Here is a 72,089-nt window from a genome sequence, read left to right as displayed (position 1 = left end):
GTAGCTAGATTCGTGAACCCTAACCATATTCAGTTTTATATATATATATATATATATATATATATATATATATATATATATATATATATATATATATATATATATATATTATAAAAACATTTTTCTTGTAAAAGTACCGAGGAGAGCTTAGTGATTTGGTTTGTCATTATTATTTGGGTAATGGGGACTTTTGGTTGAATCCAATTGTATGAATCGCCCTGCATGAGTAATCCTAAGTCACATCATTCATCACGCAATGAAATTCCCTCAACAGTTTTACAGCATTGTCTTGGTCACCATCTGATGCTCTCTATTTTAACCGGTTCAGAGAATACCTCTTGGTAGTGTCTTTGAAACCTACTACGAAAAACGATGAGCAGGTTATTCAAATGCTAATCCCAGCAGATCGGATTCTAAGGGAATATCGAAAGCCTGCAAGATTGAGAGTTTTGACAAGTTGTGACAAGCCTTTATGATAAACAGATCTTGTTTGGCCATGCCGTTCCGCATTTATTTGTCCCCAGTGTCCTGGTCAGGACAGAGACTTCTGAGAATGACATTTACCAACTCTCTCGAAGGGAAAGATGACCATGGGATTATTCTGTGAGGTGGCTGGATGGTTAGGTCACAGTCATAACCGAGGATTGGAATGACATGGTCCATGGAGTTATTCTGCAGCTTGCCTATCAAAATGAAAAAAAAAATTTAAAAGAAATTGGCTGCGGATCCGGTTATCGGAGCTGGTCCTTCGGACTGGCTGTGTATGCGTCAGCTGTTGGATTTCATTGTCATCTTGAGCCGAGCCTGCTGTTTGAATGTTGATTTTGCCATCTTGACCAGAGTTACTCTGTTAGATATATGACTCAATTTAGACAAACCTTTGTGCAGGTTCTGGATGGCCTGACACTGGGGCTGGTAAAGTGCCGAGCTTAGGCTGTTCGGGTTCGGCTCGTTAGGGGTACACCCCTGCTCGACCTCTACTAAGCTGACTCATTTTCTCAAAGATTTGCTTTTTAAGTGTTCTTTTAAAGCTTATATGTGTGTAAAAATATATAACATCTTAAACAAGCTTGTCTGGGCTAACCCAAGCTTCTCATGTTCGTTCTTGGCTCATTTACCTAAACAAGCTGACTCGTAGCTCGTCTAATAATTGATAGTGTCACCACACCATCACCATGGACGGCAGGAGGGCCATGCATGGTGGAAGCAGCATCCACCCCTCTGTGGGAACCACTTGTACTGAGCTACAGTACAGTGGGTGGGTTTTGTGGTTGTCTCGTGTGGATCTGTGATACCCTGTTCACTTTGGTGCTTGTTATTTTTTAAAGGTCTCTCTACGGTGACTTCCAGCCCACAGACCAAGACGAAAGCCCACCTAGTCCAAAATACAGGTGTGTTTGTTAATTCTTGAGCTGGTTGGACCAGCTCAACCCTGACCCAAACAAACAGAAGAAACTGTACACCCGTACATGCTTTCCAGAACGCGGCCCATGTCATCAATTTGGATACTCGGGATTCAAAGTTACGGATGGCCAGGATCGAGTGTCCCACTCTGAACCAAAATGATGTACGGTTGGATATGGATGTTTTACGTGTCTGACTAAGACATGTATGGTACGTTCGCCAGGTGATTCTCTTAAATGCAATTTCCATTTAAGGTAGACATTTCTCCTTCCTTAATTTCCAAAACAGACTCACATTTATGAAAATTTGAATATAAATCTCTGTTTTCCAATCCTGGAGACGGCCAAACAAGAAGCTGCATTTATTATTGTCCTTTAACTACAAATCATAGGTTAAATTACAATAATAACCATCATTATTAACAGTCCAAACGGTTTACTTTTTTCATTTTACGAGAATGAATGAGTATTTCCAGATTTTCGAAATAATAAAAGAAACTAAAAAGAAATCACTTTTTTCAAGATGACAGATGTTGACCTGAAGTTTCTATTTGACTGTTTTGACGAAAAATATGGCTCATACTATGTCCACACGGGCCCCGCATCAGGTGAATTCTGGGTTGGGTCAGATTCAGACCCGTCCCACTGAACTGAAATACATTTTTGTTTAACTTTTTGGGAGGAGAGAAGAAGAAGAGGAGGCTAAAGAAGCCGAGGAAGAGACAAGAAGAGGGGAGGAGAAAAGATGATAAGGAAAAAGAGGTAGAGGAAAAGAGAAGGGGAGGAGGATGTAGGTAGGAAGAGAAAGAAGCAGAGAAGGAAGAAGAAAAAACTGAAAAAAAAAGCAAGAAGAGGAGAAAGAGGGGAGGACGAGGAAGGACAAAATAGAGTGATGGAGGAGAGAGAGAGAGAGGCGTACTCTGCTACTCGGTTCTTCTTGTTCATCCTTTTGCTTTAAGATATACCCTTTTGACTGCCCCCTCACCTCTTCCCCACTTTTATTTTCCAAAAAACACAAAATACATGGCTTTGGATTTAACCCAATCAAAACCTATGTTTTTAATATATAAGTTTGGATTTTAATTATATATATACCCCTTCCGCACCCACATTTTTTAAATTTGCAGTGTCTGACTCTCAAACGCACACCACCCCGTACCCATGTGACATAGAGCACATGTTTTGAATTTTAGAAAAGTGAGGGCCATTTTTTAAATTAAGAGCAACCATTAAATGGAAATTTCCCATATTTAAATGCTCAACAATGATACAATTTGCACTACAAAGAAAAAAACAAATAAAAGGTTGGTGGCCACCAACTTGTCCAATCAGAAATCAGTGTCCAATACTCTCAGTAAGGAGTGGGGGAGGGCGCAGCTGTTAGTGTGCGTCTTGTTTGGTAGGAGGAGCTGTTAGTGCACGTCACCATGTGTGGGGGGAAGTTGCAAATTCAAAACCCAATGGTATGTTGTGTAACTGATGGGGGTCTGACTAACCCCAACTTGCTTATCAAAATAAAAGCCCTTGCTGCATTGTCTAGTGATACGGTGGTCAACAGTTGGTCCAAAAGGCATGCTTGCAGAAAAGCAAGGACATTACGTTTACTGTATTAATAGTGCTACTGAATATGAATAGTAACAAGTGCATTAAAAGAGAGAGAGAGAGTTTCAGGTTTGTTTGGAAAGTTTGAATGGGATCTGTGTTGTGGTTTCCCCAGTGTTTTCATGCTCTCTATCATTTGGGAGCAGTGGTGTCATCAAAACACTACATTAAGAATGGATTTGGCAGCCCCAACACCACATTTCAACACTATTCACAAGATGATCTTCTTAGCAACTCTATAATCAACACTACATTTTGGCAAAACCATATTTTAACACAGATAAATAGTGTTTCCACCAGAATGCAAGGGGCTCCCAAACATAGCCTTAACCCTTTTTTTACAGGCAAACATAGCGTTAGCCCTGCTAACAAAATATATGATCCCAAATCTCAATAATTTGAATCAGGGCATTACCATCACCACCATGCATTCGTACAACTGGCCACGTAACGTGTTGTAGCCTAACTTTTGGCTTTAGTACACTATAATGCTCAATCATCATCTCTGAGTCATGCCTCTATGGTAATAAACAAATCAGGCAAACATCAAGAAGGCCCAGAGTACTGACTCAATTGATGTTATCAAGTCTCATAAGGAAGCCACTTTCATTTATTAGTTAATTTTTGGTAAGCACTAAGCATGACCAGTGGAGTGGTGTTAATTTTGTCATATCATATCGTCTCGTCTGCTGTGCATGTCTTGATGTCATTTAAAGAAGGCCTCACATTGCCCATTGAAAACGTTCTATCACACGGACAGTGACACCTTACCCAAAATGGATTTCTTACAATCTGTTAATTCTACTACTGTGATAAATAAATTCTATTACAGTAATAAATAATGGAGAAAGGAAAAAGAAAAGAACTCAACCAGTATCATCGGCAAAGCTACAATGATATGGGACCTCTGGAGTCTCAGAGTTAAAAAATAAAACCTGGGTCCATCCCGGAAAATATAAGATCCGATCCAATGCTCCAGCTCCTTCGCTCTCATGAGCCCTGCAGAATTCTACAGTGAAATTCACTACAGCTTCAGATAAGAATGTGAATTTCCATAAACAGAGAGACAACTAAAGAAACAGAGGAAGAGATCAAATAGCTCATTTGAGCTATTGATTTATCTCATTTTTTGGGCATTTTGCGATAGTTATCACTTCTCATTTTGGTATCTGAAAATAACGGTTATTTTTCAACATTTATAAAGTTTGAGATATATTCCAACTTCATCTTGACAGCAAAAGGAAGCATCCTAAATCGGACAGAGAGAGAAAATTTAAAGTAGATATATTTTCTTCTCATGCTCGAGGAAAACTTACCTCAAATGTCTCCCCTTCTTCTTTATCAGGGTAAAAAATAATTGCAGACGAGACACAAGCCAAACAATCCTTGAACGAGAAACTCCTCCAAAGCCAAACGAAATCCCTATAATATAAACAACTAAATAAATAAAAAAATATTGATAAAAAAAAGAGGAATCGGAGAGTTGCCCGAAACACGACTCGGTTTATGTGAGAAGTCTTTTGACCACCAAAGAAACTAATCGGAATATGGAGATGGACAAGAACAAGGAGAGGTGTTACGAATCGGCCGCGTTGCAGGCAGGACTCAGAAAAAACCGAAGCGTCTCTTTTTATTTTTTAATTTTTTTTGTGATAGCTATTAGAAGCTAAAGAAGAGCACCAGTTAGGATTCGAACCGGAGTCCCTTCGTCAAGACAGTGCGAACTTGGGGCCCGACTCGGTCAAATCCATCACGAATCGTTCTCGTTGTCAGGTTCCGACCGAGTCTCTAGACCACTGAACTTCACACTTGCAGCACATAGCAGAAAGAAGAAGAAGAAGAGTTTGTGGGAGTCGTTACCGTCGCTGAGGAGACCGAAGTGAAGGACGAACTCGACGAGGGGTCGTCCGGATTGCCACCGTTCTCCGGCGTACCCGGCGGGGAGAACGAAGGATGGTCAGCGGAAGACGGCGGGCCGAGCCTGGCGGAGTCAAACCCGACGGCATACGCCGGCGTCCCGTCAGGCTTGAAGAGCCCGTAGTTCTTCTCCGACGTCGGCCCGGGCTTCAGGTTCTCGTTGAACATGGCGAACACGTACACCTCCAGCCCCACGTCCGGCCGCTTCGGCGTCCCCCTTTGCTCCGCCACGATCCTCATCAGGTTGCCGTTGTACGTCCGGGCGTTCTCCAGCGAAGCGCCGGTCTCCTGCGGGTCCCCCTTCGACGGCCACCCCGTCTCCGACACCTTTACCCTCAGATTCCCCTTCCCCTCCGCCTCTAGTGCGGCGTACACGGCGTCGATTTGGGCGAACAACATGTTATCGTAGTGAAGCCCGGTGCCGGGGTCCAAGATTCCGGCGTTCTCCCGGAAAAGGACGTAGTCGAGGGAGATGTGCTTCGGGTCCGACATGTAGGCGAAGAACGGGTAGGCGTTGATCAGGAACGGCGATCCGGTCCGGCCGTGGAACCCTAGCAGAGACCGAACCGGTCCGGCGAGATCTCGCCGGAATCGGCCGCTCGACGGCGGGTAGGACGATTCCAGGATGGCGAGCGAGTGCGCCGTCGTCACCTCCACCTTATCCCCCAACCCTAGGGTTTGCAGAGCGGCGTAAACGTTCTGCATCGCCGGAACGAGGCACCCGGCCAACGACGAGTCGTTTCCGGTGAGCACCTCGTTCCCGATGGTTATGTAACCGATCCGGGTCGCCGGAACGTACTGCTGGATGTTCTCCTTGACCCAGGCGAGGGCCGTCGCCGGATCCGCCATCTTTCCGACGCACTCGTTCGGGATTGCGACGACGAACTCGACGCCGGTGCCGTGGAAGGCGCGGAGGACTCTCGGATCGGAGTCGTAGAGCTTCACCTTCGTAATGTTGATGGATTGGAGCAGCCCCGCCACTCGGTCCGGCGACGGGAGGTTGTTCGCCACCTGCCCGTAGTTGATGCCCACCGCCGGTGACGCGCTCGCCGGTAAAACGGCACCTGCACGCAGAGAACCAAACCGAGCGGCGTAAAAATGGTCGGAATCTCCCATCTCCGGCGAGCATTGCCGGAATTTCGCCGGTAAATGCAGAAAAAAAAACTGGAATCTCGCAGGAAATGCAGAAAAAAACGGAATTTGCGTACCTGAGAGAAGGAGGAGGGCGAGAAGCAACCAGCATTGGGAATCGAACGCCATTTTCCCCCTTATTTTTTCTTTTTTAGGTTTTTTTTTTTTGGGTTCTGCAGAAGAGAGTAGAGAGCAAAGGAGTGTGAGTAGCTCTCTCTCTCCCTAAAAAGGAGGGCGTCAGAGGACGGTAAATTTTTTACGCCTTTGATGACGTGACGTTACCGAGGGAAAGAAAATTCCTAGATCGACGGTTTAATTTTTATTTACCGGAAAAGGACCGAATCCATCATGAAATAACAGGAGATTTTCGGTTTCATTGGTGGTATTAGAGGTATCGAATGGGGGTAATTTAGTTTTTCATTTGAAGGAACGATGTTCTCGGGTATCGGAATAAATGCTCTTCTGAGGTGCGGTTTGCATGTTGAATGACCATCATACCCTTTACTACAAGTGTGGCCAGGCCTGGATCCGTGATTTGATGAACCGGGGTCCAATAATGTGAGACAACGGCACAGAAGAAAGCGGTTCGGGTCTCGGTCGTCTTGTCCGACCCGTTTTTAGATTTTCAGATGTATCATTTCACTTGTTTATCTGACCGTCTCCTCCGTTAGGGTTCTACTTTTTCTTGTAAGTTTGTGTAGACTGTACATCACAGTGATGGACGGTTCTTAATGTTCCTGTTTTTTTAGGCCGTGCATTGCTTGTGACAGGGCCAGCTAGCAGCCCACCCAGCACATGGCCTTTTTTCGTCTTTGCCTGCCTACTTGTTATCCAGAATACCAAATTGCTCACCACGTGCAAGTGTGGGGATCTGAACTTTGAACATAGATCGGGATTTTTGAAGTTCTTGATTCCTGCCACTTTCAATTGAAATGTTTTTTCTGGATATTGTCGTAGGAAAAATTGGTGTGGGTAGGGAAAACTGGAAAGGGGAAATTTGATATCCTGTTCCTACCTTCTGCCAAACATGGAACCGGGTTTCCAGATCTATCAAAATCTCTTGTTTTTTGTGGGTAAACGAGCTCTGTCTCCCCCCCTCTTGCGACTCCCGTATCAAGAACCGTTTTCTCATATCCAACATCAAGGATGTAAACAAGTCAGATTTCTTTGGAATATGGGCAACACTGAGTCCGACCTAAACATATCTGACCTAATTGTATTAGGAAATGAATGGAATCAGCTAAAACAAAATCTGCATCCAATTAACTTAAATTCCAACATTTACATGTATCCAAATTGAGATTTTAGTCAGATGCAAAATCCAATACAGAATCCGGTGCAGTGCAGGAGCGAAGCAACGTACTATTTGAGTCCACAAGAGATCCATTTGGATTTGGATTAGTTTAGTTTTTTTTTTTAGATTTGAATATTGCTGTTATGTAATGAATTAATCTCATATCTAATTTAGAATTAGGGTTTCTATCATCTCTATAAATACTTTATTACAAAGATCTTTCAAGGAGGCTTGATTGACAGAGATTTCCGATATTTTCTTTAATTTTATGCGTTTATTGTTGAATTTTCATTATTCATGTTTTTCATAATTCAATTGGCATAGGAGTAGGATAACATATATTTATGCGTCCTCCAGGTTGAGTGACGCAATGCTACGGTGGACTCAGTACACACCGATCCATGATTCAGGATCCAAACGGATCAAAATGCACACAAAAGTTTATACGATGTAGAGTCCGAACAGAACTCTGATAAAATAGATTTTCGGGACATGTGCGCTCTGTTTCGATAGAGGTGGTCCAAATAAAAGTTGTGCGCAACTCGCACAACTTTCCAACGAATCCAAACACACCAGATTCGAAGCAGGAACGTCTGATCCACGGACTCGACACCGGGACTGTTAAACAAGTCCAACACAGATTATCAAAATTCGGGAGCAGACTGTTTGAAGGGATTTTTGACCCTTCAAACATTGGAGTTTGCAAAAACTCACAACTGACGAAATAAAGGTCAGATCCAGACTTTTCCAGAACATTAAAGTTCATAACTTTCCAATGTTTCTACAATCCTCTGCGAATTTTTGAATATCTAGAATGATATAAAAAAATATTATTGCAGAAAATAACATTCAAGTATTCAATGACAACAGAAATTTATATTTTTTTAATACAAAGACAATGATTCAATAAAATCACCAAACATGAAAGATGTGGGTTTCGATCTTAGCTTTTTAAAGAATCAAAAATTTCTAATCTTTATGCAGAGGGTCTTCAGTTAACGGCAAAATACTAAACACTACTAGGAGTGTTCTGAACCAAATTAATAACAGTGGATCACTGTCAGTCTGAGACTTTGACAGCGAATTTCAGGGCCTCAAATAATCGAATCATTAAATAGTCTTAACTACAAACTTGGAGACAATCTTCTTAGATTTTCAGGAAGATAAAGAACGTTTAAATGGGATCAGTATCGAGGCCGATACGATCATTTCTTTGGAGGTGTCTCTGACGAACCGAGACAACAATTTCATGAAATTTGTTGAAATAACGAGTTCCAAATCACACAGAATATTTCAGGGATTAACTTGATTGAATAATCCAATTTTTTTAACATAAAAATGATTTAATCATGCATTCAAATGAGACAATGAACTAGTCACACTTTCATCAAGATGAAATGACTAACACACGTTACATGCGATAAAAAAATTAGACAAGCAAAATGAGGAACTTGCGAGTATCCGGTTTGAAGTTGGAATGGTCGTCGTTGGGAAGCAACCGACGCCACAACAAATGAGCCAAGAACGGAGGTGTCGAAATCTCATCCAGCACAAACAAGTTTAGATCAACCTCAACGAATGGAACCACCCACGAGTTCCACTTCCACACTAACAAGGTGATACACGATTTCACCTTCTTCTCTAAGCAACCTTCCACCAAACATCCACACTAAAAAGTTTTTCTCAAGTACCAACCACACCAAAAACTTGATTTTTTTTCACTCTAGCACCAGCCACACAACCAAAAATGAAAATGAAGAAGCTCTCCCAACCCCTTGGTCGACCTCCCTAGTTAAGGGCTTAGGTTGCTTTGGAAGAGCCATAATAAAGAGACCTTGGGTCTTCCCAAGCTTTGCACTAAAAATGAGTGTGCAAGCCTAGATTTTGTTAAATGCTAATAACTTCACCAATAGTCCATTTTTTACTTTGGGCTGGTCAACATGAATTCAAATGAAGTCCAAGATGGACCACACTAAAGTGGCACCACCTAGGACCCTCCTCATGAAGACGAATCAAGATATGGATCCAAATAGGCTGCGAATTGGATCCTGCACCAACACCAAGAGAGAAGCAAATTTGCAAAAAAAATAAAAACTACCCTTGGACCCCATACACCGTCTAGTACCACAGAAAGATCCTACAAGGTACCAGAACTATCCGGATCCGTAGATTTTGGCTCCTAAAAAAAATAAAAAATAAAAATTATATAAAATAATTATTGCTAAAACAAAGTCCAAAATGTAATTCATCAACGAAATCGAGATAAAAAAAAGGAGCACGACAAACATCGGCTAACTGAGAGATCCACAGTGACCAGGGACGTCCTGCAAGTGTGTGGATCGCCTTGGGTAGCGATGTTCAAAATGGGTCTGGATATTTGGATTTGGATCCAAATTCGCTTCTGTCTCTGGATGCTCTGCATCATTCCCCCCTAGGTCGAAAGGCTTTGTCCTCGGAGCCTGTATATGCTCAAGCGTCACTCCATAATCCCTGCACAAGTACAAAATGTAATGAGTGCAGACACTGTTCAAGGTAAATAGAAGAGAAGTAAACAGGGCAAAAGATTCAATATTGGAATGACAAAAATATTTGATGCAATGCAATGCAATATGCTCTTTAAAATATAATTCAGACAAATACAAAGCAGAACAATGAAATTGAATCTCAAAATCATCTAAGACATTATATTTAATGACCTTACCTTGCATCAACGCACTGCAGATAATACCAAAATTTGGGTCAGAAACAAATAGCGGTTGACTATATAGCATGTGATTCAAAATTGCAAATTTTGAGCTATTAGTTTGAAAATCACATGATAAATCATAAGCAACATAAAGTAACAACATACCAAATGTACTATCAGGATTTATCAAAGAGACAAAATCAACATCATCTACTAAACCCTGGTGGTCATAAACAAGATCTGGGGTTTTAATGCCAACTAGATCTATTGCATCATGACTAAAATAAGAATCTAAATTCAACTCTGCAGAAGGAGTTTCAACATCTAAGCGCTCATTGACATATCTGTTTTGTTGATTCTTATCAATAAAATTCATATTTTTGACAGTTGACTCGATAATGGATATATTAATGAGACTTGTCGAAACAATGTCGAAAATCATGTCACACGCCACGCGGGGGTAAACTGTAACATCCATCAGTTCACCACGAGAGTTTTTAAAAATGTTGGATTCATCGACAAGGATGTCCACAAACTCACTAAGGCTTGGATTGAGCCTTTCAATTTCGACATTAGCCTCGAAAATGGGATTATTAATGACAGGTGTGAAGTCATCGATGATATCCTCACATGCAAACACTTCTTCATCTTTGATGTCTTCATCAGCATCGCCATAGAGTGGATTATCAAAGATGAAGTTGTCCTCAAACCCGCTTGGACAACCTTCAATATTCTCTATGAATAAAGGGTTGTCAAAAATGATGTGAGACAACTCTCCATGATCTCCTAGGTCAGAAAGTGAAGAAAGGTTAGACAATTCTTCAGTCTCTCTAACAAGTATGGGTCCTTCATTCATCATTTCAAAGACTAAATCAGAATTGAACGTACTCATCAAAACTTCCTCAAATACAGGTGAGGGTTCATTAATGGATTCCTCATTAACTTCAACGATAGGATCACTATCGACTTCGGGAGAAGGATCCGCTAGGGAATCCTTTGCGACAGCATGATATTTCAATAAATCTTGAGGTTCATGCCTGACGATGAACACACTAGGTCCCTTGATTTGAGATGCAACAATCTTAAGAGACTCATGAGGTGACATGGGGGTAACAACATGAGAAAGAGGAACCATAATAGGAATAGTGGTTTGGACCACGGATGACGAAGTGAAAGACAAAGGAGGCAAATCTTTTGAAGGAAGCAATTTGATCTTTCTATCCTCAAAAGTGAAGGAATAGACATTAATCTTACAGTGATGTACGACATTTCGGTCATATTGCCAAGGTCTTCCGAGAATAAGATGGCTCGCATCCATAGGAAGCACATCGCACCAAACTTGATCGAGATAGGTATTTCCAATAGAAAATTTGACAAAGCATTGCCGGTCGACACGAACATTGATGCTCTTTTTAAGCCAAGACATCTGATACGGATGGGGATGAGTATTACAACTCAAACCTAACTTGGTCATGGCTTCAATCGAAATGACGTTCACACAACAATCGGAATCTATGATGAATCTGCATATTTTCCCGTTAATGGTACAAGCAGACTCAAATATGTGAGTTCTTAGCCATCGGTCATTTGTTTCTTGCCGCGGGGCTAAACAAATCTGCCTAGAAATGAGTGATTCACCTCTATCAGGCAGTAACACTTCTTTATCAATTCCATACGACGATCTTCGGGTACCTCCTTAAACTCAAGGATTTCACGAACTTCGCTAATTTAATCTAAAAATTCTTTGGGAGTCTCAGTTCTCTTGAATTCAGGTATGTCAAAACACAAGCTCGAATCCCATTGAGATTTTCGAGGTTGTAGGTTTTCTTTTCTCTCGAGACTTCTTCGGTGAGACTCAAAGTCATCATCTGAATCGTATATTTGAGTCTCATGAGTTTCTCGAGAACTGCGGTAACTCCTCTCATCTCGCTGATCATTAATTCTAGTATTCTCATCCATTTAACGAGTTAGTTCTTCTATTTGATAGTTCGCCTCGGTGAGTTGTCTTTGCATATCTCGCATTTCATTCCTATGGTCACGGTCATCATTTTCTCTATTCAAATTATTTTGACCTCGACCGCCCATTCAACCCGCCATGGTGAATAGTACTTAAAAAAAATGAACTCCCCACAACACTGAGAATCATGTCGGATTGAAAAATCTAACAACCCTCGCTCTGATACCAAAATGATGCAATGCTACAATGGACTCGGTACACACCGATTCATGATCCAGGATTCAAACGGACTCAAATGCATGCGAAAACTTATACGATGTCGAGTCCAAACAGAACTTTGGAAAATTAGATTTTTGGGACCTTTGCACTCTGTTTCGATAAAAGTGATCCAAATAAAAGTTGTGTGCAATTCCCACAGCTTTTCAACGAATCCAGACACACCAAATTCAGAGAAGGAATATCCAATCCACAGACTGGACACCGGGACTTTTAAACAAGTCTAACACACATTATCAAAATTCAGGGGCAGACTGTTTGAAGGGATTTTTGACCCTTTAAACATTAGAGTTTGCAAAAACTCATACCGGATAAAATGAAGGCCAGATCCAGACCTTTCCAGAAGACTAAAGTTTGCAACTTTCTGATATTTATACAATCCTCTACAAATTTTTGAATATCCAGAATGATATAAAAAATATTGATGCAGGAAATAACATTCAAGTATTCAATGACAACAAAAATTGATATTTTCGGAATACAAGGACAATGATTCAATAAAATCACTAAACATAAAAGATGTGGGTTTCGATCTTAGCTTTTCACAGAATAAAAAATTCCTAATTTGCATGCAAAGGATCTGCAGTTAATGGCAAAATACCAAACACTACTAGGAGTGTTCTGAACCAAATTAATAACAGTGGATCACTGTCAGACCGAGACTTTGATAGCAAATTTCAAGGCTTCAAACGACTGAATTGTAAAATAGTCTCAACTACAAAGTTGGAGACAATCTTCTTAGCTTTTCGAAAAGATAAAGAACGACCAAATTAGATTAGTATCGAGGTTGATACAATCATTTATTTAGAGGTCTCTCTGACAAACCGAGACAACGATTTCATGAAATTTGTTGAAATAATGAGTTCCAAATCACACTGAATATTTCAGGGATTAACTTGATTGAATAATCCATTTTTTTTAACATAAAAATGATCTAATCAGGCATTCAAAAGAAACAATAAACTAGTCACACTTTCAGGAAGATGAAATGACTAACACATGTTACATGCGATAAAAAAAATTAGACAAGCAAAATGAGAAATTCGCGAGTATCCTGCTTGAAGTTGGAATGGCCGTCGTTGGGAAGCAACCGATGCCACAAGGAACACCACAAACAAAAAAAATGAATTTCCAGCCACCACGCATAAGGTTGGCAACACGCCAATGGTAATCTTCACAAGAGCACCTTCCACGCAAAAAATGAAGTTCGGTTTTTCTTTCACACCAAGATAGCTTTCTTTCTAGCACCAGTCACACAACCAAAAATGAAAATGAAGAAGCTCTCCCAGCCCCTTGGTCGACCTCCCTACTTAAGGGCTTAGGTTCCTTGGGAAGAGCCACAATAAAGAGACCTTGGGCCTTCCCAAGCTTTGCACCAAAAATGAGTGTGCAAGCCTAGATTTTGTTAAATGCTAATAACTCCACCAACAGTCTATTTTTGACTTTGGGCTGGTCAACATGAATTTAAATGAAGTCCAAGATGGACCACACTAAAGTGGGGCCACCTATGACCCTCCTCATGAAGACGAATCAAGATTCGGATCCAAATAGGCTGCGAATTGGATCCTGCACCAACACCAAGAGATAAGCGAATTTGCGAAAAAATAAAAACTATCATTGGACCTCATACACCCTCTAGTATCTCAAAAAGATCCTACAGGGTACCAGAACTGTCCGGATCTATAGAATCCGGCTCCTAAAAAAATACACAAAATAACTATTGCTAAAACAAAGTCCAAAATATGATTCCTCAACGGAATCGAGACAATAAAAGGAGCACGACAAACATCGGCTAACTGAGATATCCACAATGACCAGGGATGTCCTGCAAGCGTGTGGATCGCCTTGGGTAGCGATATCTGGAACGGGTCCGAATATTTAGATTTAGATCCAAATTCGTTTCTGACTCTGGATGGTCTGCATCATAGAGGGTGCATCAAAGTGGCATCTGAGCAAAACCTTGATCTTGCCCTAATAACCATATTTAAAATTATCCTATACACATCTTACTTTCAATTAAAACTAGACTTTCTCAAATTAGATTATCATAAGTATACGGAGGATACAATGATGTTTGGATCATGGATGACTACGTGCGAGATTCTTTTAGAATGGATCCAGATTTTATCTTAATCAATTCCTCTAGATCCATTTGATCCATATCAACGCAAAAGATGACTATGGATGGTTTGGGAATAACATCTTATGCACACAAGCATATATTGGAGTAAATTTTGTTTGGTCTACTCATATTTTAGTGCAACTTAGACATCCAGTTCTATGTTGTAGGACCATAACCTGCAAGATGGAACGAAATTCAAAGAAGTGTAAGCAGAATGTAGACTCAAGGACAAGTCTTATTCAACCAGGGAGAATGATGTAGGAGTAAAGAAAAGTATAATTCGGGTCTATAAGCGATCTATTTGGATCCAGATTCATTTAGATTTATTTGTTTTTTTTTAGATTTTAGATAATTTTGTTATGTAATGGGTCCATCTCAAAATCAATTTAGAATAAGGGTTTCTTTGTTCCTTATAAATACTCATCATAGAGATCTTTTAGTGGCGCTTGATTGATTGAGATTTTAATTATTTTTTAAATTTTATTAACTAGTTTATTATTGAATTTCCATTATTTATGTTTTTCATAGTTCAATTTGCATAGGAATAAAGTAACATAGATTTTCTGCGGTATAGAGATCTAGGGTGCATCAAAATGTGAATATGATTGTCAATTGGATCCTAACTTTTCTACCGTATCCGATTGATGCATTCAGTACCTGTTGGCAGCCCTGTCCAATATGCCCCTATATGGTGTTTGGATTGACTCGTTTATCTTGAAATGTGTGATGAGTTGGAAAGTTGCATTATAAAAGAAAAATGGTGTCTATGCATAAACGAGGCAATGGCCAGTCGTGTGAGAGAGGTGGTTGCATTGTCCATTGCTTCTTGTTTTTTAATCAAACAGTTTTGTGTAGTGGGATCTGCCTTTTTATTACTATGTAAGAAAGATTTTTTTTGTATTGGAAAGACAAGCCACGAGTTTGGCTACGTGATTGTGGGGATGATCATTTGTAATTTTACTCATCTTCATTAATAGAATTTAGAGCGTAGTCTCCATGGTTTCTTGTAAAAAATATGAAAATGCAATTTCCCAGCTTATCACACTTTCTTGGATAGTTGAGTGCATCCAAACACTCCTAATGAAAAGGGTAAATTTAACAAAAAAATGCTTGAATTTGTATTTAATAATTGGAATTTCTTAGAATTCTGCCCTTCTAGCCTTGTTGTGCATACGGTTATCAAGGAGTCCCACTTCTAACATAATGAGATCGTGAAGAGCAACACTGTGCAATGTTTACGGGGCATGTGATTCCTTTTCATATAATTTGAAATTGTACTATTCCAAATCCTATGACCTCTCATGTGACTTGGAATCACATGAAAGGTGAGTAAATTGGCCTCCAAATTTACTCTGAATTATAACCAAGACTAAAGGCCTGTTTGGAATCTCGATGCTAGGATGGGCGTTTATGCAAATGGTGTTCCTGAGGCAAAATCTTGGTCAAAAGCCCATGGTGGTCCCGTTTGGAATCTCGGCGCTAGGATGGGCGTTTATGCATTTGGGATGGGAAGTGAGACCCTTTCTCTTTTCTATTTACACTAAAGGACGGATTTGGTAGAGGTGGACTCAAATGCATAAACTCCCTAAATGCCCATCCTAGATACCAATCCCAAACAGGCCCTAATGTTCTTTTGCAATTCCACTATCAAATCCAAAAATACTATTTGTGGACCACTTGGACACTAGAGAATTTGCAAAATCTTCAGTCAGTTGGGCACCTCCATCACGTTTACACTCCTTCACAGTATTTTATAAGTAATACAACATTGGGAGACTAGCAGTTTTAAACTGATAGTATCATCAATGGCACTAAGGTGCTTGTTAGTAAGTCGTAACATATATTTCCTTAATCATCTATGTGACCACGTAGCTGTTTTCTCAATGGTCCATTACTCGTAGAGTGTGGAATATAAAAATTATGAGCATGCCCAACAATGGTCATGTTTAAATCTATAAGAATCATAAAGTTGAATTAACTCTCCTCTTCTCTCACCCATCTCATTCTCTCTCATTGGATGTCTCTCTTTCATTTAGTGAGTGAACCTAACCTGATTTTAGGGTTAGGGTTTGTTAAATTCAAATTTTTTATGTGCTTTAATTTTTAGGGATTTTGTATTGTAGTCTTTATTTTTGTAATTTATTGAGTGAATGATGTTAAATGTGATTTTTTTTGTGTATGCTTTAAATTTTAGGGATTTTGTGTTTTAATTCTTATTTTTATAATTATAATTTATTGAGTGAATGTTGTTAAATCATTTTTTTCATATATACTTTAGATTTTAGAAGTTTTATATTTTAATTCTTATTTTTTGTAATTTATTGAGTGAATGATGCTAAATTTATTTTTTCATATATGCTTTTGATTTTAAGAATTTTGTGTTTTAATCCTTATTTTTGCATTGTATTGAGTGAACGATGCCAAATTTAAATTTTTTTATATGCTTTAGATTTTAGGGTTTTTGTGTTTTAATTCCTGTTTTGATAATTTTATTGAGTGAATGATGCTGAATCTAAACTTTTTTGTATATGCTTTAGATTTTAAGGGTTTTTTTAGTTTAATTTTTAATTTTATAATTTATTTAAGGAATGATGCTAAATCTGATTTTTTTATATACTTGGGTTTTGTATTTTAATCTATATTTTTGATAATTTACAAAGTGAATAATCTTTATAATTTATACACGGTACATGGACAGTAGTGTTCTAACATGGTTGATACACACACTAGAAAGAGACATCATATAATTGCCCTGAACAAGGTCATAACTTGTAAGAACATAGTGTCCTTGTCCAGCATTGTCCGTGAATCAAACTCCCCCTTAGGCAACATAGGGCAGCTCTCACTCACCATTTTCCAGGAAGACCTTGACACAATTCCTAGTGTGTGTGTATTTTGTGTTTTATTCGTCATTATGATGGAGAAAGAAGCAAGAGTGATGGGCAAGTGTATGTAAAAACATGATATGGTTACTAAGAAAATTTTTTTATTCTTGGTGAAGTTGTTTCTTTTTCTAATATGTTTTTGTTGGTGGTGAGTGAAATTCAGCTTCTTGCAATTTAGAGCAACATACTCTTTTGTTGTAAATTGGTTATGTGGTAACTTTTTATTTAATCTCAATGATATTTGTTTGTTTAACTCATCCTTTTTTTTTACAAATTAGTCCCTATCTAATTCAGTTTTTACAAAATGATCCTTTTATGAAGTCATAATCGTTAATTTGCTTGTCCATAAGTCAGGAGAGAAGAATGGTTGTTAACCACATGAACTAATTTGCAAGGGTCAATGAAAAGGTGATGGTCAATTTCCAAACTCTCAAAAGGCAGGAACTGGTTTCCAAATAGCGGATAAGACAGGGACTGTTTTGCAAAAAAAAACAAAAAAAAACAAAAAAAAAAGAGCCATAAAGATGAACACTGAAACTTTATAGGCCAGGGCTTTGAAGTTCTTGTGAGAAAATGCCAAGTTCATGTTTCTCTAGTATCATGGCTTATTTAAAGAACACTTGAAATGGTATGATTTTGTAAAAAATGTAAAAATGCCTTTGAGTTTGTTTTTGAAAGGTCCACTTTGGAGAGAAAAAAGGGGAAGTATGAACCCATTTTTACAAGAAGATTGTTTTCTTTTTCATTTATTATGTGGATCCCATTATATATTTCTCATAAACATATTTGCTTCGCCTTTTGTAGAAAATATCATATTCAATGAAAGGGACTCTCTTTCATAAGAAATGGCATGAAACAAATACCCCCTTAAGGTTTTAAAGAACATTCCAAATGGTAGGATTTTGTAAAATGTAAGAATGCATTTGTTACACCCACTCGAGTTTCTTTCTTTTGAAAGAGACACTTTGGAGAGAAAAGGCTTTCCAAAGGAAAAGTATGAACCCATTTTTACAAGAAGGTTGTTTTTTTGCATTTATTATATGGGTCCCACTATATTTTTCATAAACATATTTAGAAGCACCATATAAGTGATAGTTGTTCCGAGTCTAATCATGTTGCACCTCTAGTCCAAATAGTGCAATTAATAAGAGCCAACGGTTGGGAGCAATTAAGGTCCTGTTTGGAAACTAGGAGATGAGATAGGAGTTAATGCATTTGGCCAAAACTTGGTCAAACTACTTTGCAGTGGTTGTTTGGAAACTAGTAGTTGTGATGAGTGTTTATGGATTTGGGATGAGAAGTGGTTTCCTCTCACCTTTGTATTTATGCTAAGGGCCTGTTTGGAATCTCAGTGTTGGGATAATCATTTATGCATTTGGTGTTTCCGAGGCAAATTCTTGGTCAAATGTCTATGGTGGTCTTGTTTGGAATCTCGGCACAAGGATGGGCATTTATGCATTTGGGATGGGAGTGAGGCCCTTTCTCCTTTGTATTTACACTAAAAGATGGATTTGGCAACTATCAAAGCAGCTGCCACTTCCTAAAATGCTTAAACTCCATAAACGCTCATCCCAGCTACCGATCCCAAACAGGCTCTAGAGAATGGAGCCCACATCTACCACTTCCAAGAGGTGATAGCTGCCAAATCCAAGATTTGGCAGTTCTCACTTCCTGTCCCAACTACTAGTTTCCAAACAGAGCATAATAGGAGCCAACGGTTGGGCGGACTTGGGGCAAAGGAGTGGGGGCACAAAAGGCATAAATTGAAAACCATTTTTTCGTACCTTGGTCCACTTTTTGTCTATGAAAAATGCGTGAACATTCTACTTGTATAGTTGCAAATATTGTTCTATTTAACCTTGGTCAAGTTTAAATGAATTAAAAAATGCTTGGTCATTTCTGAATGATAAATAAGAGTTATATTCACTGCTTATCAAATCATCATCATCATCAATTGGGGTCATTGTTTTTTTTCACTTTTTTTTTTGTGGAGGATGGGTTGGCTTATTATGTTAAGTTGTTCACTATACACAATGTGGAAAACTAACGTAAAGTGTGGCATTCTTTGAATAATTTATTAACGTGGATTACATTTCTTAGGGTGAACACGTGGTCATAGTCAAGCTTGAGGGTGGAGATCGAACCCAATTTGGGAATTCCATCGCCAAGCCAATCCACTTATAATCAAAACAAAGTGTGGATAAAAATTCTATCAAAAGGTGTAAAGTGAGAATCACGAGTGAAAAGGATCGATATTTTTTTATTATCTTTACATTTTGATGTACACAGATTATATATACATAGTATAACTTATACAAGATAAAGATAAGAATACAAAAGTAAATTATAATTACTTCCCAAAATGTTGCTTGATATCTCATATCTCTTGGGTTCTCGGATTGACCTTATCCATTGCATATCATGGTTTCCTTCTGCAGAATATCGTGTTTTCCTTCTATAGAATATCTGATATCTATACTTTTACATTCTCCCTCAAGTTGGTACCTCTATACTTAGCAGGCCCAAGATATACAAAGCTTTCTTTACTTAGCGCCTTGGTAAGTATATTTGTCCTTTGATTTTTACTTGGAACATAATTGGTAGAAATGACACCCGCCTCTATTTTTTCTCGAACGAAATAACAATCCAACTCTATATGTTTTGTTCATTCAAGAAACACCAGATTAGCCACTATATGCATCGCGACTTGATTGTCACAATATAAAATTATTGAACTTTCTTGTTTACAACCAAGATCTTTAAGGAGATATGTCAACCATACAACTTCACTGGTACTTGCCGCCATGCTTCTAAATTCTGCTTTTGCAAAAGCATACTTTTACATTCCTCCTCACCCATTGTCCTCGTGAGTGAAGCGCGATATGTTTTCTCAAATTTCTTCTTCACATCTCAATAACACAATAACCACTCTATCAGACACTGCCTTCTTATACTCGACATAAAAATCATAGTTCTATAACTTTATAATCTATTTATGTTGTCATGTAGTAGTCACACACATCTCGAGGAGGTACTTACGGCTCTTGTGGTTAGTTTGCACCATAAAATGTCATCTCAATACATAGTGCCTCCATTTCTCAATAGCAAACACTATGATAGGCATCTCCCGAGTCAACCGAAAATAGAACTAATGCATGGTCAAAAATATGCAGGTCAGTTGTGTAGGGAGTGGTGTCTCTGGCTGCAATAAGGTTGTAGGCACCGAGATTGTGCACACCTGGATCAAGGGGCTGCCTATGTAACACCCCAAAATTTTGACCAGGATTTCGTAATTTTTATGTAATAAAATCTCATATATGTTATTGCCTTAACAAAATCAAGATTTAAGGAGTTAGCATGTGCAAGCACCAACGTTTACTAGCTCCCTAAAACAACATTCGAGATAAGATGATCATTTGATAAAATCTTTTATTTAAAACAACACCAACAAACCACAACTAATCTAAATCATTCATTTAATAATCAAATGGTTCATATTATGGTTTAATTAAATAAACAATTATCAGAGTCAAGTATAATCTAAAGAATCTAAATAAAATAGAAGAGATGGTTCACATGGCGCTCCCGCAACATCCTGCAATCGCTCTTAAGCTTGTTTATTATCTGCAAATTATAAAAGTAGAGAGTTAAACACCCAACCAGGTCTCAATAGAACACACATTAACATTGTATGCATACACAACACTAAGAATACATAAGCATGTATTCATAATAGCACATTACACTTGATAACAAGCATTTAATTGAATCTCAACTATAGTTAATTTTAGAGAATATATTATCATAACATATTATCATTAAATATCATTTTAATATAAGCATGCTTCTAACATGACAAAAAATAAATATAACTGCATAATATAAAGTGATCCTAATCATCTAAATAATTATTTCTCTTGCTTAATCATGTAGGCACCCCTTAGACAAAATTCTTCATTCAATTGAGACCATTTAGGCATTTATTATGTTGTGTTTTATTATAACCTGAATGACTAATTGAATGGATCCAATAAGAGAATGGTCAGCAATCGAAAGAGAAATCTCTTAAAAGCAGCAACAATAAGATCAATCATGTAAAGGAAGACTCTGCAGATCAAAGGAACTACTACCTAAGACAAATAGTTAGTCCAACCCTCCGACTCCTATGACTAGGGACCAAGTGAGACATTCCGCTCACAAACAATAGTAACATTCTAGAAATTTGTACCCTCTACAAGGTAAACTTAGGATGCTAGATCTTGTGATTCCAGTATCAAAGTACAAGAAACCTCTAGTGTAAAGTTATCTTTATTAAGATCATACGCCAATGATATATTTTCATAAATTGGTGCACAATCAATATCCCATGGGTTCATACAACCCCTTCGCTCACAACTGGGTAGTCTCATGCGCTTTCATGTCATAACACACACGCCTTATAACACAAAGATATCATTAGACCCCATCCCCACAATAGTGCACACACAAGGCACATTTACATGAGCATATGCAACACATCAATTTAGGCTATCAAGTATCGATTGATTCCTTGAACCATAATCTTTTATAAGAGCAATTTATCATGCAATTTATGTTTCATGACACGTAATAACAACAATTAATCATCATGATGCATGCACATATACCATATCATATCATACGTTGTATAGCCGTTTTTCTGCTCTTGAACTTACCTGTTTGGTTCAATCCTTCCAAATAAGCATCCAATCAGTAACCTTACATAATAAGAAAAATTTTGTAAAAATTATTGTATATAGAGAAATATGTCTGAAACAATCTCTCATAGAGATCAAGTCTAAACTTAATTTGAGATATAAACTAAAATTCATGGACAACAACCTATTCAGGTTCTTGAACAAGCAGGATTGCAAAAAATTTCATGTTTTTAAGCTAATTTTCATGATTTTTAACTCACAAACCATATTAAATCTATGCACCAAAGTTTAAACTTCTTCAATATATAAGCTAACATACATAAATTTTTAAACCATAACCATGATATAAATTAAGAGAAACAAAATTGGCAACTAGTACATTCAAAATACAGGATGTCTGTCAGGATAAAAATCTTGTTTAAACTTTCAAAGACTGTAACTTCTTATCCAAAACTCGAACGGAGCCACAATTTCTCTTGGGACTTCCTTTATAAGTCTAAAATATTATAAAATTTTAAAAAATTTAGTCAAGCCGCTTAAGCATACAATAAAGTTCTTAAAAGTTATCCGAGATCATGAAAATCAAGACAATGTTTTTTATGAAAATTCATATATATTTCATATTTTCATAAAATAAACCATATAAACATTATTTTCATGATTTGATTCATCATAATACGATCAATAACAACTTACACATGCATCACCATAGTTTTATCCTAAAAACAAATTAATCTAAGGCATGAAAATGAATCTGAAACACACAAGAAACCATTTATTTCTAAAACAAGTTGTCGTGCATCTAAATAGATATCAGAAAATTAAAATTAAATTTTGAATCGAATATGAATCATGAACATGTATATCAAATCTAACATAATTGACAAAACATGAGTTGATCATGCATAAATCAAATACATATCACCAATAAAATCACATAACTCGTATTTTTCTTAAAAAGGCTCCCATAAACCCTAATCAGTATGACCTATACAATTTTCTTTATGATAATTAATTTCAACCATCACAAAATCATGAATAAAAGATGAATATAGTTCAGATAATTCAATACATGCAAATCAACTTGAATCATAACAACAAATAATATTTAAACCTGGTTTTCCAATAAGAAACCTGAAATTTTCAAATCGATATTTCATATTTAGGGTTTTATTTTCTTTTCTTTTTTGAATTTTATTTGATTAAATACCCCAAATATCAATTTCAATATGATTTCAACATGTTGGTCACAATAATTATACATCAACAAAATCTAAAAATATAAATCATGCTTTTTATGAATTACTATGAAGAATAAAGTTTTTTTAGAAATCATTTTCGATAAAAATCTATTCGGTGGCCCGTAGCCTTACGAAATCATGGGATATCAGTCCAAACTCATGTTTAGGATTGGTATCATTCAATATATATGTCTAAAACTTTAATTTGAAATGCATATGCACCCTTGGTGCTATGCATGCACGCAAGTCAATGAGATCTTACCTTGAAAATGCAAAAAACATGATATCGAATACTAAAACGAGATTTTGACATCGTAGAGAATCTCTTCTCCTTATTGCATACTATGGAGGTACAACAACACTAGCAATAGACCTTCAAGATCCTTCAAAGCAAGTCTGAACCTATAAAAATTTGTGGTAGAAAAAGGAAATAGAGAAAGAGATTGCCAAATTCATGTGATATGAGGGGTCTCCCCACTTCGATTTATAATGTTTCTAAAAGAATACCTTTGTATATGGGTCTACTTTCTCACCCCATACTCTATTATTTCAGCCTCATAGGCTTTCTAATTAAATACATAGGATTTCTCATAATTAAGTATTTAATTATTAAAATAAAAGGAGAGTGCCACTTGGCATCTCCATATAAAATCTTATATGAGGTTTGGTGATAGGGTGACATTTTGAGAGGCTTATAGACACAAAAACTCAACCAAATCCAATGTTTAAATAGTTTATTTGATAGCCCTCAAAATATATATTATCATGATGGTCTTAGATTTAATCTTAGGTGCATGGATAATCCATAAAATTTAATTGACTTTGAAAAACATTGATTTTTTACGTACAATTAAGCATGAACTTCTGTCGATGATAAAATACTCAAATTAATACCAATTTGGGCGTGTAGTTAAGTCAATTTTGATGCCCTCATAATGAGAAACGTCAAGCTCAACTTCAATTTAATAGATGAACTATTGATCGACTGAAATTTTTGTTAGAACGATGATGATGTTGTTTGGGGCATCCCATACTTGGTTCCCCTTTGAGTCCAAATATCATATTAGACCCAATTAAGTTATAAATGAGTATTTAAATATAAATTAAAATTAAATATTTAATATAATTTCAAACCATAATTAAGATTAGGTTTTAAAATCTGCAAAATTTTAGAATTTTAAATAAAAAATTAAGCAATGTGAAAAAGTTCTCTTTCCTATGTTACTAACCTGTGTGATTGATTGTGTTAAAGTGCTATATTTTCGGCATAACTTTGATATAGTGACAATTATAGGCTAACTGATAAATATGTTAAAAAAGTTGATTAATTAAAAACTAAATTAAGCTATTCATTTATTTGATTGAATTAATTAACTCGGTGACTAATTTCCCTGATAAATCATAACTACCTAAGTTAGTTGATAAAATCATAATCAGTAGAGAATTTCATCCAAGTTTGGAATAAAAATATTAAATAATTATTCTTTTGGATGGCGAATTAAAGTGTTGTCTAACTGATAATGTTGGTGATTGGGTAGTTATTTCGTTAATTGGGATTTATTAGCATATAATTTTTAGACGTTAAGCATTTATCTACTAATTGTGATTAATTAATAATGGGTTGCTAATTAATAAGTATATAAGGTAAATTATGCTTACGGTATTAAATGAATTTCTAACTTTGATTTATAAATATAATTATTTTAGAAATATGACCAAAGATGCAGATGATTAACAAAAAAAAAAACTATTTCTTATGGGTTTGGACCCACATCGATTTTGATTTGGAATCAAACCGGCTGAAGATCTAAATAATTGGGCCAAGGAAATTTAAATTTTTGGAGAAAGTGGAGTAGGGGCCCACTTCACCTAATCCCCTCCTTTATGGCTTAAGTACCCAATGGAGGGAGAGAGAGAGAGAGAGAGAGACTCATTCGAATGGCCTTGGGAGACTCTTTTGAGGAAAGAAAGTCCTCTCAATGGACATTCCCCTTACTTTTTTCTCTTTCTACCATTTTTGTGTAACCATGGGAAACAAGATGAAAAATATAAAGGGTGGTTAAAGGTTGACCAAGATCAACCCTCCATCAGCAACCAACCCCTCTAAACCCTCCATCTAATTTTGCCCTAACCCTAGATCTATAAAAAAAATAAAATTTGGAGAGGAGCCTGATTCCAACAAATTTGGCTAAGGTTTCTCCTCCTTTGCCCTCTCTTGCTTCCTCACATCCCCTACTCATTTGTGTTGATTTTTTAATTTTTTTTAGTGTTACACCCCTAACCCATTTAGTGTAGAGAAGGATGCATTCAAACTTCTCCCTACACCAAATCAAAAGGGGGTCTCGTGGTGTTTGTCTTTCTCTCTAAGAAGGTAAGGTCCTTTACCATTTTATAGGGATTGTTTACTTAGAACATTCATCGAAAAAGTTGTTTAAGCATGTCATTTTTTGTTTTATTCTAATAAGATTTGAAATAAAAATTTTTTATGTATATCTGATGGTTGAATCGAAAATAGCCTGCGTAGTCTTCCACCTATGTTTTCTTTTGAATAGTTAGAACTTGGTTAGTTTACTTTTAGTTTAGATTTAAATTTGAGTAAGCATATATACACAGTTTCGTATTAAGCCTCTTAGAACTGTTAGACATTATTTAGTTTAAATCCAACTTGGATACTAAAATTGTAAACTATTTTGTTAATTGTTTTGTTAGAGCTAGGCATTTTTTTCCTTTTTTTCCAGCATTTACATGCTTATGAGGAGTATGTTGGAGAGCTGGACCATATGCATATGGATGCCATATTTTTTCAAAAAAAAAATGTTGAGACATATTCAAGGTCTGTCATGATTTTTATTTCTTATTTTTTTGAAACGTTGAGACCTATTCAAGGTTTGTCATGATTTTCCTTTCTTTTTTCAAAATGTTGAATACTACTCAAGGTCTGTCTTTATTTTTCATGTTTTAAAACGTAAGACCTACCCAAGGTCTCATTGATTTATTTTCAAACACGTTGACTAGCCATGAGTCACACGTGCTTCATCTCCCTCACTGTGGCATGCCTTATATTCTTTTATTTTGTCTTACAAATATGCTAGATATTTATCTTATTATCTCCTTGCTCCAATCAACACACCTTCTACTTGTTGTTCAGTATTCAGAACATGGTCTGAACCCATGTGAGTTCAGACCATAGCCTAAACAGAAACTCAGTGGGCTTGCCCCAACTGAGTGCTAAATACTTTCCTTTTATATTCAGTTGGTCCTTCAAGACCAAGGTCTGAACCCGTGCGAGTTCAGACCAGGGCCTGGACAGAGGTTTGGCAATGCTTCTCTATATGGCAGCCAACGCCATATGCAATATGTGTTTTATATGCAGACTTGCACACTGCATAGGTGCAAGTCTGCCCCTATAAAAAAAAGTGTGTGTGGGTACAACAATTTTCATCACAAGTTTATCCCTATAAAAAAAAATAGTGTGTGTGAAACAATTTTCATCGCAAGTCTGTCACTATAAAAAAACAGTGTGAGTGTGTGTGTGTAACGATTTTCTTCAAAAGTTTATCCCTATAAAAAAGCAGTGTGTGTGCTGTGATTTTTTGTCACTATAAAAAAAAACTGTGTGTGTGCAGCGATTTTTATCGCAAATCTATCCCAATAAAAAAATATAGTGTATGTGCGTTCAACGATTTTCATCTCAAGTCTGTTCCTATAAAAAAAATGGTGTGTGTAGCAATTTTCATCGTAAGTCTGTCCCTATTAAAAAAAAAGTGTGTGTATGTGTGTAGCGATTTTCATCACAAGTCTGTCACTATAAAAAAATAGCGTGTGTACAGTGTTTTTCATGGAAAGTCTATTACTATTGAAAAAGAAAACAGTGTGTGTGCAACAATTTTTTTGCTTAAAAAAATTATATATATCTCTATATTTCGTTTCAAGTATGTGTATATAATTTATATATACACAACTCAAGAAAATGAAGAGATATACATAAATTCTGTTTCAAAATAAATAAATATATATATATATAGTTACTTCAAAGAAAAAGATAATATGCAAGTGTAAACCATTTCAAAAATATGCATATATAGTATATGCATATATGAAAAAATATACTATTAAAAAAAGTTAGTATATGTGTGCAGTTTGGATGTTTACATGATGTTTCAATATATATATGAACTTATGACTATGTATACGAGCATGGGTGTGGAATGCATGACACCCGCCATACAATGTGATGATATATGCTACATGTGAGGTCGTGGATGGTTTGATGAAACAGTGTACACATGTTGATGTGATGATTCATAAAAATGACTACGCTATCATGTTTTGAGTCGCATTTTTGCCCTAAATGCATGCTATGCGAAAAATGGAATGATGACCTATGTATGAGATGTTTACCTGCTTTGTTACTGCTCGTGTGTGAGCACGATGGTTCAAGAAAACTTTTAAGTGTCAATGTGCATGCTCGTATGGATATTTTTACCCTTGTTTTTGACTTTTTATTCATGTAAGTTATGTTTATGCTTGTGAGCTCATGTATGAGTTCCAGGGTCAGTTAAGAACCCTTGAGGGGAGTAAGGAAGCACCATACTTTTATAGCATATGAATAAATTCATATATATAAAGTTTTGTTCACCTTCATCGGTGGATCATTCATGTGGGCTAAAAGCGTCTGAGCATTTGGAATGAGTTGGGTATATATAATCAGAACATAATGTGATTGTTGTACCGAGAGGGTACTTGGTCTTCTGAGCCCCAATCCGTCTTATGATTAAGGTACATGACAAAATAAAACACTTAATAAAAAGAAACCCTTTTAACTCATTCTCATATGGTCTACTCGAAGAAGGTAGATGGCACAACCTCGAGTGACAAATGAGGCACGTAGGTTCGCCTGCTTGTCCTATGTTTTGATTATGGAAGCATGGCATCCCTTTGTGTCTTCAATCATTCGAAATTAGTGAGGTAGGGGTTATCCATGATTTCTACATATTTGTTGTTTGATCACCACTTGAGATTCTCTCCATCATGAACCGTTCATTTGTGACCCACAATTAGGTAGTCACTTCAGTTAATTAAAATATTTAGAATAATACATGTTAGAATGATCTTCACTAATTTGACGATACCTCAACTACTCGGGGACACTTTTTAACTAAAGAAAAACTAAATATTTATTAACACGACTTTAAATTATTCTTGAGCATTGATATTCATCGTGTGTAAATCATATTGTGAATGTTTTATTTCATGATTGTCTATGCATTGATTGAACTGTGATATTAATGCTCTTTGTTAAATTATAATATTGTGAATGAGATGTTCTAGCTAGTGAATCTTTGAGCTTGTGCTATTTACTTTACTGACCCCATTTTATGGAGATACAGATAATGAATGACAGATGGTGTGATGTGGTGGTGGGGACGATGAACCTTGACTCCACTTTTTGCGATTTTAAAATTTTGAGATTTTAGTTTGACTAAAATCTTTTGGCTCTACATAATTTATAATTTATTAAATTCTATATTGATTATGACGTTTATTGCTAGATGGATATAAAATTTTAAGCCTTTGTATATATGAGAGTTTGTTTCTCCCATGAGAACCCCATGTGATTTGGATCTAGATCCATGTTTAAAAAGAAAATGAATTCATTAATCCTTGTATTTTTCTTCCCGTAACTCACCCAAAGTTGTTTAACTTATTTCAAAACAATTTTTGTTATTTAATGATTCTCTCATTTGAAGTGCATCATATTTAAAAAAAAAGTCATCCATTTTTATGTTAGAAATTTTAAGGTGTTATACAAATTCTATTTTCATTTATTTAATAATCATGAAAAATTCACAAAAAAAAATCAAGTATTACAACCATTGATAAGGTTGGTGGTAGAAATTTCAGATGGGGTTCTTTTCAATCCTTTTGACTTGCGCCTACGGAACCAAGGTCGAAAAGATCATATACCTATGATTTGATTGATGAAATAGTATCTCTCCAAAAAAACCTTGGCCCAACTGCTGCTAGAAAACACGAGTGCCGATGAAAATTCTAGCAATCGGCTAAAATTTGCCAAACAAGCAGTGGACGTGCCTCTTGCACGTAGACTATGCACAAGCGACTCAGTGTGGGTTGCAGAAGACCTCCTTGTCCCTTAGATCAACAAAGGTGGATCCCCTAGTCCGAGATGAGTCCAATGGAAGAACGACAAGAGGTTTGTCGAAGAAAAGTCCAAGAACATCGACAAAATCAACTGCGACTCTTTGGAAAAAGTGTCACAAGGACACGACTGTTGCGAGCAAACCTATGTCTATGCGCATGACGCGTTTCGGGGTGCCAAAACTCAAAGTCTCCCAATACTATGATCAAGGACTTGATTGTGATGCTCTCAGAATGAGGATTACAAATCTAACCTCTGATCATATAAATCACACCAAATGTGGTTAGAGTTTGGGCCTCAAGTCCACAATTGCCACCAACTGGCCACTAGAAATTGGTCATTTGTGAATTACGGTAGATCAACACGATCAAACCATGAATTCAAACTCAAAGGCATCTAACATTTACCAGATGATAGTCATTACAATTCAAAGGCCTAATTACACAAGATCTAGCTTGAATGATGGAAAATTCACAAGGAAGAGCTAACGAACCAACCAGTTGCTCGGTTTGAACACCAATTGAAAAGGTACAACCATGGATTATCTTGGATGAGTTGTTGCATCGAAGATTCGTTGCTTCCAACTTTTTTAGCTACTCTCGGCCATGGTTAGCCAAAATTTGAAGGCCAAAATCCAACGCATAAGCTGATTAAGCTATGCGATGTCCAATCTATTAGACGATCGATACGATCAATCCAATTGCCTAATCTAGCTAGATCAAATTGATTTAAGCTAGCCTATTCGAGCCTTATCTCTCTGATCAAAGATCATTCAATAAGAGTTCTATTTTCTAAATTCAATTTTCTATAAAAATAACGGGTAAGCTCACAAAGTTTATGTTGTCATGATGACTGTAAGTACTGTTGGATCAAATTTTAGATCAAATCATTTCACAATCAACATCATGATAGAATTCGGAATAGATATTAACATGATAATCATAATTAACAGTCGATCGAAACATAAACAAGGAGCAAACATGTCGATTTACACATTATACCAAAATTCAGACAAAAGCAAATGACAAACAAATGCATAAAACATAATATAAACAACAATAGATGTTAGAATTATGTATCAGGCTAAGGCATATGAAAGTACTCCCCTTAGAGAAGATTTGCCCCCATATACGGTGTAAATAGGGTATAACGTCCTTCCCCCAAGATACAATAGCCTTAGCGATCGGTATTGGTGCTGTCACTCTTCGAAAATAACCTCTGGGAATTATTGTTGTATAACTCCTTTTACAGGAAAGCAAGAGAGAGAGAGAGAGAAAGTGAGGGAATTGCAGAGTCGTCTCTGATTGAACCCCTCTAACCACGTTTTATAGAAACTGAAAGGACGTTGAAGAGATCTGTTCAAAGAGACATGACTCTAGATGAGATGCTCCTTGCGAACAGACATGAGTTGTCCGTTCTGAATAGACATGTCTCTGTAACGAGACTCATCTGAGTCACCCATTTCGAACAAACGTGTCTCTATAACGAAATGGTTCCCCTTAATTTAATCCAAAAAAATAATAATGTGAGACAAAAAGATCATTGGACTTAGAATGAATATGACACGACACGGTGGGCGGGCGCGCGCACATGTGTGGTAGTCATCCCATTCCCTTATTATTTGAAACAAGTGTTAGAATTTCCATGTATGTTATAAAGCCCACAACTTTCAAACACACTCCATAAAGAACTGGTCCCCAATGTTTTCTTTATTTGAATTCCCTCCTCTCCTCTTCCTACATCCAACAAGTACGACAAACAAAGCTAACACAACTATGTTTATGATCTGGGATGATTTTATATATATATATATATATATATATATATATATATATATATATAGAGAGAGAGAGAGAGAGAGAGAGAGAGAGAGAGAGAGAGAGAGTTACCTCAATGGGCTAAGGAAAAGAGTTTCTAAGGATGCCGGAAAATGGTTGTTGGCTTTGGAGGATTGCATAGGTGTAGTAGAGGTGCAACTAGAGTTGGTGAAGGAGGCACTGCGAGCAACAGGGGAGGAGGGTCGAAAAGGGAGAGTTCAAAAAACTGGGTTAGGGCAAGTGAAAAAACTGCACTAATCTCGAACAATTTTATGCTTCGGGTGTCATCCAAACACAACCCAAAACCCGGCTTTATGACGAAAACTGGGTTTTGACGTGACCCATTTTTGGTATCATCCAAACGGTCTCCATAGGGTATGTTTGAATCACTGTCTCCCACCCAAAATGGGACGAAATGGATGCTAGGATGGTGATTTTAACAAACGTTGGATGCAGTGGATGCTCAGAACAATGTTCGCCCCATCGTTAAAACTAGTTCTTTTTATAACACCCTTTTCCCTGTTACAAAAAGAACAAGACGCACGGAACACAATTAAAAAAAAAACCTCTCTCGCTCTTCTTAGCAGCCAAGGAGTCACCAGTGTCGGGGATGAGGCTGCGTCGAGAGGTTGGCGAGGCGATGCGAAGCTAGTGACGCTGTTAGGGATGAGGCCGTCGGTGAGTTTTTTTCTTTTCTTTTTCTTTTTTTTTCTTTTATTTAGGCCTTTATAGAGCAGTTTTATGTTTTCATATATGAGGGTTTTCTTAGATATTTTATTGATTAGGGTTTCTTTTTCTTCTTCATTCTTTCTCCATCAAACAAAAGACATTGGTTGAACTTGAAACAAAAAGGAGATAACTAACAGAACCAATTGTTCATTTCTTCAAGCGATCAAACATACCTTTAAGGAGAGCCCGAGTAACACTCGATTAGGCTCGGTAAACTTTACTTATTAAAGTATCATTATCAAATTTAAAATATTATATATTATTTTAATATGAACTGTTGATCATAACTTGATCAACGGTTCAGATGAAACATAGATAAAGGGTTAAAAGGAATGGTTGACTAGGGTTTCTAGCATTCTCCCCTCTCGTTCTGCGGCTCTGAGTGCTCAACCCCTCTCTCCTTCCTATCGAGTACCGACGACGACGACGATCCGACGAGGCGAGCTGTTGCCGACTGCCGTTGGCGTGACGCTTTTCTTCTTCTCCGGCTCTGAGTTCTCCATTCCTTCCTATCGAGTCACCCACGACGACGAGGCAAGCCGCTGCGCTGCTGCCCGTGCCTGCTACGGTCTCACCGCCGCCCTGCCCTCAGGAGAAGACTGCCTCGGCCACATTTGAGTGAGGATCCTTCTCAATCTTCCTCTGATTTATCTGAATCATCCTAAAATTGAAAAAAATTATCTGCATTATTAGTTTTTTTTCTTTCTTTCCTTTCCAATCGCTCTTTTTACTGGGTAGGATTTATTGTGCACTTCTGTTATTGTTAGCGTTTTTCATGTTTGTGGTTTCTATAAATTGGCATTGGGAGTGAGATCTTCGTTCTTTCTTTCATTTCTTTTTGATGTATGAAGAAAATAAATGTAAGGGTGCGATCTCATCTTTTACCCAGAAATTTTATGCCTTCTCCATTGGGAACATTATGGAATTTCTAATGGGAAGAAATGATGGTGGTTTTGAGGTGGATTATTTGCTTTGCTTTGGTTTTTGAGTGATCGCTTTTTGTTTGTGCGGAAGCATTGCCCCGATCTATGCATTGCATCTTTCTGTGATTTAATCTCAGATTTTGATCTCTTGATGAACAATGGCAAGAATATTGCTCTTTATTGGCACACCCAAATTCGAACTCGGTTCTTTACAAGCTAACGAGCCTAGTCGGGGCCAAGCTCGGTATCCGACATGAGTCGGGTCGAGCAAAGCTGGGTCAAGCTCGGACCGAGCTCGAGAGTGTCTGAGCAAGGTATTTTTTGGTCAAGCTGAGTTTATACGTGCCAGGCTTGGCTCGAGCTGGGCTCCTGTGCAGCCCTAATTAAAAATAAAACAAAGAAGAGAAGACATGCTGGTATATTCTAGATTTTCAGAGAGAAAATCCAAACTTAAATGGGCAACAAGAAAAAGGAAAGGGGAAGATGAAGTCAAAGAAATGGACGATGAAGTATGAACCCTGCCATGGATACTACCCACCTGAGAGAGAGAGAGAGTAACCACCTTAAAAATTCACATGACGTTCTTTGCGATCAACCTATGCTAGAAGATTCGTGTGGGCGAGTAGACGGACTTGGAAAATCCCAACTACTCAACCTTTCAGCAGGCTTCAAGCTTAGATGGACTAAGTTTAATAGAGACAGTTCAGTTAGATATTCATTCAAACAAACTATTGGATCATTGTAGGTCCTATGCATGGGAAAGAGTTTAGAATTCTGTGATGCCCAACCCATGACATTTGAGAACACATCACTCCCACAAGGCCACAAGTAGGGATGGTAAATGAGCAGAACAGACCAAACAGAGGGTTTGAAACACATTTATTGCAAATTAATGCGGCTATATGAGCTGAGACATGCCTTTTAGGCTATAATGAACTTATGTGCATATTAGACTTGATTAAACCTCCTAACCAATCTGTGTCAAAGTCGGATTCTAAACCAAATTGTTTTTCAAAATGATTTTGAAAATTGGCCTGAATTTGTTTTGAATTGGTTTACTTAAAAAAACTGATTTTAAAAAATACAAATAAACAAAAATAAAAAATCAGGAAAATTATCTACAAAGAGGCTGTTTGGATGACAAGGCCAAAACCTGGTTTTTGGCAAACCAAGTTTTGCCCCAAAACATGCTTTTTGGCTAACAAAACTGGTTTGCCAAAAATTAGCCTCAAACAGCTGCTTGGGTGACAAAACCTGTTTTTAGGTTTTTGGTCACCCAAAATAAAAAAAGAAAAAAATTACAAAAACCAGGGCAGTGCCTGGTGTCCATTTTTCTAAACAGAAAATGAAAAAAATGGCCGGCCATTTCTCGATCACCTAAACTTGTTGAAACACACACACACACACACACACACACACACACACACATGTCCCTCCATTTTCGGCCGGCCACCGGTCGGAAAGTGGTCAGATGGTACTGCCTTGGCCAGGCGGTAGCAGTCTGGCGACTTTCCTGTAGGGGTGGGCAACGACCCGGCCTGACCTGCTAATGGACCGGGACGGCTCGGTCAAAGCCCGATTTAGTCCAGCCTATTGGCAAAAGCCCAACCCACGGCCTTCCCATTAGGCCCGTAGGCCTAATCCGGCAGGGCCAAGCCTATTATATTATATATAAAATATATATTTACACCCGACCTGTAGCCCGGCCCGGCCTGGCCCGTTGGTTTTTGGGCCCATTGCCCACCTCTACTTTATGGCCAGTGGCCGAATTGAAATGGCCAGACTCAGGTCATTGGTAGGGAGGTGGGGGATGGGGAGGTTACATTTTGAGGGTGGTGGGGTTTGGAACCCCCCCCCCCCCCCCCCTCGATAAATCAGGTTGAAAACGGGGGGTGGGGCTCTTTTGTCACTTAACCAGGTTATGATAAAACCTGGGTTTTGGGCACAAAACCCAGTTTAAAACTGGGTTGTGGGTGTCATCCAAACAAACTAAAGAAAAAATAAGTAGATGATGACTTAAGGGTTCAATCAAATTCCAACATACACATTTAATATTTAAATAAAATATCAGATAAATATCATAATTATAAGAAAATAGTTTAAAAGGAAAAAATTAACTCAAACCAATTTTCAAAATCAGTGAAGTACTAATCCAACTCAAAGATTCGATTTGATTTAAACATAAACAAGCACATGCAATTTCAACATCCCACAACTCTAAAGTTAAATAGTCCCAATGTTATCAATATCGTATCGTACAAGTCAATATCGTATCGTACGAGACAATATGGTGTATCGTATGTCACTAGCCCATGCGATACGATATACCCTCTTGAATAGGAAAATGCAGTGTATCTGACCGTATTGTACAATACGACTATTTTTCACAAATTTTTTGTTGAATTTTTTTATGTAATTTATTTTACATCTTTTTTCACTTTTAGTGACAACTTTTTACATAAATAAGGCTTTAGTAGAGTTGTATTCACTTATTTCATAAGCTATGGGGACCAAAAAGTAGAAATTTCTTCTTAATTTACTGTGATTAGTAAAGAAAAGAAAGAAAAGAAGTATTATTATGGAAGAATACCCATCATTCTACATTTTTGCTAATTGTAATTAATGAAAGACATTATGAAACTTCTTTGTTTTATTGCTTATTACTTATGAAATGGCTTATTACCTTCTTTATTTATTTTATTTTTTAATGTTTAATTTTAAACTTTTTTGATAGATGTAATGGATACGTTGTTATAAAATCATAATTATAACTTTTATATTTGATAATTGTTACCTGTTTATTCATGTTCAAGTTATGTCGTAATTAAGTTTACTTAATATTGTAGTTTAACTACTTAATTGTGTTTTATTTCTTTGTGACCATATTTTTAATTTTTTATAGGTATTTTAAATTTTATTTTATTTTATTTTTGAATTATGTGATTGTTATAGTTTGTTTACTAAAACCTTTTTCCTTTGTTTGTTATCTAATGTGACTCTTTAATAGTAAACCTTTTGTTTTGTTGTTAGTTTGTTACAATATCATTTTGCATGTTATAGTAGTACATGCATATGTTTAATTTGTTCAAAATGCTTAAAATTTGATTTCTTTTTTTGTTTCTTTCTATAAATTTTTATTTCTAAACTTTTGTTTTTTGAGATTTTTTTCTATATCTTAGGATACAATAGTAACAATACAACATGATATACTTGTATTACAACCTATGTCACATGGGTGTGGGTGCGGTACGGGGATTCAGCACTTCCAAAAAATCTGGGTGCGGTAGGGGCAAAAATGTAAAATATATATATATATATATATATATATATATATATATATATATATATATATATATATATATATATATATAAGGGGGGTTCAGGGGTTCCCCTCGGCGCAGGTCCATTTCATAGGGCAATTTTTTAAAAAAAATCCAAAAAAGGGACCGAAATGACCCTGGGTGCAGTCAATGCACCCAGGGTCGAGTTGACCGCACCTGCACCCGCATCGAGTCGCGTCGACGCGGGTGTGGCACCCTGCTAGCCGAATCCCTGTGACATAGATTATAACATTGATCACTCCTTTGACCAACTAAGACTTCTCTGACCTCATAACATCTAACAATTAAATATCATGAAGGCATAAACAGACCAAATCAAACGACAAACTACTAGTTCTATCAGATGTACATCCACGTAAGCTCACACCCATGTTAGTGTTTGAGGAATTCAGGAACACAAGATAATGTAAACCTATTAAATGGAGGATATGAATCATTCTCTAAGGAACCTAAGGTGCCAAAATAAGTATCACATCCTAATGCTCAAACGTAAAGTTTAGGGATCGACCACACAATTGAGGACATGATATTTGCAAATTTCAGCCAAGATTTTTCTGGGGACAACACAGTATGGATCAAGAATGCGTAAACTCAACAATAAACATTGTGAATAAAGCATTTTCATTGATTATTCATGCATATCTCATGCTTATTGATCTAGGGTTTTCTAGGAACGACAAAAAAGGTGATCTTGTTACGGGTTGTTGCAACCCATAAGTTTTTGACGACATCATGAATATAGAAAAAGAGCGATCTTACGGTTTGCAAGTGCGTCTCTCCTTCATTGGGTCACGAAATGTTATCACTCTGCAACTCTGAAGGTGCAACTTTCAAGCCTCCGCGATTGAGGAGGTAACTTTCCTTCTCACCAAGACTTTGCGATTATATTTGAAAAGTGACAAATTATAGTGTTGTATGTTAATTAAATTAAGTAGTTTAGTGAGCATTTTAAGTTGCCCTAAAATTAACTGTTAACTCTTTAGGCCAAACAACCCACCAAGACTGCACATTTGGTTAAGGCAACTCATGAATGCCAAGGATGTTACAAGTTGGAAACATATAGAGACACATCCTTTGCTGCAAAGTTAAAGCTAGGTATACTCCTTATTCGACATAGGATACCTGAAGTGTCAATGTTTCATGCCACTGAGCTTGGTGAACAAGGTGTTTTTTCTCTCATATCTTGAAGGAAAAAAATTCTTAAGGCCAATTAACTCTTGCACAATAGATTTTATTGTCGTCATGTTACACATCTTATAATCATGGTTTATCACACCAACATGAGAGAGAGAGAGAGAGAGAGAGAGAGAGAGAGAGAGATCATTAAGCCCCAAGGGGTTTGGTGCAATGGACGGGGCCTTGGCCACTAGGCGGGTAGTCAGGGTTCCATTCCATGAGCTGGCTTTTGCAATAATGAGATCAAGGGATAAGTCCTTGCTCCACTGAAGCTTGGTGATTCATTGGGTTTTCACCGTTGAGACAACAATCATAAGTACAATAGGCTTAGCCAGCGTGACTAGGTCTTTAATCTCGAGAGTGGTTTCCCTATCCTTCATGGAAAAATGATCGTCCAACATAGCTGAAAATCATGGGTGTGGGTAGTATCAATTGATTATGACGGTTGGACCTTTTGAGAGGGTTTCTATCCACATTGGCTTAGGTTGACTCGTGTAAGCTCATTAACTGATAATAAATATATTTTGTATATATGTTTTATTATCATGGTGTGTAGATGGTTAAAGCATAGTTTAAAACCTCGTTGAGTCAACCCAGTGACTCGGTTGACTCGGCCCGGATCGCCCAATCATTGGGTCAAAAACGAGTACAAACTCGTTTTGAACAAAACTCGGTCGAGTCACCGAGTTGACCATGACCGAGTCATGGACAAGCCAACCGAGTCATGGGGCAAGTCAACCGAGTCATGGTCGAGTCAGTCGAGTCATGCATGTATATTCATAATATAATATGTTATTATATATAATTACATATATTATATGAAATATAATATAAATATTATGTATATTATATATAAAAATATGATTATACATATATTAATAAAATCATACATTAAATATATTATAAAAATATCATATAATGTATATTATATATAATATATTGATAACATATTATAAAATGTACATAATATATACATATATTTATATATTTTATATAAAATATAAATTTAACATGACCTGACTGAGTCATTGAGTTGACCCGGTTGAGTGACGGTCATTCAAGGATGAGCCGAGTGACGAGTCAACCAGTTTTAAAACCATGGGTTGAAGTGTTTGACTTGCAAGCAATAACTTTTTAAAGTTAAAATCTTATTGGTTAGAGCATTAGAATGATGCATTAATGAGCTAATTTGAGCATGGCTCTATAGGTTTAGAGTTCAAATTTTATTATTTTCAATTTTGAAAAATGTATTTATTTTAAACGAGCCATCTCAAACTCAGCTCATTTAGCTCGATCATGCTATGAACTCAAGTCTCAAGCTCAGTTCTGCTTGCCACAACAACAAGCTAAGCTTGAACACTCGTTGTTTGGCTTGTTTTCCAGCCCTACCCATTAGGGAGTACACCCAACTTCAACTTTGCAGCAGCAACCGTTGCTCCCAGTGGGTTTCAAACTCATGACATTCAATCAATTTGGTGATATTTGCAAGTCGCCCCCTATTAGATGAGTGAAGCCTCTGTGAGCATACTTAGTTGTATTTGCTTTTTAGCATTGCAATAAAATTAATCACCTAGATGATATTTTGAAAATTTCATAATTTTGTTGAGATTTTATCATCTTGCCCAAGTCTGGGGATTTTCGAATCGAGCTCAGAAGGGTCTCATGGATTCACACAGAAAGGTTCCAGACGGATTCAGATCCATCACATATCTATCCCAAACCCATAATAAATATGATCAAATCAACCCTACAGGATTTCCTTTTGTGCTTTAAGAAAATCGACATTTTCGTAAATTTATGGTAACCTCTCGCTTATAAATATACATCAACCCCCCTTCATCCCCATTTTTGTTTGTTTGCAAATGAAGGTTATCTATGCGATCACGGAGGCGTGGAAGTTGCACCATCAGAGTTGCTGAGCAATAGCATTCGACGACCCGATGAAGGAGAGACACACTTGCTCACCATAAGATATTTTTTTTTGCCAATCTTGTAAAAAAAATATAAGCAATGCTTTGGTGAGTTTGCTTATTCATAAACATGGGATAAACAGGCTATTAGATTGTGATTCCAATGGAATATCTTAGCTTGAATTATTGATCCCAAATCTGGATGCATCAGTTCATCCCAGTACCCCATATATATGTGCGCGTGTGCGGTGAATCCGGTGATTATGTTTTCGACGCTTGAACCCTGATGGATAAACATGCATATGGATTCAAGTTACATTTTTATGCTTTCAGTTTTATTTCAATTCTTTATTGAATTTGCATAATGTGATAATCTAAAAGAGGAGATGGGACTTATTTTGGTTTAAAAAATTTCAATCACTTTATAGCGGTTCTTCAAGACTAATAATATCAAATGATCAAATCCCTATATTAGTGCACAGCTAGGTGTTGTATGTCCCATCATAGATGAACCTTTTTGCTTACTCTATCTAATGTAGAAGATGCTGGCTACATTTATATATAGTTATATACTGCATATTCTCAGGTATGATTTCCCCTTGAGGTGGCTAAAGAAAAAAACTAATTAGGGTAAATGTGTAGATCTTTCCTCGACCTTGTTACATCACATAACAGAGTCTTTGTTTATGATAGATGCAAGGCGGTTGGACAGTCAGGAGCTTTGTACCTGTTGATAGGGAGGTTGAGTGGGAGTGGGAGATATCTGGGTGGAAATTTGGGTATTTTGGAAAAAAAGCTTTAACATCTCTGCAGGGAGCAAAAGAGAGGATGGATTTTCTCAAATTTTATTGCAAACCTATTGTTTTTGGAGCATCTTGGAGTATAATAGCACTGGAGCTTGTGGAGCATTACCCACATCAAAGATTGCTCTTGGTTTGATTTTATAGTTTCGGTTTCGGTTTGGTTTATCTTGTAGAAAGACAGTTCAGAATGTTGCAATACTGAATCATTAACACCTTTTCATTTTTCTAGGATATCTTATGTTACCAGGCAATATTGATCTTTGGTTAAGATTTTTCTTTCTTTGTTGCAGATACATAGTATTGAATAGTTTCCCCTGAAGCGACAATGAGTGGTCGTTCATCTCGAACAATATATGTTGGAAATCTGCCAGGTGATATCCGAGAGTGGGAAATTGAAGATCTTTTCCACAAGGTTCTCTTTATTCACTTGTATTTCTTTTACTGATTGACAAGTTGAATACATTTTTGCTTTGATTTCCTGTCCAGTGTCCACTGATAAATTAGTATAATTAATGCTTATTTGTATTGTTTGAAATGGATTGTGCATTGTTTTCTGCTGGTATTTGATTTCTTCCATCGCATATGACGTTCCATTGAGAAGATGACGAATAATATTTGGTTTCATTTTCTATGTGAAGTTAATTACTTGTACAATGTGGCTTTCTTCCTTTGAGTTAACCTTCTACAATATGCTTCTGCTTCCTCTATTCTCTTACAGGAAATAGTTTACTTTTGCAACATGTATATAGATTAATCGCTAAAAAGTGCTCTATTGTGATATGTTTATGATGTTTTCAGATTTGAATAAAATGAGATAAAAAAACCAGGAAAGATTGTTTATCAAAGTTTTGCATGTAATGTTCAGTTAATTATGGTCAACTTTTATCTTTTCAGTGTAGAACCCTTCAGTTATGTAAACCTTTATACGTTCGTGAATCCAACTTCAGGGTTACTAATCAGCGAGCAATCATCTATATATATATATATAATCTGTAGCATTAGATGCTGTTAATTTTTCTTTTTATGAAGTTGCATTAGCTGATATCACATAATTTAGCTCACTGAGAAGATGACAAATAAAACTGGCAGGCTGTGCAAACTTGATTTTACTAGCGGTATGAGTTGACAAAAAATCTCTCCTACTATGCTGTATTTTTTTTTGGTATAGATTCTCCATGCTTCTCCTTGTCTAGAGTTGGCTATTGTATGGCTGAGCCAGAGTTGCCAGTCGAGGAAGTGGGAGTGGGAAGCGATACGGGAAGCGGAAGTGGGAAGCGAGGCATTTCTAAAAATTTAGGAAGCGGGAAGCGCGGGACGACATAGGAGAGAACCGGGAAGCGTCTCGGAAGCGATATAGGAAGCGAACCAGAAGCGACCTAAGAAGCGAAAAAGGAATCGACATAGGATTCAAATGAGAAGCGAAAGGGAAGCGATTTTGGGATATGATTCCCAATTTTTTATTGTTTTTTTTTATTTTATGTTGATTGCCAGATCGTATACATGAATTTAGTGTTCATCATTGTAAAATTGGCTGAGCATTGGAGATTCAAGATATTGTATTTGTTGTTAATGTCCCTGCACACAAATAGAACACCAAGAAAAAATATGCAGAATATATCTAAAACTCGGCACGGTAACACCAATAGAATATCATACAACTAGCTTCATATGAATATGAATACTCAACTATAGGCACCAAAAGTAAGCGAGAACTAACAATAAGTTCACATCCAAACTGAGTATATCACATCCATACTACCACAAATATCATACATGATATCCAAGCCATCAATACAATGAGATGAACTTACCTCACAATGCCGATAAGCGCATCAAGCCAAATCCAGGTTATCGCCTCTAGTACCACTTCATAAGCATCACGAGAACTCAGCCAAACATGAATAATATCAACCCAAATCACGTCTGTCTGATGGTATACATCAAAATGACCAAAATACAATCCATCCAAGACCCAAACACTCACCGTTTGGATTACATTAAACAAAAAACCAAATCTGGACATAAGAAACCTCAATATTCAAAAATCACCAAAAAATCGATAGAAAATCAACCACTCACCTGATTGTCGGAGGTCGTCGGAGAATGTCGCCGGAAAAGGTTGCTAAATCGGCTGAGCGAGAGAGGGAGGAGGAGAGGCTCAAAAGAGGCGTAAAAAAAACCCTAAGCCTCTCTTTCGAGTTTTTATTTCACGATTTTTTGAAATTTCCCATTTTACCCTTAATGAAAAAATCTTTCTTTAAAAAAGGGTAAAATGGTAAAATGCGTACCCCTTTAATGTGGTACGCGTACCCCTCTAATGGGGTACACGTCCCCCTTTAATGGGGTACATGTACCCCATTAAAGGGGGACACACTTCCTGTCATAAGCGTTCGCTTCCCCACTTGTTTCGGAAGCGCCGCATTTCGCGCTTCCGAAGCGCGTATCGGGGAAGCGCGCTTCCCCTATAGTAGGGGCGCTTCCGGTAACTCTGGGCTGATCTCAATTGTGGATGCATTTGACTACCCTCTTTGGCACATTTTGCATCTTACCTTACCTCACATTCTGTTTTCTCATACCAACAATATTTTCATGGCATTGCAAAACAACAGTTAAAATCATACTTAATCATGCTAATATTTTTCTTATCCAACTTAAAATATGCCTTGATGCTGTGCAAGAAATGAATTTGCAAAACATGGTCACTACCATCTAAGATTTAAGAATCTAGTCATTGCAATAAGGTTGTAAAGTTACTTGTAAATAATTAAAGCAAGCACACACATCTATGCGTATCCCTTATAAATGTTTCAGATTTGTTCATATGGTATGATGCGACACTATTCAATATGTTCAGGATATATCTAATAAGGTTAACATCCAAGATGGATGTTTATCTTTTTCCACTTTTTGAGGGTGGGTAGGTAAGACTTGTACCATATTTTACTTTAGTGTCTAACACACCCGATATTTTACTTTGTCAAAAACAATGAAGGATTGAAGGTTGCTTCTGTCTAAAATTTTCTCATTCTTTATTTTCTATTTGGAATCTTTGAATACAAATGCAATTGTTTAATTGTAACTTGGTTATGATGTTAAAATCTGGTATTGATGGTGTTTGAAGTTTATATAATTTATTTGTGTTGCAGTATCTTTAAGGTCTACTATTCATTTGGAGTTGTACTTTAGTACAATTTTAACTTGCGATTCCCCCTTTTTCTTTATAAAGTATGATGCGCAATTTAGACCTTGAGAGTTCATGACATGATGTGATTTAACCCCTTTTTCTTTATAAACTATGATGCAATTTAGACCTTGAGAGTTCATGATATGATGTGATTTACAACAACCTATTCACATCTTGAAACAAGCCAAGCCAACCGACTTCACAAAAGGGTTGCAAGTATATGCAAAAGGGTGAACTATTATGTGGTATGGATATACAAATTTAGAATTTGTCATTGTGTAAGAACACTCCCATAGTCTAATGTTAGGCTTGTAGGTACGAAGTGTGTGGCTTTGATGGAGGAGTGGTGCATTTTCTATTATTGCTAGTGTCTCTGAGGTTGAGGAGTAAAAAATTTTCTATCACTGTGCGTGTTTGTTTACTCATTTGTGACCGGTTGCCTTCCTCCCATGTCTGTTTGTGCCTTTTGTTTTTAGAAGTTTGGCTATGAATTACATGTTTTTGTCATTTTTTTGAAGTTTGGCTATGAAATACATGTTTTTGTCATTTGTCTTCTCTTGGGAAATTTCTGGTGAACATGTGCAAATCAAAGTTCTTAGCAGCTAATGTGTGTTATTGTGTGCATTCTTTTCTTATTATAATGATGTGGTAATTGTTTTGCTAGTCAAGATATTGGCTTGAGTACTTATATGTTGCTGCATCATGTTTGAAGAGTTCAGTCCTTATCTTTAGATCTTAGTTCTCATCTTCTTTCTTTATTCCTTTCCCCAAATAGGTCAGTTAACCTTGCTTGCTTATTGATAGATGTATCTGCGTTTGTTGAATTGCAGTATGGTCCCATAGTGGACATTGAATTGAAGAACCCTCCTCGCCCTCCTGGTTATTGTTTTGTGGAGGTATCTTTTTTATTGGAAATCTTGTTGACTGATGTGATCGGTATTTTGTGTTGTGCTATGTCCTAACATATATATTTTTTCAGCATTTTTTTGTTAATGTTTTTTGTATAAGTTGTTATACAGTTTGAGAGCGCTCGGGATGCAGAAGATGCTATCAGGGGTCGAGATGGTTATAATTTCGATGGTTACCGTTTACGGGTGATGGATTTTTTGATATAGTTTCAAATCCTTGGTATCATGATGCTTGAGTGCTCATTGTCCTAATGCTGCAGGTTGAGCTTGCACATGGAGGCAGGGGAATGCCTTCTTCTAGTGATCGTCGTAGTGGCTATGGTAGTGCTGGTGGTGGTCGTTATGGAGTTTCACGACGTTCAGAATTCCGCGGTATGTTGCTTTGTTTTCTAGTGGTAGAGGAGGATTGGTGACATTTTTTTGAGAGGATTTGTGATATGTTTCTTGTACTGCTCTTTGTGATCACTTGTTGGTTTGTTATTACTTTTCTTTTTTATAATTTATACATGGATCGTCTTGTTTTTTTATTACTTATTAGTCTTGATCTTTTGTGTGCTATATCCCGTTGTAGTTGTTGTACGTGGACTGCCTTCATCAGCGTCGTGGCAGGATTTAAAGGTATGGACTGCCTCCTTTGCTTTATTGAGATGGAGGATTGATTTTCGAGCTTCAACATCCCCCTTAATTCCGCTTTTCAGGATCATATGAGAAAAGCTGGAGAGGTTTGTTTTGCTCAGGTTTTTCGTGATGGTGATGGTAAGTTCCTATCTTGCTCCATACATGTATAGCTTGTGAGTCCTGCATATTGATTTCATTAACAATCCATATTAAGTTATGTCAATCACTTTTTGTGTGTTTTATTAATGTTACTGATATAAAATGCAAGGGTTACTTTCCTTTTGTTACATATTTTTTTATTGTAAAGACAACCAGTTAGCAAAGGAAATTCAAAGAAAAGGCAAGATGGGATGATGCTTATGGGGGCCTTGTTCCATTGCCCCCCAAACTTAAACTGTTGAAAAACCAAGAACTAGGTGTACAACCAGTATCTACAGAGGCGACCTCTTAAAGGCAGAATATTCACTAGGGAGACCTCTTAAAATTTGTAGCATCATATCCTCTTTTGATGCAACAATTAATTGGTGAGCTATTGCATGAGCACGCCAAAATACTCATCTATGGAGTTATCACCTTTTTCGAGGTCTTGCAGTTGGGACTTCAACTGCATAATACAAGACCTAGAGTGTGCGGCATATGACTTCTTAAGAGCCTACCACAATTCATAGGATGAGTTCAGGCCAACGACCTGAGTCTGTATTGTCTCAGACAAGGACGATATGATCCAGCTTAGGTTCATTTGATCATGCCTTAACCAGTCAATATAAGCAGGACTAAGATAAGACGAATCCCCAAGAATCTTGGGAGGTGCTGGTTTGGGCCTATCAATGTATTCCAAGCATGGTTGGCTTTCTCGAAACTCGGTATCGGATCACCCTTTTGCAACTCGGTGACTCAGATGAGTCAATTTTTTTTTGTTTTAATTTATTTAAAAAATATAACAAAATCATATATTATGATTTTATACCTATGTCACATGGGTGCGGGTGCGACACGGGTGCAGCACAATTTCAAAAATTTTGGACACGGGGACTCAACTATATATATAATTATATTATAACAATAAATTAATAATAAGATTGTAAATTTTAAATTTTAAATATGGACAACAATAGGCTCGGTCAAAGTTGACCGAGTCTATAAAGTGGACAGACTTGGCCCCGATGCGTTGACCGAGTCCGACACTTGTTGACCGAGTCTGCCCCGTGTTCGAAGCCGCACTCGTGTCCGCACCCGTGTCGGGGAGTGTCGACACAAGTGCCAAGTCCGTGTGACAGTTTTATGCCAAAAGAATCAAATAACCTAAGGTCCTAAAACAATCATAAAGGCTAGAAAAAACAAGTTTTGCTAAATATGATTCATACTTAGCTAATTTTAACCAGAGTTGCCAGCCAGAGAAGTGGGAGCAGGAAGTGATTAGGGAAGCAAAAGCGGGAAGCAAGGCACTTCCAAGATTTTAAGCTTATGGATGACTTAGAAGTGAACAGGGAATCGTCTTGGAAGCGAGAAGAGAAGTTAATTGGAAGCTACCTAAGAAACGAACCGTAAGCGACCTAGGAAGTGAGGTGGAAGCGAAAAAAGGAAAACAAGAAGAAAAAATAAAAAAAAGGAAAAAAGAAGGGGAAGCGAGCTTCCCATTAATGGGGAGGTGCGCTTCCCAATTTTTTTTGGTGCTTCCCATCACGCTTCAGAAGCGTCACGTTTCATGCTTTTGAAATACGCATGGGTCCCCAAGTCCTATGGAGCTTCCTGTAACCCTGATTTTAACATCTAAAATGCTATATCATATATTTATTGCATATGCATTCATAATAAAAATGAAGGTACTGATGATTCAAAAAGATGTTTACTAAGCATTATAATTCAGCTAATCTCAACATTAATATGTATCATCATATATTTATGATAGTGAAGGCATCATAGTTAACTTACTGCATATGCATTCATAATCAAATGAGATTTTTTTAATGCTAAATAAATATTCTACAAAAGAAGTAAAACAAATCCACAAAAATATTATATATAAATCAAAGTATAAAAAAGATTTATGAATAAATTCCTTTGAAGGTCTCAAACTGCATTGATCAAATTGGCAAGGTTTTAAAAATTTCATAACCTATTGATAAATCCAAATTAAACACAATGTTGGCACTAAAAATTACAAATACCTTTTCCTGTTCATTATGTTTGCATTTTTTATACTAAATGATTATGAGAAGAATCTAGCATTGAATTATTATAACTCAATCACAACAAAGATTAAGGACCATAAACAACGAAACTACAGAAACACATTATATAGAAAAATTCAAAAACATGATTAAGATTAACAATCCAACACAACACTGTAAGTTTTTAGTCTCACATAAAAGAAAATTAAAGTGTCAAACTATGTTACCACGACACGACACTTAGGGTGCCGTACCCGTGCTGACACGTGTTGACACATGTACTGGTACTTGGACACGACATTTGCCGTGTTCTATATTATCCTATGTTATATTATATATTATATTATATTTTTAATATATAATATATATTTTACATATATAATATATATTTTTCAGTATATATTTAGCCGTGTCCCCATACCGACATCTTTTGGAATTGCCATTCGTACCCAGGTGACATAGGTGTCAACAAAACAACATAGAAAAATGTTCAACAAAGGTTTTTAATACATAAATGTCACTCATCTTCTTCAAGCCCAAAGTCATCTTCATTCATATCATCATCAGCTTTGTAGGGATGGCAATGGACCGGGGGAAAACAGGGCCCTGCCTCGCCCCGTTTGGACCGGGGATGAAGGGCATGAAACAGGGATGAAGGTTAAAATCCATCCTCGTGTGGGGATAGAGGCCGGGATGGACTTACCATCCCCATCCCATCCCCATCCCCATCCCTAATCCTTTTAAGGGATGACAATAGATCGAGGGGAAACGAGGCCCCACCCCGCCTTGCCCTCTTTTGAACCGGGGATGGAGGACATGAAACAAATATGGAGGCGGTGGTGGAGGTTAAAATCCATCCCCGTGCGGGGATGGTGGTTCAGGTTTTGAGACGGGGCATGAGTGGAGACCTTGTCCACCGCCCCTGGTCCATTGCCATCCCTAGCCCCATGCCCACACCACCATCTCCTCTAAAAGCATCATCATCATTAAAATGTGGCAATATTTGAAATATTTTGTTCATGCTGCCTAATTCAATCTTCATATATTTTCCTCCAGAAAGTAGAAAGTTAGAAAGTACTGAAGAAGATCCAACACCAGTAGAGACATCCATTGGTGTATTGGAAGTTCCAGTTCCAATGCTTTTATCATCTAAGAATTCATCATTAGTTTGATTCATTGCAATTGCAAGACTCTCTTCTTCTAAAGTCTTAAGGAAGTCCTAGGAACAATTGTAAGAAATAATGGCAAGTATGAGAAAATTGAAAGTCTATTAAAATGCAAATTGTAATACTAATATCATAAAATATCATATTAGTCATTTAAGTTTTAAATCAATAAACATACCTCATCATTTTCCAACACACCTTCATCTTGCATCACCCATTCATCTAGTGGACTTTCTAGAAAAATGTTGTCCAATGATATGGGATCAAAGTTGGAGTCTTTTCTAACTTGCTTCTCTCTCAGACCAAGGTTATAATGAACATATACATGATCATTTAATTTTTTTTGGAGTCATTGCTATGCTTTGTATGAATTTGATCAAATGTGCTCTAATTACGCTCACAGTCAGATGATATACATGTTTGACTAAGAATGCAAATTGCTATCCTTAATTCCTTACAATCCATTCCATACATTTGTCACTGTGAAGCTACATGGAAATATAAATAACCATTCTTATATTTATATGAGATAATAAGAATTTAATATTAATAAGAATATTTACATCGATCCCAGAAGCGACGCGTCACATCGGCGCCCGGGTGTGGTGTCAAATAGGCAAGGGTTCCCTCACTTTGTTGGTCTGGTGGGGGTAAAGAAGTTAGTCCAAGACCATAAAATTAGGTTAGCCACTTGGAACATAGGGTCTTTAACTGGTAAGTTGGTAGAGTTAGTAGATGTTGTGTAGGAGAAAGATTGATATTTTATGTCTACAAGAGACCAAATGGGTAGGTGAGAAAGCAAAAGTGATAGAAGCTTGGGGATATAAGATTTGGTATACAGGAATAAATAGGAATGAGAATGGAGTAGGGATTGTTATGAGTCGTGAGTTTATAGATAATGTAGTTGAGGTTCGTAGGAAGGGTGATAGGATTTTACTTATTAAGTTAGTATTAGGTACGGATATTATTAATATTATTAGTGTTTATGCACCTCAAGTAGGTTTAGATGATTCCATTAAGCGTCAATTTTGGAAAGATTTAGATGTAGTACAAGAGACCAAATGGGTAGGTGAGAAAGCAAAAGTGATAGAACCTTGGGGATATACGATTTGGTATACAAGAATAAATAGGAATAGGAATGGAGTAGGGATTGTTATGAGTCGTGAGCAATGTTTTAAAACTCGCCGAGTCAACTCGTTGACTCGGCTCGGCTCGCCCCTCCAGCGAGTCAACCCGGCAAGGCAAACTCGGTTTGCCAAAACTCGGGCTTGACTCGGGCGAGTATTGGGATGTTTGAAATTTGTTTTTTGAGTTTCAAATTACAGTTTCGAAATATATAAGTACATATATTTTAACAAGGGTTACCCCCAGATTTTGTATAAAAAAGAAAATAAAAATCATTTAAAGATCAAAAAGCATTTAAATCCATAGAATAAAATCGCCAGGTTGTTCGAACTACTGTTCACTCTGTGTTATCAACTTATTCTAGCAAAATATTTTAAAGAAATGATTCTCACTATATATGGCGGGTCAACTGTGCCTATGGGAAGTCACATTTAGGTTTCATCATCCATTTGTTATGTGAACAAGCATTGTACATATTCAAATATTAGTAGTCTTTTTATAGTTGTGCCATTAATATATTTTCTGCATAGTTTTATACATGAGAAAATTGCTTATTTATGTTGATATTGGGCATTCTGTAAACTTTCAATATGCACATATATCCCTGTTTTACATTTATGGATTTGTTAGAGGGAATTAAAACTTTGAAAACAAGCTAGCATATATGATTGGTCATTTTAGGAACCTTAGGTAGTAGCAGACTGAACTCATGGTGACCACATCCTCTAATTCAAGTCAATGAATTAGTCAAAGTGCTTGTATAGATATCAAATTCAATTATTCAAGCAAACCTCTATAGCTCTTTGCAGTTGTTTTTATATTCTTACAGACATTTGGAGACTGTGTTTACTCAAAAACATGGTTTCAGACAAATTATATATTGTTTTTCTTTTAAAATCAAAAGTTAACAAAACCCGGTCTGAGTCACTGAGTTGACTCGCCGAGTCACGAGTCAATAAAGAACCAGTCGAGTTCCGAGTCATGGGTTTTAAAACCTTGGTCGTGAGTTTATAGATAATGTAGTTGAGGTTTGTAGGAAGGGTGATAGGATTTTACTTATTAAGTTAGTATTAGGTACGGATATTATTAATATTATTAATTTTTATGCACCTCAAGTAGGTTTAGATGATTCCATTCAGCGTCAATTTTGGAAAGATTTAGATGGAGTAGTATAAGGGATATCTTATGGAGAAAAGCTTTTCATCGACGGTGACCTTAATTGACATGTAGGCATTAGTAGGGATCGATTTAAGAGTATCCATGAAGACTATGGTATAGGAGAAAGAAACGAAAGTGGAGAAAGGATTTTAGATTTTGGTTTGTTCTATGATATGATCTTAGCAAACACTTGGTTTAGGAAGAGGGAGTCTCACCTAGTAACATTTAAAAGTGGGGTTAATACGACTTAGATAGATTTTTCCTACTTAGAAAGAGAGATAGGGGTTGTTGCATCGATTGTAAGGTTATATCGGGAGAAAGTGTAGCTACACAACATAGAGTCTTAATTTTAGATATTAGAATTAGACAATGTCGCAAAAGGGATAGACATATGATAGATCCTAGAATTAAGTGGTGGGCACTGAAAGGAGCTAAACAAGGAATGTTTGTAGAGCAGGTTGTTAAGGAAGCTGATTGGTGTCTCGAGGATGATTCAGAATCAATGTGGAATAAGATAGCTGGTGGCATGAGAAAGGTGGCTAAGGAGGTATTGAGTGAGTCTAAAGGCGGTGCACCACTAGGTAAGGATACATCATGGTGGAACGAGGATGTCAAATTAGCTATTAAGGTTAAAAGAGAGTATTATAAAAATCTAAGTAGAAGTCGTGATAATGAGAATTTGGAGAAGTATATGATAGCAAAGAAAGAAGCTAAAAAAGTAGTTTGAAACGCGAGAGATAAGGTATATAAGGAGGTTTATGACAAGTTGGATACCAAAGAGGGCGAGTAGGATATTTATAGGCTTGCAAAGATGAGAGATAGGAAATCGAGAGATCTGGGTATGGTTAGATGTATCATAGATGAAACACAAAGGGTTTTAGTCAAAGATGAGGAGATTAAGGAGAGATAAAAAGATTATTTTGATAAGCTATTTAATGGAAGTCATGCTCAAGATCTTGGAGACTTTTTCGTTCCTTTTCATGTGATGAATCGTGACTTTATGCGCAAGATTCAAAAGAAAGAAATTGCATAGGCTTTGAAGAAAATGAAATCAAGAAGGGCAGTTGGCCCAGATGGTATACCTATCGAGGCTTGGAAATGCTTGGGACAGAAAGGTTTAGAATGGTTGACAAATCTTTTTAACAAGATTTGACGGACAAATAAGATGCCTAATGAGTGGAGGAAGAGTACTTTGGTGCCTTTATATAAGAATAAGGGTGATATATACAAGATTGCACACAAACTATCGTGGTATAAAACTCATGAATCATACTATGAAACTTTGGGAGAGGGTGATTGAGTCTAGGTTGAGGAAGGTTGTCATGATATCGGAGAATCAATTTGGTTTTATGCCTGATAGATCAACTATGGAAGCTATACATCTTCTTAGACAACTTATTGAGAGAAATAAAGAGAGGAACAAAGATTTGCATATGGTTTTTATTGATTTGGAGAAGGCATACTATAGAGTACCTAGGGACGTTTTCTGGTAAACAATGATGAAGAAAGGTGTTTCTCTCAAGTACATTAGTATAATTAAAGATATGTATGAAGGAGTAGTAACCAATGTCCGCACTTGTGGAGGGGTGACAACCAATTATCCTATAACGGTTGGGTTACATCAAGGATCTGCTTTAAGCCCTTTCCTATTTGCTATAGTGATGGATGAACTTAAGAAATCAATTTAAGAAAATGTGCCATGGTGTATGTTGTTTGATGATGATATTGTTTTGATTGATGAGTCTAGAGTTGGGGTTAATGCTAAGTTAGAATTATGGAGACAAACATTGGAAGAAAGAAGTTTTAAGTTGAGTAAGAGTAAGACAGAATATATGGAATGTCAGATTAGTAAGCAACGAAGTAGTGATGGGAGTGTAGCGAAACTTGATGAGCAAGAAATACCGGTGGATGATTGTTTCAAATATTTGGGATCTATAATTCAAAAGTATGGAGAAATTGATGGAGATGTAAATCATAGGATAAAGGTTGGGTGGATGAAATGGAAAAGTGCAACTGGAGTGTTGTGCGATCGTAGAATGCCATTGCGGTTGAAGGGAAAGTTTTATAGGACGACTATTAGGCCCACTTTACTATATGGTACGGAATGTTGGGCTGCCAAGAGACATCATATTCAAAAAATGAGTGTAGCGGAGATGCGTATGCTTAGATGGATGTGTGGAAATACAATAAAAGATAAGATTCAGAACGAGGAGATACGTAAGAAGGTAGACGTTGCTCCCATTGAAAATAAGATGAGAGAGAATCGTTTACGGTGGTTTGGACATATTCGGCGATGGCCTAATGATGCTTCAGTTAGAAGGATGGAGAAATGGGAAAATATATTAGTTAAAAGAGGTCGGGGTAGGCCTAGGAAGACTTGGATGGAGATGATAGGAAAGGATATGAATGCTTTGAACCTCACCGAGGACATGGCATTGGATAAAAATTATTGGAGGAGAAGGATTCATGTGGAAGACCCAGAATGATTTTCTTTTTTGGTTCATATCGCCGACCCCAATTGTTTTGGGATGAAGGCGTAGTTGTTGTTGTTGTTGTAAGAGTATTTACATTCTTAAATTATCAATGAATTACTAGGTTTAAGCCTTTTTTGTGTGCCAATAGCATTTGGGTCTGCAAAGTTATCAAGTGCATTCACAAGCTTTTCTAAGGATAAAAAAGATGAAATTAAGTAAAATAAGATAAAAATTCCACATCTTAAAATATGATAGTAATTTAACAATTTGTCATACTAATGTTTATCTTGAAAATATAGTTATGAATACCTGACAAGATGCATTAATTTGTTTCTTAGGATCTCGTTCCAAGACACGGATGCATTTATTTATTGCACATTGCTCCTCTGCATCATCCTGCATAAATTAGAAGTAGAGAAACATTAGTGCTACTATTTCAATTGGTACAAATCAAATTCAACATAAGAAAAATAAACAACTAAGAAGATTTGTTTTACCTTGAGAGTTTTTGAAAACTGCATGAATTGGTTGAATGAGTTGTTTCTCACATCTTTTATCAATTATATTGCAAAATGATTGATACTTGCTTTCAACCCCACCACAAATTCTTTTATTGCCAATTTTGCTGGACCTATAAAAAGAGCCTATAGTAGGATTATCATCACTATCAACCATTCGAATAACTCGTACAAGTGGTTCCACAATTTTCACAATATGTTGAAGTATTTTCCAAAATGAATCACTTAATACAATGCTTGCAACTTCTTTACCGTCATCTTCATTAGCTTGGTTACATGCACTCCAATCATCGGAAACAAACATTTTTCTAAGATCACTTTTGTGCTTCAATAAACTATCGATCAATATAAACTTTGTATCAAATCTAATTTCAACTGGTCTTACAATTTCACCCTCATTAGTAAACTTTGATATCATCATATTTAAAACAAGAGTATGATTGTAAATGAATTTTGTAATTCTTTTTCCCTTCACACATTTCTTTATAGTTGACATTTCAATATCTTCTATCATGACAACACATGACGCCCAAAACAAATGCCCCATATCTTTCTCTATTTTTTTTCTTCAGCCCTATAGTTGGTTGCATTATCAATAATTACTTGCATTACATTCTCTTCTCCTACCTTAACGACAACTTTATCAATAATCTTTTAAAGATTAACATTCTTAACAATAAATTTTACAAAATACACAACTTGTGGACAATAAACCAATAAATTTGTAAGCGTCATTTGTTTCCCATCTTTCCAACCATCGTGCATAATGGTGCACCCAGTCTCCTTCCAAGAGTCCTGATATAATTGCAAATTGCCATGGATTATTTCTCTCTTTTTGCAAATATCTACCTGCTATTTCTTTTCCCAAAGGTGGCTTTTAATTCTTTCAGCATAATGCCCAATCACATCTTTCATCATTTGAAAATATGGTGAACTTGCAGCATTAAATGGTATTGCACAATGATAAAAAATTCTGCATATAGCTGTGCATATTTTCTCCCTTGACTTTGCATCTATCGCAGACCTTATTGAAATTTGCCTCATAAATGGAAATCTTTCTTTTCTCACCACAAACTTTTCCATATTGTTTTTTTGCTCTTGAGTTGCATTTTCTTTTCCAATGATCCCCGACCTTGATAAGATCTTACAAGTATTTGGTTTCCTTTGTCCAATTCCATTGAATATGATTCATAATCATCATCTTTCAGTCCAAGAGAAGCAACTTCATCATGAACAACTTGCTTTTGCCTTTTCCTAGCTTGAAATCTATCAAGGATGCCACACACAGTTTTCTTAGTCTTCGGAGAAACATTTGGGCAACGTTAAACATCTTCTTTCTAACGTGCCAAATGTGCTTTCAGTCTACTGATACCTCCATGAATCTTTTTTCCACATTTTAACCATTGCACCTTTTTTGATTCATCTAAAGGTTCCCCAAACTCCCAAGCAGGGTCTTTAGGTTTCTCTTGCTTCCGCTTCATTTTTTGAAAAATAAAAAAATAACACATTTTCCTACCTCCTATCATTTACACCTAACATAATGATACATCAAATACCTTCATGAGCATCAATAATACACAAAAAGCATAAAAAAATCAAATTTTTTATCAGAATAGACAATCAAGTAAGCAACCATCAAGAAGACAAAAACATTAATAAAACTATCCAATTAGCCTTCCATAGTTCCAATTTCACACATACACAACCTATATGTGGACATAGGTGATAGGTGCCATTGCCGAGAAGAATCAAGAGAAATCCCTTTGAAAATGTTCAAGTTTTTCTGTTAAAGTAATGGATGTGATTTTGCAGTTTAAGTTATGAAATTTTCATCTTTTTAACTTTTTCAAGTCTTTATGTTAAAGAATCAATGAAAACTCCTTTGAAATTCAACGTGAAGCAGGGTGTGCTCTGGGAGTGTGGGTAACAACGTGAAGCAGGATGTGCTCAGTGTTGTGCATAACAATGTGAGTCGTGAAGCAAGGTGTGTTGTGTGCATAACAACGTGAAGCAGGGTGTGTTGTCTGCGTAACAATGTGACAGAGGATGTGCACGATGTTGTGCGTAACGTGAGTCGTGAAGAATACATCAATTGCTGATGGTTGAAAAAATATCAAAGGGAAATTACAAAAAAAACCCAAAAAACAGGGCAACACTGCAGAACTAGCATCATTTGAGAGATATAGAGAAAGCAGGACGCCAGGCTGCAGCTACGAGCTTGCATTCTGCTGGCTGAGAGAGAGTGAGTGAGAGTTGGAAATGGGTACATGTTCAACAAACCAACAAAATGTTGAAACTCGAAATTTTGTTCTTCAGTTTTTCCCTCTTTGAATTCACGAAGAAAACAAAAAATGCAAAATCAGAGAGAGAGAGCAGTCACCGATGCCAGGTTACTTCCTTCAGGCTTCGAGCCTGCTGCCGCCAGAATGTTGGTTGCCGACACCAAAGGAGAGACCGGAGGGGGATGAACCATAGGAGAAGAGAGGGCTAGAGGGGTTGTAATTCGCGAGACGGTAAAGACCAAAACCGAAAGAGGGCTAGATGCTAATAAAAATACAAGTCGATTTTCATTTCGGTAGTGACTCGGCCGATACATATCAGTATCGTGACTCAGTGATTTTTTGATGCTTCAAGTTTCAACCCAATAATCGTCCGAGTCTCGAGTATACAAAATGATCGTAACTTGGTTGAGTCACCCGAGCTTTGAGTTTGAATCGGGTGGGTTTCGGGTTATAACGAGTCATACTGTTTTTTTTGACTGGAATATGTTCCGGAGTTCAGTCGGCCGAGTCCCCAGTCAACTCAGCGAGAAATCCAACCATGATACCATGCCCATTGTGTACAATACATGCTTGAACTGAGATTCCAGAAGAAGATAGTTCTCTGAGTTCAGTTTAATCGACATGTAATTATGCACATTATTTGGCAGAGAAGCGGAAGTCATACCAGCCATAGTTGACGTTGGAGTCCCACTGGTGTGTGCTCCATCACGACAGAAGATCAAGGCAGTTTTATGGCTCTGCTACCATAAAACAACACAAACAAAATTATTCACACAAGAGGAAACATAATTTACGTGGTTACGTCTACGTCGAAGTGTGACTTTCAACCTAGAATAAGGCTTTCAGTTCATCATTCATCTATCTATGACACCTTTATTATAAGGTTGGAGTATAATGTCTCCTAGGAGACAATAGGTTGGTAGCCAAGGCATTACAAGAGGACTGGACACTTTTAGAATCTTTATCATATGCTAACTTTCCATAATCTTTCCTAATGAACGATACCCCATTAGGATTTTGAATGAGCCTTCCTTGAATAGTCTTTCCTTCTTTCTTCAGTTTCCTTGATTGCCTTAGATAATTCCTGCATTATGTGACCTCCATTAGGAGTGTCGCCCTTTAGATTGTATTCAGGCCCGGAGCCGGAACTGGTTGTGCTTGTGCTCTAACACCATGCACATTAAATAAATGTTTTCTTGAAGACTTGTTTTAATGGCTTTTTTCGCTACATCAGTCAATAATTTATGTTTGATTTTGAGCTTCCATGTACTATGTGTATTGTTTTCACCCAGTGTTGTTAAAAACACGCCTCATGGCGAGACTTTTTTTCCCTTGAGGCGCATGCAAATAGCACAAAATCCCTAAGGCACACGCCTCATGGGTTATGAGGCATGCACCTCAGGGCGAGGTGGACCTCTAAGTGAGGCGCACACCTCAGTCAACACAGGTCAAATGGGGTCAAAGCCCCCATTTGACCAAAATTTATGGCTGAGCTCGACCCTAAATAAGGTCGGGCCTCTCATGTTTTTCTAATTTTCGCCTTTTGACTCACTCTCCCTCTCCCTCTCTCTCGACTCTTCCTCTTTTCTCTCGCCTGTCAACTCCCCCTCTTTGTCGCCTCACCCTCTTCTTTCTCTCCTCTCTTTTTTCATCTCGCTTCTTGACTCACTCTATCTCTCTCGCTCTTCTCTCTTGCGTGTCATCTCTCCCTCTTGTGTCTCGTCTTTAAGAAGAAGAAAATGAGCTCGAGCTTGACTCTCCCTCTGCTGATAGGTGTTTTTTTTTGTATTGGTGTTTTTTTTAATTATATCATTTTTTTTCTGTATTGATGTTTTTTGCAATGTTGTTGCTGCTGTCTATCTAGAAAAGCAGATGGTCCTTAGATGTAATTTGTATCTTTCTTTTTTTCTGTATTGATGATTTTTATTCTGAATCTTGTAATTTTATCAAAAAAGAAAGCAAAAAACCCAAAACAAGTCATTTGCTTATTTTCTATTTCTTCATCAATAAAGCATTTCTTTTATTTATTTGTATTTGTAGATATTTTTAAAGGTTTTTTAAGTTTTTTTTTTAAATTGAGGCTTACGCTTTACGCCTCTAGGCTTACTCCTCGCTTTAGTTTTTTGGTGGAGCGCTACGCTACACCTCAACGCTTTTCACAACATTGTTTTCACGTCTGCAATTACTACTGCTGAAGGCCCTAAATGATCAAAACCTATGTCACATGGGTGCGGGTGCGGGTGCGGGCACGGGCACGGGTGCGGGGATTCGGCACATCCAAAAAACCCGGGTGCGGGGGTGCGGCAGGGAAAAAAATGTAAAACACACACACACACATATATATATATATATATATATATATATATATATATATATATATATATATATATATATATATATATATATATATATATATATATATATAGGGTCCGGGGGTTCCCCCGACGGTTTTTTTTTTAAATTTCATTTTATATACAGCTGCACGATAGCGCACCCATCTCGTCAGGAGAACAGTGGATACTAATAGCCAGCAAGGCTACCACCATCATTATCATTTATTATGGAGAGAGAAAATCCTTTACGAAAAAGAAGGATCAGCAAGGCTACCACCATCATTATCATTTATTATGGAGAGAAAAAATCCTTTACGAAAAAGAAGGATCAGGATTGAAAAGGCAGGAGCAGCAGCAGCTGTCAGCAGATTTTTTTTTTAAAATTCCGCAGCCCATTTCATAGGGCAATTTTTAAAAAAAAACCCAAAAAAAATGGACCTAAATGATCCTGGGTGCGGTCAATGCACCCAGGATCGGGTTGACCACACCCGGTGCCGCACCCGCACCCGCGTCGATGCGGGTGCGGCACCCTGCTAGCCGAATCCCTGTGACATAGATCAAAACCCAAAGCCTAGCTTGGCCAAGCCAGCCTTGGGTTATGAAGACCTAAAGCTGACTTAATATTCAAGCAGACATCCATTTTAAATTTTACATATTTTAAACACGGGTTTAATAATTAGCTTGTATTGGGAGGTGCACTCTCACCTACATTTGAAATTTCTTGTTCTTGCTGGTGCTGTATCTTTATCTACTAAAATGAAGGGATTCGTCTCTTCTGTTAGGTGTGCCATACCTTTTTTGATTCGTACTTACAGTTGTTTTTTGAAAACTATCTATGAGCCGTATGCCACATCTTTCCCAAGAGTATTCCTTACGAACATTTGGGTTATGTTTGCTTGACCCCTCCGAAGGATTCACATGAGAATCCAATTCATGGGAGAATGAATCATTGTGCACCATTCTCTCATGGTTTATTGGAGAATGTCTCTGAATGCTTTTCTCAATTTTGCAAAAGGTGGGTTGTGAGAACGTTCTTTCTCTTGGGATGTCTAAGCAAATGTGCTTGTGATGGATTTTTGTAATTTTCACTGCATCTAATGATTGCCCTCTCTTCTGTTATTCTTGTTTCAGCTGTTTGTATTGCTTTTAAACTGCCAATGTACTATTCTATACCTGACTACTGACTGAAATTGCATTTTCAGGAACCATGGGTCTTGTGGACTACACTAATTCTGAGGACATGAAATATGCTGTAATCACCAATCTTACAGATTTCTTTTTGTGTGTCTGTGTGTGCACGTGCATGCGTGTGTGCTTGCTATGGTTGATGCATGTGCAGTTTATCTATATTTTTATATTTTCTTTACGTTGCTTTTTAGTAAACCTAACACTAGAGATGTGATCTACATGGTTTGGTTAGTGTCAACTGGCTTTTGGATCAACTGATTCCAATGTGTAAACAGGGTTTTCCTGGAATTCAAAATCAACACTTGACAACACACTGATGTTTCATGATTTAACCAAAACATGTTTTCTCATTGAAAAAGCATGATCCAAGGGTTGAACCCTAATAAATTGACCATGCTGAACACATGTACAGTGTCAGATTGAGTCAAAACAATTTACACCTGAGTTTCCATCTGGACTACACGTGCTGCTGTCTGTAGCATATATATAGAATAAGGTGTAACACCGGACACCCCTGGCGTCGAATGCGGCTGAACGTGCCAGGGGCATCTGCATGTTGTTTTTTTCTTTGCTCTTTTTGGACATTTAGCGTCTCTAAAAGTCTATACAGTGGAAAAAAGCATGCCGTTGATCGATGTGCGATCAACAGCGCACATTGGTTCGATGTATTGCACCCTACTCTGTATATATAGGGAAAATATTTGCTACTAATGAAGGTAAGAAACTAATGAGCTAGAAATCATAGGCGCAAGTTGTATAGACTCAATCTAACCACATAGATGTGTTCAACATGGTTTGTTTGCTACGGATCAAGCCATGGATCAAGCTTTTCTAATGTAAAAATGTGATCTTTTGAGTTATGAAATTTTGGCACATTGTTGGCCATTGATTTTTGGAACCCTTTATAAACCTAATTACTTGTCATAATCACGTGATTCAAAACAAGTTTCCTACTAAACAAATCATGATCACTTCTGTAACATTTGATATACAAAAAATTGAAATTTTTACCTTCATTAGTAGCCAATATTTACCGTATATATATATATGGGTTACTCTAACATTAAACTAATTGTATTTAACACTAGATGAATTCAACCTTATGTAAATGACTAAAATACCCTTAAAATAATGGCATTTTTTAAAATGCAAGGTTACTTATTGAGGTCAAAAATAAAACTTTGATAGCTTCATAAAGATAACTTTTTTGTAAAAGGTATTTGGCTTAAGTTCAAATGACCTATAATGCCCAAAAAAGTAACCATGCATTGTAAAAAAATACAATTCTTTTAAGGGTAGTTTAGTCATTTTAATAAGGCTGCATCCATCTAATGTTAAACATAACTAGTTTAATGTTATATATTCCTCATACTGAAAGTGTGCTGCTTTATGTTTTCATCCAGATTCGGAAACTTGATGACACTGAATTCCGAAATCCATTTGCACGATCTTATATCCGGGTAAGTTTTTGTTTATATACTGTATGGAGCCATTGAACTTTTTTTGTTTCGTATTTTGGGTTTTTTGTTGACTTGAACAAGTGACTTGGGATCAAGTTGGTGTGTATTAGTGAAGTTGTGATAGGCGTTGATATACAGCTCTTCAACATCATAATTTTGTCCATGTATTTTTGTCATGTTGTGAAACAGGTGAAAAGTTATGAAAGGAGTGCATCTAGGAGCCGCAGTCCAAGCCGTGGAAGGAGTCGGAGTAGAAGCCGCAGCAGAAGCCAAAGTCCTAGACGAGAAAGGAGCCAAAGGTATGGGCCATTTCCCAATACTTTTTCCTCTGGTTTTTGTTAAAGGCATGCTATGAATATCTTAGAAAAATGTTGAATCAATGATACTTGATCGTCTAATTCACTTTCAATTTCAGCAAATCTCCACGGCGTTCAGCCTCTAGGTCTCCAACAAAATCAGCTCCTTCCAAATCTGCATCCCCTGTGAGGTAATTGCGGTAGTTGTTTCCTCCTGTAACTTGGAATTTTGTTTTGTTAGTCCTGAAGTGGTTTATTTACTCACTGCAAGTATTTAATAATCTTTGAACAGGTCTAGGTCCAGATCTTTATCCCGAAGTCCGGTAAGTTTGTATTAATTGTTGAGTGAATTTATCATTTTTTGTTGAATGTCATTCTGGTGTGGCGGCAGGATTTTCTTCTGATGTAAAGCTTATGCTTTTTTTTTCAGGCATAAATGTCAAGATTGGTCACAGTTGTGCTGGATTTACTCCGGTGACTGGGTGTAGGGTTTGTCTTCTGTTATTTGTTTGGTTAAAGTCCACAAAAGTTTTATGAATGCATGACAGAGTCCAACAGACATTGACGTTCTCCAATTGGACTGTAGATTGACATTCTCCAGTTAGACAGTAGATAAGTTTGCGACTTTCCGAGTTCTCCCTGAACACATCCTTAAAGACTTGGTTATGGCTTGGTAATTGATTTTTCTTGTCTAACGTTTTATAAACTGGTGTGTTATGGTGCCTAGTTGATATTCAGTTTGACTGTTATATACATATTTGATTACTTTAGTGCTGCTCCTTGAATGGGAAGTGTCGAAGTCTGCTTTATTCTATTGATTCAAATCTTGTCAGTTATGATGATTTGGTCCTGCTATCCTTTCGTCCCTCAATATATTTTCTGGACTTCACCACCAATACGCTGGCTGAACAGTAATTATGTTATTTGAAACGAGGCACTCGCAACTGTTTACATCAAGGGCTTGTAACTGTTTAAACGAGGCACTCGCAACTGGTTTCGCAGTTCCTTTCGTCATGTGTCATTATTTGATGACGTTGATATTTCATAAAGCTTGATCGTTTCAGTGTTCCCCTATTGAGCCCTTAAAATATGGGTCGCTTGTTTTTAATACCTTGGTGGTCTGGTCTATCTAGCAATTTTTTGGGCTGGCTTGTTGATTATATTGATAGTCTGGTTGATGAGCCTGTCCATGATATAATATGGAATGCTGCTTTCATTTCATATGCTTTTTTTTCCAATGAGGAACTGCTTAACCACCCCTGGGATCAGAGACCTAGTCATGCTGGCTATGCCTGCTGTAGGTAGGGTCGCTGTCTTGATGGTGTAAACCCGTGGTGCACCTCTTGCTTCCAGGAAGTCACCTTGCTTTGGTCGTTCCATAAATTATCATCAAATGATTGCCTTTTAGGTCTTCTACATCTCTTACAAGCAATTCAGATTGTTTAAAGATAAGTTTTTAGACCAGGTCTTTAGAAAACTAGGTCTCTTAACTTGTCCAAACGGGCCCTTAAGTTGGTTGTGATCTGTGATTCCGAAAGCATGAACGAGGTTGGAGATTTATAGGTACTGCGATCGAACAATTTCCTAGTTGAGCAGCAGAGTACCTACCAGCCTGCTTGTATTATTTCAATTGGTGTTTTAGAGTTCAATGGCATTCAGAGAACTTGTATCCTTGTCATACTTCATTTAAAACTTTAAACTCGGGGGTGACCTACTCAAACTAGAGTATATGCGGGTTCTAAGGGTTCGTTCGATTAGATCATTGATTCTAAGTTAACAATTTTTATTGGATCCGGGTCTTAAAATTAGACTTAACTAATAATAATTTGTTTGGGTACGGATTGGAATATGTGACAATGTTTTCTGCTGGGTCTTAATCGTATCTGGTTAATTTTGTATTTTTCATTACATACGACACCCATATTCCAATTATGTTCTTACTGTTTCCAAACCCAAGTTAGCTCAACAGGGCTATTGTATATGAATTATATATCTCCCAACAGATTGGATATCTGGCCGACTGGGGTCTGGCCTAAACAGCCCGCACTACGGTGTAAGAAAATGGCTATGCAAAAGTAAACCATATAACTCAAATATGTACAAGGAAATGGTCTGGACATTACAGTTACCTCCTCAGCTACGGGTTCCCAAACTGATGTTCTCCACGTGGTACTTGTGGATTTGAACTTCGGACTATGCTTTGGACCAAATATGGCTCAAATATTGACAAAATCGAGCCTGGTTTTCCAAAAATTTCATAATAAATCCTCAAAGTTTAAAAAATATGGCCAATATTTGTAACTATGCTAAACCCAGTGCTACATGTTTTGGATTGGGTTCACTTCAACTCATTTGGGCCATTGAACGAACATGATTGCCTAATAAAAAAGAGCATGAATAAACAGCAAATTGATATATAGGATCCAAAGTAACGTCATGTGTGTTGGGCGTCGGTCGCACCCGTTTGTATTTTTTAAGTGTAGTACAGTTTTAGCAGTGGTCTAAAAGTGTAAGAGTATACAAAAGTGCATTGTTGATTGCACTTGAGATCAACATAGCACTTTCGTCCAAAAATCATGAGACACTTTTTTGTGTATGAAGATACTCCCTACTATATATATAAAAGGTTAATCTAACAGTAAACTAGTAATGCTTAATATAGATGAATTAAACCGTATTAAAGTGACTAAATTATAATTTAAAGAATGATATTTTTTTTAAATGTATAGTTACTTTTTTGGGCATTATTGGCCTTTTAAACTTGAAGGGAATTGAAAAGTCAAACAGTATTTTTAGAAAAAAAGCAATTTTATAAAGCTATTAAAGTTAGCTTTTTAACTTTGAAAAGTAACCTTGCATTATATATTTTTTATTATTTTAAGAATATTTTAATCATTTTCATACGGTTGAATTCATCCAATGTTAAACACAACCAGTTTAATGTTAGATTAACCTATATATATTAATATCATAGTCATAGACATCGGTGATATTATTTATGGGAATTTATCGATAAAATATCTAAAATTTTTCAAAATATTGCCAATTTCATTACATCATGATCTTATCACGAGAATATCGTGTTATTATCAATTATTTTTACTAATTATTTTTATTTTGTAGATCCTAAATATGTTTTTGTTCTTTCTTTTATTATATATGTATTTTATTTACTAAATATGATATTTCTTACTTATTTTGTTATTTTTATATGTTTAAAAAAAAAATTAAGCTGCAAGATTTATCACCAAACCTAGAATATCTCGATATATAACTTTGTTGAGATAAAGATGATATATATATATATATATATATATATATATATATATATATATATATATATATATATATATATATATATATATATATATTAGTATCACCTATATCAGTTATATACTCGAAAGGTTGCTTTAATATTGGCTATTTCAAGCTAGTCAATATTAAAGAAAATATCTTGACATATTTTTAAAATATCACCATAAGTCAAAATATCACAATAATATGATAATATTTCTGGAAAAAAATCTTTTTTAATATTTTAAGTTTGTATATCCTATTTTTTTGTTTTTATATATTTTTAAAACCTTTTAAAACTTGTTTCTTTATATTTATGAAAGAAAAATAATGCATAATTTATTATTTTCTTATCTTTTTTGTTATTATTTATATTTATTTTTTTTAATTAGCCAAGAAATTACCTTTAACACTATATATATATATATGTCAGTGAGATTTTATTATATAATTCTAAATTGATTGTACTGCCCTTGAGTTGAGAATAATAGTATTTCATAGAATAGCTTCGCAATATTTCTCGCATACCCACTCATCTGATTTTCTTCGATTATTGAGGCATTTCTGACAATTTTACTCTTCCATTAAAACGTGAATCTAATGAAACTCAATTTTTGCGAAACTCGACTTTCGCAAGCACAATTGCCTAATACATCAAAATTGCGAAACTCAGATACGAAGCCTAATTGCCACATAACTAACGAATCTCAATTGTGAGACTTTTTTTTTACAACTACTTTTCTTTCATTTAGTCCGCGTCTATAATCACTACGACCACCATCATTATTACCACCACCGCCACCATATATGACGACCATTACGGATTGAGCAAAACTCAACTTTCGCCAGTGAAACTTAATTAAAATAGAATAACGAAACTCAATTGTGATAGATGATCAAAACTCTGTTGTGAAACCTAGTGGTTGAGGTAGCAATGGCGTCGATGGTGGTGGGGGCACTAATAGTGATGTTGTTAATGGCAATGGTACTGGTGATTAGGGGTGTGAATGGGTCGGGTTTACCCGAACCCAACCCGTACCAAACCATATAGGGTCATTCGGCCTTGAGAACTGTCCAAAACGTTCTCTCTAAATTCCAACTACCATTTATTCATTAGATTGCTCCTAGCCTGTGTCGTGTGTTAAAATGATAAACATCATAAACTTCCCTTCTATCCAAGCATGTATGCATGCATGAAGTTTCTAAGCCATTAGATTTAATTTTTGCTTATGTGTGGGGATCTGCCCCAGTCCTTGGAACTAAAGGTTTTAGATATTATTTGAGTTTTGTGGATGGTTTTTCTTGGTTTACTTGGATATTTTTTTGACAAATAATTCAGATGTTATATTCCTATTTTCAAAATTTAAAGCGCATGTCGAGAACATTGTTGGCACAAAAATCAAGTTGTTGCAAATTGATGGTGGAGGTAAGTTTAAGGCCCTAAATATGTTCCTTACTAAACTTGACATTGGACATGGTGTATCATGTCCTCATACTCAAGAACAAAATGGGTCTGCTGAGCACAAACATCGATGTTGAAACAGGTGTCCCTATGGGTCATGACACAATATTGGCCTTATGTGTTCTCCACAATCGGATATTTGTTTAACCGTCTACCCACCCCCAACCTCTCCTACAAATCTCCTATTAAATATTTTTTTTTGTCAAACACCAAATTATAAATACTTAATTTTTTTGGCTGCGCTTGTTACAAATACCTTAGACCATATAGGACTCACAAGTTAGATTATAAATTGTCCCATTATATTTTCTTGGTTATAGTCTCAGTTATCATGGATATATGTGCTTCAATCCCACAACCCAAACAATTGTTGTTTCTCGTCGTGCCATATTTGATGAGAACTCTTTTTCGTTACAAAAACCATTGTTTCATACCACAATCCATATACAAAATTGACGTCACTCATTCTCTTTCGATCTCTTTACTCGCACCACCTTGTCCTGCATCCACCGTTCCTGTCTCTTAGTTTCCCGAGTGCAACCTCTTCATTGTTGGTATAAGTTTTATGAAATAGATTTTTAAAAAGATATTTTTGATAAAAACATTTTGTGACAACCAAACACCAAATAATAAAAATTGGCTTACACTAGGGTGAGATCCGGGTCGAACTCAAGGAATAGAGCAAAAATCTTGTATTCAGAGAAATGCAATTTTTATAGCCTTAAAAAAAAATTAACTAATTACAATGAGTTATCCTCTTGCGGATGGCTAAAAAATAATAAATGGCCTTATTATAAAACCAAATTAAAAATAAATAAACCTAAAGCTAGAAGAAAAGAAAAAGAATAAAGAAAAGGGTCTTCTTGCTTGAGCTCTAGTCCCTTGATCTTCACTGCTTCGCTTAATCTAAGTGCTAATGGTATTTCTTCTTGATTTGCCTTGCATTCATTGCTTACATTTCTCACACATATTCTGAAGGGCCTTCTTAAGGGCTCTTTTAGGGGTCTCCAGGGAACCTTTTAAGGACATCTAAGGGCTTTTCGTGGGCACTTTTAAGTGCTTATTGCACACGCAAACGGCTTTTCTGCAACACAAAAACACAAAAAAAAAAAAACCATACCAAAATCTAATGTTAGTCAAATAAATTAACATGTAACAAACTAAATAACAACTATGAAACAAACTAACTACTTTAATTCTAGAAAAATGTGAATAACACTAAATAATTTATCAACTTAATTAAATCTAACTTAATAGCAAAACAAACTAAATATAATCTAATTACAAGAACACCTTAATTTAAAACTAACTATGCAAGAAAATGTAATCTTACTAATTAATATAAAAACTAATCTAGCAATTCTAATTAAACTAATGCTGAATTATTGTATGGCTAAATAAAAGTAAAACGAACTGCACTGGAACACGCTTGCTGAATTTGAGATTAACGCCAATCACGTTGGCCTGCGTGAGCGACGTTAATACCCGATACGTTAAACGCTATCAGCTAATTGTGTGTGCCCTGCGTGAACCACACAACCTGCTGTAAATCCCAAACAAAAATTTTCAGTAGGTATGTATTGGTTCCAGCAGCTTGCGAGTTATCCAACTAATTGAAAATTTTCAGATCGATGCTAAAAATTATTTGAAATGAAATCTGTAAGTTGCCAATCTGTGTGATCTAAAGTCACTACATTCTGCAATCACCCTCCGATCATACTGACTCAGCAGTCAAATAACCCAAGTGCAGACTATAATACACAATGCACAAGTCACACTAAATAGTCTGTTTGGTGTTCGCGTCAAAAATCAGCAAGAGGGAAGGGACTGCATGATCAAAAAATTCATACAAATCGTTCCTCGCTGCATTCAATCAAAATTTTTTTAACACATGGGTTCATGCAGTGGCGTAGCTAGGATTCATGTGTGTGTGTGTGTGTGGGGGGGGGGGGGGGGGAGCAAACAAGGGTGTAGGAATTTTTTTTTTTGAGATAAAATAAAAAATGGCTACAATTATTAATAAAAATCTATTTCATATGGACAAATCAAACTATTTGCTGCAGTCAGGGCTGGGCTAGGACTGGGCTGGGTTATGAGTACTGGGCTAAAAAAATGGATAAAAATCTATTTCATATGGAATCAGGGCTGGGCTTTAAAAAAAAAAATTAACTGTTTCGGGAGGCAGGACTGGGCTACCCCCCCAGCTCCGCCTATGGGTTCACGCACATCAGAACACACACTCATCCGAAATATCTGCGTGCCCAAGCATATCTGCGTGATCAACAATCACGCAGGTTCGTTTGGAGGCTGCTGACGTATTCATGCCATGTGTGATCCACACAAAACAGTGAATCGCTAAAACAACTAAGCAAACAAAAAAAACAAAAATAAAAATATAAAATCGACTAGCTAAATAATGGATTTTTTTTTTACTTTTATTCTAAGCTAAATAAAATGATCGAGAATGATTCATGCTACATACTATACTAAGATAACACTTATTTATGCATTTAATGAAATAAACTAAGTCTAACCTGAATGCAAATCAAGTAAAGAGATGAGGGAGAAGAAACAAACCTCACAGTTGACTTCCGACGACATGGTTTAGAAGAAGAATGGCCTTCCTCCGAGCTGCATGAGCCTCCGACAATGGATACAAGAAAAAACCGGCAACAAATGAGATTAGAAGACAAGAAAAGCGAAAAGGAGAAAGAAGAAGAGAAGAGGGATAACTAACTGGATCAAAAAGGGGGATGAAGAGAGAAGAGAGAAGAAAGAGAGAGGGGAAGAGGGCTGACATGTTTCTCTAGAGGAAGACACAACCCTCTTCTTGAAAATTTGATTTTATACTAAAAAAATTAGGCAAAAACACTATTTTTTAAAAACTCCAATTAAGTTTTAAAAATTCTAAAAATTACACTTCTAAAAATATATTTTAAAAAATAATCAATTATAAACTAATTAGAACACTAATTAAAAACTCCTAAAACTACTGAAGCATTGTAAAAACATGCAGAAGATGGTTTGAAATGTGCATTTTTCCTCATTTTGATTTTAAAGCAATCTCTTTAAAAACATTGACAAGAATGAGTTTTTGATGCATTTTTTTTGACGGATCATGTATACAAATATAGATAAAAAATAAAGAAATTATGCATGATCAATCGTTTAGCATGGATGACCCTTTGACCTTAGATGGCGTGCTGCCCTCTCAATCACCCTCTCCCACCCTTGCGCACTCATCATATGATTACTTGTGCATAGAATAAAACTCTTAAACCTAAGTTTTTTCAAGCCACCAGGCAACCTCATCTCGTCGCCCTTCTCTCTGAACTTCTCAACAGTATTGAACCCACCACCTTTAAATAAGTATACTTTCAGCCCCACTAGCGTGATGCCGTGCACACAAAATTCTCAGCCCTTCTAAAAAACAAGACCTGGAGCCTGGTTCCTTCTGATGCATCCCAAAATTTCTTTGGGTGTAAGTAGATTTCTCACATTAAATGGAAGGTCGATGACTCTCTTGAGTGCTATAAAGTTTGTCTTGTTGTGAAGGGCTTCCATCAAGAAGTATTGACTACTTTAAAACCTTCAACCTTGTTGTAAAACCACCTACCATTCATATCATGCTATCAGCAGCTCTTAGTCACAAGTGGCCTATTCATCAACTTGATGTCCACAATGCCTTCCTTAACTGTTCCATTTATGAAAACATGTACATGGAACAACTTTCTTATTTTCAAGACCACATATTTTCCCATCATGTGTGTAAGCTCAATTGAGCTCTCTATGGCCTCAAGCCGACCCCTCAGGCTTAATACCAATGCTTAAGCACTACTCTTCTCAACAATGGTTTTGTGGAATCCCAAGTTGATGCCTCGCTCTTCATTTTGCGAAAAGTGAACTTAGCAGCTTATGTACTACTGTATGTTGATGATATTCTTAGAGTTCACCTTTGTTTATTTGGTCTCTTATCCGGCGCCTACATCATTGTTTTACTTTGAAATATCGTGGGCTACTACATTATTTTCTGGGTATTAAAGTTGTGTACACACCAGCCAGCCTTCTCCTCTCTCAGCGAAAATATATCCTTGACATTTTACAGAAAATGTCAATGCTTGGTGCCAAACCCATCAGCATGCCTGTGGCTCCATCTGCATGATTGACCTTTCATTTCATGATCCCACACTATATCAGTGTGGTGGATGCCCTATAATATGTGACTCTTGTCTTGATGTTGCTTTTCCAATGAATCGAGTTTGCAATATATGCATCAACCAGCCATTGATCATTGGAGTGTTGTAAAAAGAATTCTTCGTTATCTCAAGAAAACCATCCAATATGGGCTCTTGCTTCGGCGGTCCACTTTCATTGTACTCCCTGTCTTCTCTGATGCTGACTGGGCTGGTTCTTTAGATGACAAGTCTACGTCTGCCTATGTCATTTTTCTTGGGCTAAATATTATCTCTTGGAGATCAAAAAGCCGTTGCGGCTCATTCCAGTACTAAAGCCGAGTACACAGCCATCGCCAATGCTGCTGCAGAAATCTCCTGTGTTCATACTCTCTTTTAAGAATGAGCTATTTTTATCCCATCTCCGCCCACGCTACGGTACGATGATGTCTCTGCCATATACCTGGCTGCAAACCCAACATCTGCCCTGAACGTTGTGTTTGTGGGGGTGATGCTAGAGTACCACAAACGGATTCAGCGGTTGATAACAGATCCGAATCCACAAAGGATCCCGAAGGTCGATCGACAAGATAAGGCTCACAATCAAACTACTCTCTGTAAGAGAGGACTCCACTAATCCTGATCTTATCTTATCATGTAATATGATCTTATTAGTGTCCCATATGAAAGTGAACACTATCGTATGCTCTATATAATCAATAATGGAGATCGACCCTCACTCTATGGAGCGTTGAGGTGAGGGTTCGTGGATGTAGGATCAATTAGATCTGAACCAGGTTAAAATTGTGATCGAGTTTGAGTACTCTTCCTTTATTATTCTCTCATTACTTGTGTTCGTTTACTCATGCTGGCCTCTTTGTATAATTTTTTTTTTTGACAGAGAAAGCTAGGGTTAGGCAGACCCTTACCAGTTATACAACCATACTATTTGGGGTTCGAACTTGCAACGTCCCAACACAAGGTGACGTGCACTAACTGCTCCTGCCAGACAAGCGGAGCCCCAGTTGGTTCTTTGTGTAAAAGGTTATCTTTTGTTTCTGTTGAAAAATTATATTGTTCACCATATTTCATAATATTCTCTTTGCACGACTAGCATATGGGCATGCCTGTGAGCTTAATACTCGGAACTTATGACACTCAAATTTCTATATCTTAAATTACTTTTGATAATTTTTTGTTGATAAATATATATTTATATAGTAAAATTATTGAATGTCTAATTTTAAATAGTTAAAAAATACGTGTCCCACTGTTTTACTTTTGAGAAAAAATCAAGTAGTCATGTCCATATCGTATCTTTGATCGTATCCATATCCGTGAGTTTTGGTAATTTGTCGCTCTAAATATCTCAACTGCCGGTAGCTACATAGTTTTTTTTTTTTAAAGGCAAGATGGGGTTAGGCAGACCCCCACCAGTTATTCAACGTACCACTGTGTTTTTGAATATGCAACGTTACACCACAAGGAGACGTTGCACCGACAGATCCTATACCAGCCACGCAGAGTCCCCCTTTGGTCGGTAGCTACATCTAACTCGAAATAGAATGGTAGAAACCTCTTGTCAAACACTGTTTAAGGCTCTGTCTGTCAGCTGAGACGAGAGTTGAGGATTTTTATTAGAATTTGGTCAAACTACCATGGTGGTGGTGGTGGTGGTGGTGGTGGTTGTTTGAGAAAATGGCATTCAGAAGACAAACTTATGAAAACCTAAGGGCCTGTTTGGAATCTCGGCGATGATACGGGTGTTTATGCATTTGGTGGTCCCAAGGTAAAATCTTGGTAAAACTACTTTGGTGGTTCGGTTTGGAATATCGGAGCTAGGATGGGCATTTATACATTTAAGATGAAAAGTGAGGCCCTTTCTCCTTTGTATTTACACTAAATCATGGATTTGGCAGCTGCCACTTCTTCAAATGCATAAATTTCATAAATAAAAATCTAAACAGGCCCCAAAAGGAGGTGAGAAACGTCCTTCCTTTGTATTTGCATTCAAAATTAAATTTGATATTTAGGGATTGATAGCATCTGCTCTTTCGAAGTGCACAAATTTTCATGGGCTCTCAATTTTAAATATTCATTATCTTTTTTTGATATTAATTGTTTTTTTTTATGACGAGGAACCCTCACCGAGAAACAGGTCACTTAATGGTCCGGTCCCCTCCAAGATAAACCCCAGGTGGAGACACTGACACTCAAAACCCTTACTAAGC

At 36.8% G+C, this 72,089-nt stretch overlaps 2 protein-coding genes across 3 annotated transcripts; one reads left to right on the top strand and one right to left on the bottom strand.

Annotated features, from left to right (window-relative positions):
• Positions 1-3,786: 3,786 nt before the first annotated feature.
• On the bottom strand, positions 3,787-6,246 carry LOC149836264 (glucan endo-1,3-beta-glucosidase 11-like). Its single transcript, XM_090009093.1, has 4 exons — positions 6,131-6,246; positions 4,866-5,986; positions 4,322-4,427; positions 3,787-4,014 (listed from the first exon to the last, which is right to left on the bottom strand). Exons 1-3 carry the CDS (start codon positions 6,180-6,182, stop codon positions 4,347-4,349), a joined length of 1,254 nt encoding a protein of 417 aa, XP_089865219.1. The 5' UTR covers positions 6,183-6,246; the 3' UTR covers positions 3,787-4,014; positions 4,322-4,346.
• Positions 6,247-32,237: 25,991 nt separating this feature from the next.
• Positions 32,238-61,754, top strand: LOC149836263 (serine/arginine-rich splicing factor SR34A-like). 2 transcript variants are annotated; one of them, XM_090009091.1, is made up of 13 exons: positions 32,238-32,514; positions 40,340-40,461; positions 44,064-44,129; positions 44,253-44,327; positions 44,402-44,513; positions 44,713-44,759; positions 44,840-44,897; positions 59,189-59,238; positions 60,578-60,634; positions 60,824-60,933; positions 61,050-61,121; positions 61,223-61,253; positions 61,361-61,754. In XM_090009091.1, exons 2-13 carry the CDS (start codon positions 40,375-40,377, stop codon positions 61,364-61,366), a joined length of 771 nt encoding a protein of 256 aa, XP_089865217.1. In that variant the 5' UTR covers positions 32,238-32,514; positions 40,340-40,374; the 3' UTR covers positions 61,367-61,754. The 2 variants fall into 2 exon arrangements, with proteins under 2 accessions (XP_089865217.1, XP_089865218.1); XM_090009092.1 differs by lacking the exon at positions 32,238-32,514 and adding an exon at positions 40,049-40,179.
• Positions 61,755-72,089: the final 10,335 nt, after the last annotated feature.

Source organism: Nuphar pumila, chromosome 6 (assembly GCF_984573655.1).
Source record: "Nuphar pumila chromosome 6, dmNupPumi1.hap1.1, whole genome shotgun sequence".
Taxonomy (NCBI): Eukaryota; Viridiplantae; Streptophyta; class Magnoliopsida; order Nymphaeales; family Nymphaeaceae; genus Nuphar; species Nuphar pumila.
This window is presented reverse-complemented; position numbering and strand designations above follow the sequence as displayed.

Bases quoted from the DNA above. Each gene is read 5' to 3' on its own strand.
- LOC149836264 (XM_090009093.1), bottom strand. From the start codon at position 6,182: ATGGCGTTCGATTCCCAATGCTGGTTGCTTCTCGCCCTCCTCCTTCTC. The intron at 5,987-6,130 runs GTACGCAAATTC...CTCTGCGTGCAG, and splicing joins CGCCCTCCTCCTTCTCTCAG to GTGCCGTTTTACCGGCGAGC. The intron at 4,428-4,865 runs GTAACGACTCCC...TTTATATTATAG, and splicing joins CTTCGGTCTCCTCAGCGACG to GGATTTCGTTTGGCTTTGGA.
- LOC149836263 (XM_090009091.1), top strand. From the start codon at position 40,375: ATGAGTGGTCGTTCATCTCGAACAATATATGTTGGAAATCTGCCAGGT. The intron at 40,462-44,063 runs GTTCTCTTTATT...GTTGAATTGCAG, and splicing joins TTGAAGATCTTTTCCACAAG to TATGGTCCCATAGTGGACAT. The intron at 44,898-59,188 runs GTAAGTTCCTAT...TTGCATTTTCAG, and splicing joins GGTTTTTCGTGATGGTGATG to GAACCATGGGTCTTGTGGAC.